The sequence below is a fragment of the Carettochelys insculpta genome, chromosome 1, assembly GCF_033958435.1.
Source record: "Carettochelys insculpta isolate YL-2023 chromosome 1, ASM3395843v1, whole genome shotgun sequence".
In the NCBI taxonomy this organism is placed as follows: domain Eukaryota; kingdom Metazoa; phylum Chordata; order Testudines; family Carettochelyidae; genus Carettochelys; species Carettochelys insculpta.
In genome coordinates, this window is record NC_134137.1 from 233014728 (window position 1) to 233086575 (window position 71848).

Genomic DNA, 71848 nt, shown 5'->3' on the forward strand with positions numbered 1-71848 from the left:
TAACACTTCCTCAATTCTTATGTCATATGCAATTTCTTCACTGATGATTTTATATTTTCTTCCAGGTCAGGTAAGTCTGACATTTAAACTTATGCTTGCAGGATTCAGAGAAACCTGGGATCTTAGAGATCAGAAAGACAGGTTAGGTCACCTGCACCTGCACCTGCTCCTGCAGATTAATCTCCATTCCCAGGTTATTTTGGTATTTTGTTCACCTTTCTTCCCCATTGCCTTCCTCTTTAGATTTCTGCTTCTGATGGTTCTCTTTAATGTCTACTACCAAGTCCCTCAGGCCTTACAGGGACAAAATTCCTACTAACTTCAATGGGAATATAACCTGTGTACAAACAAAGGGATCAATCCTGCTCCCATTGAAAACATGGCAAAAAATCCATTGTCTGTATGAATCAGGGCTGGGCCCATAGTTCATTTGCTCTTGGATAACGTCCCTGATCTCTCGGCTCTGACAGCGTGGCTCCTGCCTAGTCAGAGTCTAAGTAGTCCCACCCTGTTTTTTTCCAAACTGGCAAATTTCACTCCCCTTCTTCCAAGGAAATGTCTCCTCTTCCATGCAGATAGTAACATTCCGGGCAGCGCTTGCCAAGCTAGGCACCGCTCTGCATGTTGTACCCACCCCACCAGAGGGAGAGACAGTACGAGAGAGTGTAAAAATGAAAGGAAGATTGAAAAGGATTGTGTGTAAGTGTGCAAACGAGTGCAACTGTGTGTGTGTGCGTGCAAGCGTGTGAGCATGTGTGCATGATAGTGTGCGTGACAGAGTGTAAATGTGTGCTTGTGTGAGTGCATGTGCACGAGAGCAAGTCTGTGTGCATGGGTGTGCGAGTGCATGTGTGTAAATGTGAGTGTATGTGTGTGAGTGTAAGCAGGTGTGTCTGTGCGTGCGTGCATGTGTGTGAGTGTGTGCATGTAAATGTGAGTGTGTGTGAGTGGGGGGGTGGGCCCGGGGGTGAGACAGGTTAAAACCGAAGCGTGCCCGTGCTGTGATTGGCGGGGAGGAGAGCGGGGGGGGTGGGGCGTGGCCGCCTTTGCTCGGCCTCCCGGGCCGCTAGTACCTCTGGGGACCGGCTCTCCTGTGCGCACAGCGCTGGGTGCTGCTCTGCGCGGTCCGCGCCGCCCACTCTCTGTTGCCGAGTGGGTCCCGCTCCTCAGCCGCGCTGGGGAGGGCGCACGAGGAGCTGCAGACGGGGCTACCGCTCCGCAGGGCCGCGTAGCTCCCGCGCGGGGGAGACCAGCCGGCTGCGCTCTGGCTGTGCGCGCGCGCTGAGGATGCTGGTGACCCGGCCGGCTTGCTAGCGGCGGGGGGCGCTCCCGCGGCTGGGCCAGCTTTGCACAGAGCCCGGGCAGGGCTGCTCCGCAGCGGAGAGAGCAGAGCCTGCAATCTCCCGCGGCGGGGGCTGCTGGCTTCGGGCCCGGCGGAGGAAGAGGAGGAGGAAGGCCAAGCAATGGGGCTGCCGCTGCCTGGGAGCAGGAAACCCTTCATCCAGCTCTGCAACAGGCTCCTCCACAAGCTGCAGAGCAAGAAGTCCTGGGCCCGGCGCCTGGATGAAATCTACATGCTGCAGCAGAAAAGGTACCGCGCGCTCCGCCCGCCGCCTGCCGGCGGCCCTGTGCCCTGGGGGCTGCAGCTCCTTTGGGGGGCGCGGTCTCTGGCCAGGCCTCTCGGAGTAGACCCCCCCCCCCGCCCCCCGAGCTCTGGCTATCTCTGGCCGTCACATTTGATCCCTGCTCGTCGGTGAAATGAGCGTAGCGGGGCTCAGCTTGGCCCCCCCTGGATGCCCCACTGTGTGGGGCGCTGGGTGCAGTTTCTGGAGTAGCAGGGGATGTGTCAGGGCAGAGATTCATGGGCACAGCAGTGGGAGGGTCCCGGGAGCAGAGGAGCCAGGGTGGGGTCTGTAGAACAGGACGGAAGGTACAGCTGGGTCACCCCTTAGCATAGGCCGAGGTGACTAACCCAGGAGAGGAGCAGCAATGGGCTTAATCTTCCTCTCCAGAGGGAATTACAGGTGCTCAGAGCTTCTGTCTGCAGTGTGCCCACCACCCTAGTAAGATCATGCTTTTTGCTGCAGTCTTGCTGCTTGTTGCGTGCGGAGATGCAGCTGCATTTCGGCAATGGGGTGCAGTGTCCATGGTGCATGCTCGGTGCAGAGAGGAGTTGTGTGAGTGTCAGTGTGTGTATGCAAGAATGTGAGTGTAAGTGTGTTGTCTGCAGAGGTGCAGCTGCATTTCAGCGATGGGGTGCAGTGTCAATTGCACACGCGCTGTGCAGAGAGAAGTTGTGGGATCTTTGGCTAACAGACTTGACCCAGACAACAGTCTGTAGGCTAGGGTGTTAGACATGTCTCTAGCATCTTAGAGCTTGTTTTACAGAGTTGCCTATGAAAGCTCCCTTTCTGTATCAGTTCTGAATGTTCATAGAGATGCAAACAGCTGTTCAGCTTACCCCTTCCAAATGCGCCCACTTGATTGATGTGGCAGGATGTGGCCATCCTTTCCTTTTTGAGACCTCTTATACACCACTTATGTCACTTTGAAAGTGATATTAGCAACACTGGCCTAAAGTCCCCATAAGAAGTTATACCAGCTAGTTATACCACTAGGGATCTTGCAGTCACCTACCTCATGGAGAGAAGGTCTGAATTCCATCTTCAAACCTTTATTCTCTGCCAGCAGTTCATTAGTTGTCTGTAGTAGTAAAATAGCACTGAGGAACTCTGGTCAGAGGGCAAGACCTCATTAGGCTAAGCATTGTATAATCACAAAACAAAAAGATGGCTTTTAGACAGACCTTAGTCTGCCTCTGAATAACGGGCCACTGAATTCAATCAAGTCTTTAATACAAAATATTACAGAGAGGAAATGTTTTTAAAGGTAGAAAAGTTTGAAGTCATACTGGCCTGTAGAAATTATCTCACAGAAACAGGGACAGTTCTTTTTCTGGTCCAAATGCATCCGCTTACCCATTCATTTCAATAACTCTGTCTAGTGCAGCTTATAAGGTGTATTTCTATTATCTTTGTCTTGCCAAGTACGTCTAGCCCCTTCCTTTGTTGGGGGAGAGGGAATGTTTTACAAGGACTTGGAGACTGCTTTGTGGATGTGAATTTTTTAATCCATGTTACAGGCAAAAATTAAAGCAAACCAAGGAAGTCTGATTTGGTGACTTACTCACTGATCTGTCCCTAAAAATCCTTCCCTGCTCCAAATTGTTTGAAAGAAAAATAAAAGCAAGTGTAAGGGGGTGACGTTTGCACTGCATTTGAGTAATTTTGTTTTTGCAGTCTTGGTGGGCAGACGCTATCTTGGACCAATCCTGGAGAACTTTTTCTACAACTACAATAGAAAACATACTGGATGGGCAGTGATGTTCTTTTTTGCCTGATACTCCAGATTGTAGGTTCCCAAACTGGGGGGGCTTGAAGAAATTTCAGGGGTAGTGCAAGGTGACCCAGACCCCCCCATCAATACCCCCACCCTAAGAAAGAGCTTGCACTGGCATTCCTTCCTGAAAAAATGAAGGTAGTGCCAGTTTTCTGCAGCATGAGGGGGAAGTCCCACAGCTGATGCCAGAGCCAGCATCTCAGGAAATGCATGCACTGCTTCCCCTCCCCAAACACCCAGAGCATATCCTGAAAATCTGGGTCTGTTGCCCACCAGTGACTTCCTTCCACCTGCTGCCTTCCTGCACGGTGGGTGGGGAGTAGCAGCAGGATCCCTGGGTCCGTGCCAGCTCCAATTACTCAGTCAACGCGCACCCTGCTCCTCACTCCCCATGGCAGCCGCATACTGCCTGAGTAGTTGGAGCTGGTGCAGACTCAGGACACGTCCCACCCCCCACTGCCCCTTGCACAGGAAGGCAGCAGGTGTAAGGAAGTCACCGGAGGGCAACAGACCTGGCTTTTTGGGAAACGCACAGGCTGTTTGGGGAGGAGAAGCAGTGTGCATGCTTCCTGAGACCCTGGACCTGGCACGCAGCTGCGGACCCCCAGGTACCAGCCAAGCTGTCTCCTCCCCTTGCCCACACCCCAACAAGTACCCTACCCAGGGTCCCACCAGCAACCTGCTCCCGCCCCCAACTCCTTCCTGGCCAGACACCTACCACCAGCTCACTTCTGTACCCTATTTTCCACCTAAATTCTGCACCCCATCCCTATCCCAATCACTGGCAGCCCTGTCCCGCACACTGGATCCCTCATTTTTGGCTCCACCTCAGAGTGTAGAGGGGCCCACAAATTCCACTAATCCTGGAACCCCAGAAGAATTAATCTGGCCTTGGACAGGGAACCTCAGTCCCACCTACCCTTCCCCCATTGGGCTGGGGTGCCAGGGAGGGAAGTGTCTGAGCTGGGACCACATTAGTGGGTTTTTCTGTGGGGGGCAGTGTTGAAACATTTGTGTTGGACATATTTTATTTAAAAATGAAGCCTGGCCAATAAGCCACCATCTGGCCACAGCATTGTAACAGCCTTGCATCCTCACAAGCACCTGAATCCTGAGCCTATCATATACTGGAACCCCCTGTCCTGAGCCTCTCACACCCCCAGTCTGCTGCCACAACACTACTGCGCAATCCACACGCTGCAAATATGTGTCTTGAGCCCATCATACTCCCAACCCCCTGCCCTGAGCCCCCATACATCCCAACCTGAACTCCTGTCCCCTCACATACACAAGCCTGTGGTTTGCTCAGCACCCCAGCACTCCACCTGAGCCCAACAATCTCCAGCCTGGAGCCCCCTCTCTGAGCCAGCAGCCCCTTCACCTCTTCCTGCACCCAAATTCCCTCCCAGAGCTTGGACCTTTCATCCCTTCCCACACTCAAATCCCTCATTCCCACCCAGAGCCCGTACCTCCTGTCTCACCCCAGTGAAAGTGAATAAGGGCTGGGGACAGCAAATGATGGAGAGGAGGGAATGGAGAGGGTGGGGCATCAAGAAAGTGGTGGAGTCTTGTGGCTTGCCCTGATATTTAAAAAGTGATCTTGGATGTAGAAAGATTGCAGATCACTGCTATAAAAATAATTTTCAAATTTCATATCGCAAAATGCATTTTTTCCTTTTGATATACAGGGGTACGAATTGAATCTTTTGTTAAAAGGGAGGTTGAACAATGGTCAAGAACAGGTGTGGGGGCATGAGGGTTTCTCAAAAACCAAAAGGGGGCGTGATGTTCCAGATTATCCCATTATAATCAGTGCTGAAACTAGTACAGATTTTGGATCTGACTTAGTCCAGCTAAATTTATAATTTGCTTTTGTGTGTAGTATCTATCTGAAGGGACAAGAACAGAATTTCTTCCTGATCTCTTGCAGTTGGCTTAGCAGGAAGATTGATAGCTGTAGTAATTTCTCATGTGTGTCCATCCTTCTTCAAATTTTACTAAGCTATTTCCACAGCTTAATCTTGCCTTATATAACAGGGCCCACAGGGTATTAGAATGTAGCAAACATGACAGCATATCACACTGAGCAAAAAGGGTCTTTGAGTTCACTTTTCTTCTCCCCTGCCATTCCTTGCCTGGTAAGCAGCATTTCCTCCCTGGCACAGCACGCAACTGAGCATGGGGTGTTGGGAACTTGGCAGCTTACATCCGTGTGTCTGTTTGTGGGGTTATCTGCCAGGGTGAGCTGAAATTTGCAAAAGATTTAGGTGTTTTTCCTTATAAAATAAAAGCAAGTATAAAGGAGATGTGCCGGAATGCAACAATTACCAGCCCATCTTGTTAATGATTCACACACTGTGCAGGAAGGAATTAGGGAGAATGGGGAGAGAAGAAGCAGGAGCAACAAGTCTGAAACAAACAACTGGGGTTTGCGTTAAGAAGCAGAGCCGGAAGCATCCCCAGTACTGCAGGAGACCTAGGGCAGAAACCCATAGAACAGCACTGTCTCTGGATTTAGAGCAAGGCTTATGGCAGAGTTCTTAGAAAATTGTTCTGATGATGCCTGCAGCTGTGCAATCTATTGAAAACATATGTTCAGACTGTCATGAGCATGTCTGAGGGTAGCACAACAGTGGTGGGAAACGGCTGTAGCTATACAAAGCAAAGCAGTCCTGTAGCACTTTAAAGACTAACACAATAATTCATTAGGTGATGAGATTTCGTGGAGCAGACTCACTCCTTCAGATCTGGAAGTAGTGAACTGGCTCAATGAATATATGTATAGGGAGTCAAAATTACCCAAATGCAGTACAAGCCTCACTCTGAGAGCAGTTCAGCAACGATCAGTCTTAAATCCATTCCTATTGTGATTGTAATGGACTCCTTGATGCAAAGGATCAGGTTAGAGGCTCCATGGAGCATGCTTTTTCCTGATGAGTTAACATAGCAGTAAGGCAGGTATGGGGGACCTTTTTCAGGTCAGAGGCCACTGACTCATAGACATATCAGTTGGTGGTTACAAGTGAGAAGCAAAAACCAGAACTAAAACAACAAAACCCTATCCCAAAACAAAACAAAAAACCTCTCAAAGGCGAAAAGAGAACAGGTAAAAAGCATAATTTAGCCTGCGATTGTAGAGAACTAGGAGCTAAAAAATAATTCATATTAAAAATAATACCTGTTGGGACATTGGGAGGATGAATTAATGTAAGTGTGTGAAAAGACTTCGAGATCATCAGTTATAAAGTACACTAGAAACTAAAGGTGTAATTATAATTACAGGTAAATGGTGTTATAAAGATGATATTGCCATGAGTTTCAGAGAGTCTGCATAACTTGCGCAGAGAGATTCAGGTCATTCTGAAGTAGTTACAGTAAGATGTTTATATCCCCTACAACATCACATATTGTGGTAATGCTACATATTTGTCTTAGTTTTATTGTGGAGGGTGGCTGTATGGTTCTTTTAGTCTCAGACCATTCAAAGTGGTGGCTATCCATGGGAAGATCACACACCCGCAGGAACCTGGTACAGTATCTTAAGAATAGTAGCAGTACTTACTTGATCTTAGCTGGTTTTCTTGGGGGTAGTTAATAAACTTATACAAAATCTCTGGAATCTGCTTGTATAAACTGTGCCATAAAAACAACAAGAAGTCCTGTGGTACCTTATAGACTAACAGATATTTTGGAGCATAAGCTTTTGTGGGAAAAGGCCTGCTTCGTCAGACGTCTTTGCCCATGAAAGCTTATGCTCCAAAATATCTGTTGGTCCATAAGGTGCCACAGGATTTCTTGTTGTTTTTGAAGATACAGACTAATTCGGCTACCTCTCTGATACTTATGCCATAAAAGAATTCCACTGCACACCAACACAATTCCAACACAGAACATTTGGATATACAGTACAGACGACAAGTTAGAGCAAGTGGGGACTGAAAACCAGAAGTCCTGGGTTCTCTTTCTACTTCTTCAACTGACTCATTATTTGACTTTAGCTGGGAAAACCATTTTACCTCTGCACACACCCCCATTTGTCCCATCCATTTATAGGAACAGGAATGCCTATTGTACTTTGTGGGTCATTGTGAAGCTTAATTAATTAATGTGTGTAAAAAGACTTTGAGATTGTCTGTCTGTTAGAAGGAATTATTATAAATAAGTACATAAGTGATATGGGGTGTTACAAAGATTCTGCTGTTATGAAATTTGGGACAACCTACCAAACTTGGCAGAGAGCTATGCAGATCATTCTGAAGTAGTGCCAATAGAAACAGTTTTTGGTAATGTCACATATTTGCCTTTTTTGGAGGTGGGGTGGGGTGGGGAGGGGAGCATTACATGACTTTTCAGTCTCGTCCATGCAGGAGTTTTTTTTTTTTCCATTTGAATTACTCTAATTACTATGTACCCAGCATCATAGCTATATGAAATAAATTCAGCTTTATGTCATGAGACTAGATGGCTTAAGAATTGTGAAAGGCTGCACAGATCCTTTTGCCTCTAATCAATTGATCCAATCAGCCCTCAGCTGGTGGCAGCAATAGTTTAATATCACTTCTCCTCTGTAGATCTTAGTGCAATTTGCAAAAACGTTGGGTGACATTTTAGAGGTTGGGAAATGGAGGCACTTGACTGGCCTAAGGTCACCAATAGAGCCAGGGACTAAATCCATGTTTCTTGAGTACCATACCTGGGCTCTAACCATTTGATTACTGTGCCTGAAAGATGTCATTAGCCTTTGTCATTTCATTGGCCTAAGTGAAATGACCAGAGACTTTAAAGCCTTATGTACCATAGAGATAGTTACATAATTGTGCCCTAGAGCTCCTGGACCCTGGAGATCGTATCTTGTTTCGGTGACCATGTTTTGAGAACACAAATGGCCTGTCACTCCACCTACAGGTTGGGATTACGTGTTAGGCACCTCTCTTCTTACATCTCATTGTGTCTGCACCCCAATGAAAGCATACGGCCAAGATTTTCCAATAATAACAAATAAGTGTCTTGATTTTTAAAGATGCTGAACAAGCAGCCCTTGCAGGTCAGCAGGAGCTGTTAGGAGCTCCACACCTGTGAACAGCTATGCGCTTTGGGGGAAAAAAAAATCTAAATATGGTCTTAGGAGCCTAACTCTGTGCAACCAAATTCTTGAAGTATTGGCCTTCATGTTTTGTCTGGGGAAGAAGAGGATGCGCTCCTCCACCAAAAGCAGCAGTCAGCAAGTGGGACTCTTCTAGGACTGGGTGGTAAGATTAATGAAGAAGACATGCAAGAAAGCTGTGTGGGTCCTGCAATTCACGTCTAGCTGGTTCTTACTGGTTCTAGGGGGGTTAAGATTTGTGTTGCAGGATAATAGGCAAGTTTCAGAGAACAATTTAAACTTGTTGATGTCTCGGCAAATGAATAAATGACGCATGATGATCTGCTGCCCCAGCCTTAGTTTTGGAATAGCCCCGGTGCACACTTTTAGATCCCCTAGTGGCAGATGTGGTTCCTGACCCCAGAGATGTGATTATAGTGTCCCCAGGGAGGAGTTTCTGTTTGCAAGCAGAATGGGCAGTTTAACCTTTGAAGGGGGCAGCCTTGGTTTGCAACTTCTTGTCAAAGTATCTGTAATTAGTAACTCAGCAACACAATGAGTTTTATGTATTTTGAGTTTTATTACTACACTTCATTGTCACATATTCATGCTGATAGGTGTCCTAGAAATACCTAGCATGCTTATTTTAACAAACCTGAGGCCACCTAAGGCTTCACATTGTCCGTGTGCTGGCACATGGCTTTTTGGTGCATACAAGTGAAAACAGGGATCCTTAGTCTCCTGGCTCAAAATACAAACCTTGACACGTGGAAGTACAGGAGAATCTGTTCACATCTGACATGCAGCTGGGCCATTCTCTATCTCTCAGCTGCAGTTCCCAATCTTTTATTTATGGAGCCTTTATTCCAAAGCATTGACATTTGGGTAATCTCAATCCTTTGTCCCATGTCTCCATGCCCCATGGGGCTGAGAGGAGTTATGCCTGGGGATGGGGTGCAGATTTGGGGCAATTTTGTGTTTGCCCCCTGGAACGTGTAAAAATTATGTGGCCCCAGATGAAAAAAGGTTGGACACCCCTGGACTAGTCTGATGACCCTATGGAGAGCACGGTCTCGGGGTAAAACCCTGACTATACACCAGCTAGTTGGTTTCACTTCAGTCAGCATGCTGGCTTTGCAAACTTAAAGTCTTTCTTTTAACAAAAATCCCATGAAGTCAAATTCCCTTGGGGTAAACTGCACTGAGTGCTGTGGGTTTGCCTTAGGTGTGGGTTGAGCCCATATCTTTTCCCTTCTTATCCTGCCAGGCAGGGTTCAGCTTGCAGAATCTTCAAAGAACTGGCCAAGAGCCTGTGCTTAAGAGATTTGTGAAATCCCTTGTTTGGAACCATTTCTGGTAGGAGCAGTTGACCCACATGTTCCTAACCTTGCTGCTTCCTGCTGGGTTTTTCCCTGCTTCTGACTTTATCCCCATCCAGCTGATGAAAAACAAAATGTGACCTCTGCAAGCTATCACTGAACCGTTTACTAATGACCGCATGTGACAAATACTACATAGCTCTGAGACAGGACATAGAGACTCAAGGAGCACTTAGAAACGGCCACTATTTTTTTCTTGCTGCAGGAAATCCAGTTTTAAGTTTCAAGACCTTCCTCACTGCACACACTAAGCTGTGGTGTGGTCAGGTTGTACTTCTGTACGGCTCATGGACCAGCCCCAAGCCAGTTCTAGAAAGGGAGATTCACTGATGAGGGACAAGTCTGTGCAGCTCCCAGGAGGCACTCTTGATTCCCTCTACTTTTCCAAACCTCTCGAGACTGGGCAAGCAGGCTGGAAATCTGGTATCCCATTGTGAAATGTCCTCTTCTTGCCAGTGGTCAAAGCAGAGATACGCAGGAACGGTCTTCCTGTCTTCCAGTCCTGTAAAGTGGAGCCAGAGGAGGCAACTCAGTGAAACAGGGAGTAAAAATGAGTTAAAGTTTAAAATATTCCGAAAAGAATTACTATTTTCAGCTGGCCAAAGATTGTGTCTTTTTTGTTTGATTTTTCACATTATCCAAACTAGTTCACCCCTTACTGATAGTTACACACGTAGAACACTAGTGTAGCTTATAAAAGTCTGATTTGTAGTTATAATTATATGGTTTGGATTACAGCCAGCTTCCCTTGTTAGGTGCCAGAATATTAAATGAGGATGCATGTGGAGCAATTATGTAGACCGTGGATTTAGGAGGCAGGTGAGGCTGAGGTAGTATAGTTCAGTGGTTACAGCAGGGGAGGGACTCAAGTCTCTTGGATTCTGGTCCTGACTGAGTCACTGATTTTCCTGTAGGTAAATTCACATTTTCAAAAGTGGCCTCTGCTCTGGATAGATTAGAGGTTTTTTTAAAAAAACTGGCATAATCTCTATACAATGAGGATAATAATTAATACTTGGCTGTCTCTCAGAGAGTTCATTAGTTGTTAGCCGTGGGTATACAGATTCTGGTATGCAAGGGGCTACAGAAACTCATCTGTGTCCATGCCCTCCAAGCACAGTCTGTTGCTCAATCCTCCCTTCTCCTGCAGGTCATTCTGGTAGCAGAGGACCCAGTGAAGCATCAACATGTTAATTATAGCATTGGTGGTATTGTCCAAATGTCCTCTCACCCATATCCTGGTTTTGGAGAGTTAGATTTTTCCAGGAGTGCAGGATCTTCCTAGAAATTCTTACAGCATGGCATTACCTCTGGCAAAGTTGCTTCACTTGTGTTGTGTGCTGCAGGTTGTGTTCCTGAAATTTGGTTTCCTCTCATCTTGTTGAATCCCAACATAATGTTGTCAAGTCCACCTGCTTTAAGCAACAACGTCCAGGTGGGCTAAACAGAACATTCCTGTAACTGAATATGTGATGGGGGTGGGAAACACATGTACAAGATCACACTTAAACTGCTACCTGGCTTCTTCAGGATTGTTCCCCATACGTTTATCCTTGTTTTCAATAACTCAGGCTATGAGGCTCATGCTGCTTCCTCAGTGACAGGAAATATTTCCTGACATTCAGTTGGAAACACATTTCTTTGTCCTCTTTCACCGCTTTATTCCCAGTCCTGCCTGTACTCAATTCCTCCTTTCTTTGCTGTTGTAGCCATCTAATATAAGTAGGTAGTTACATGTATATCACACTTCTTAGTTGTGACATTTCTAGTCAGTTTCCATGTTCCTGATTTTTTTCTTTCTTGGCTGAATTCCCTCCAGTTTATGATGAATTTCTGGGACAGAGATACCCAGAATTCAATGTCACATTCTAATAATCACTCGGTCAGAGAATGAAAATGTGGATTTCAAAAGAAATTTTAGTTTCAGGGCTCTAACGTGGTACTAGCAACAGAGGGACTGAAATAGAAAATTGCACCAAGAGAAGAAACCTGATTGTTATACTCTGGTGGGGCAAATCACAGAAGTCCCCTTAGGGTTGTCCTCTGGTGTGCTGATCATCCCAACAACACCCACCTTCCTGCTCTCTGAAGCTCCCCATCACCCTGTCCTGCTGTGCCAGATCCCCTGGTCTCTCCCAAACAAGGAACAGAGGTGGGGTTACCACCCAGCCACAGAGCAACACGGATACTGAATCAGTTCACCTCTGTGAGGACTTAGTTCTAAGGCCTCAGCACCCAGGAAACTACCCCACAAAAGGGACCAAGACCCCAAATGAATAATTTTACTCCATGTAAAAGTTTTGTAAAGATAACGCTTAAAGATGGTGGACATCCTTATATCAGTGAAAGAGGGATGTGCACTGTGGTTGCTCTCCCCCTGCCCCCTCCACCAAGTAACAATTATTTACACTGGGTTTGGGAATAAAAGTGTTTTTTTTATTAAGCATAAAAAGAGGAATGAAATGGTTGCATGGGAGAAGAGTCAGATCAAAGTAAGTTACTAAATTAAAATGAACAAAAATGCTTAGCTACTTCTAATCCAGTAAGAAACTTGTTCCATGGAAATTCTTACCCTAAACAGTTGATCTAAACCATGGGTGGGAAACTCCTGGCCTATAGTATGGATCTGGCCAGCGGCTTGCCTGGATCTGGCACCCGAGTCTCAGGGTTCCCCTCCCCTGCATCAGCCCACTGCAAAATGGGGTGTTTGGTGTGAAGCCCTGAGCCTCTCAGGCTGGAGTCAGGCAAGCTGGGGTTGGATACAGCCCATGGGCTCTGCCTGGCCAGAGGAAGAAGTGGCTCCAGGCGCCATGTACCACTGCCAGACCCTTCCCCAGCTGAGAGAATGGCAGCATGGAGAAGCTCTCCCAATCACTCTGATTGGTTGGAATTGCGGGCAAGCGGAGCAGTGGGGGTGTGGATGTGCGCCTGGGAGGGGTGGGGGAACTGCATCAGGTAAGTGCACCCCCCACACCTTAGACCTCGCACCCCCAGTCTACATCTGCACCCCCTTCTGCTTAGACCTCCCCCCCAGCTTGCTTCTGCAACCTACCCCGCTCCTGTACCTCCCCCCACTTAGATGCCACACCCCAAGCCCACTTCCTGGCAACCCCCTCCCACACTGAATCTCTCATTTTGGCCCCACCTCAGAGCCTAGAACTGCCCACAAAATCGCCCAGCTCTTAGGCTCTGCAGTTGGTGTGCGAGGGAGATGAAGGGAGCATCTTTGTTGTTGTTTTTCAGTCCGTAGCCAAATCAGTCCTGTGGCTCCAACTAATTTTTCTGAGGGTCAGTAACCCCCACTCCTAAAGAGATTCCCCACCCCTGCTCTAAATAGCTCTTCTACAAGCTAAACAGCCTCTTAGCTTGTGCCCCATCCTTCCCTTTGTTCAGTTTTAGATGTATCAAGAAGGCATTTCATTTGGTAAGAGAGAGAGCCCCTGCAGTCTGGCAATTGCTCCTATTTTTGTCCCTCCAGTTCAACCATATATTCCTTTTGCTTAAGGCAGGAATTCTTTGTGCTCAGATCAAACTTTTCTCCCGTGAGTGGAAAAATACCAGATCCAAAATGGGTTTCAGCACGAGGTGACCTGGCTACATGTCTTTCTAGGACTAACCACAATTTGGGCTTACAGGATAAACAAGGCTATTCACAGGTTGTTGACTTAATTACTGAGGCATTCAGGTTCCAGGGCACTGGTAACGGCTGTCACTAGGACATTTAGCATTAAAATCAGACTCCCATTTCACATTTCTAACTTCACACACGAGACTGATACCTGCAGAAAAATGGGATCATACACATTCTGCAGAATGTAACATTAAAATTGGTAGGTTACATGAGATATTTTGTCTAAAGCATCTTTGGCTTATGAATATGAATATGCATAACTCAATTTTCATAAATCGTGGGGGGATGGGGACGACATATACTGTATGCTGTCCTCATCTTCAAACATTGGTTTCCTTGTAAGTTCCCTGGGAACAGTATGGTGTGCATTTTAATGTCATTGCTCCATTCAATGGCTTGCTTTTGAGCAGCCTGGTGGTGTGCTACTTCTCATTTCTGGGACTGCACATTCCAAAAATCAGAGCAGGTTTCAAGGTTACTTTCTTCCACTATGATTTGATTGGCTGCCTTTTAAAAATCATTTTTTTGAGGGAGGGGGTAGGGGATGTCAGGTACATGATTTTGTGAACAATTAGGATTTGACAATACTAGGTTCTTGTTTGAGGCTTCTACACTGAGGCAAGAAAGTTTTTGATTCTGATTCAAGCTTCATTATAGTTTGAAGGGTTTGTATCTGATTATCTTATTTTCTGGACCCCAGAGACCTCTGATAATATCATAATTTGTTACCACGGGGAATCTTCAGTCTGCTCTAGTGAAAAGTTAAATCTAAAACTCTGCAGGTGGGCTGGGGTGGGGTAGGATGAGTGGAAAAAGGAGCTTGCAAAGGGCTGGTGAGGTGAGACCAGCTCCTTGTAGTCTTCTGTATATATTTGTATTTCTGTGTGTGCTTCTTTCATTCATTATCCAAACAGCTGTGATCATTAACCTTTCCGTCTCAGGGCTCCTTAATCCCCCTGGGAAACCACATACTTCTGTCTTATTGTGGGTATGAACTCTAGCCTGGCTCTGCCACAAGGTAAAACTCTTCCCCTACTCCAGAGACCGAAGCCCACATGGTTGGGTTGAACGTAACACTCCTATTGAGTGTTCTTGACCCTTTCTACTGAGATTCCCAGGGCTGGATAGATCCAGGCACCTCTGATTCTCACCCTGGAGGGACCACAGGTCAGGATGAGCTCTTCAAGGGGTGGTCTGTGGATTTCTTCTCACCCTCTAGGAAGGTGGAGGGGGCTGCACTGTGACTCATTCCTCACACTGAGAGCATGTACCATAGTTCCAATGAGTGCAGCACCTCTACCCTGAAAACAATGTGGGGTTGGCAGCCATCACGCTTGGTGTGGTGGGGCTTTCAGCTACTTCTGGATGTATTTTCCCTTTTGCTTGTTTCTCAGGATGTTTCTTAGGCTACAGCCACACTACCATGGAAGATCAGCCTGCTCAGGGTCAATCTTCTGGGGGTTTCATTTTGCACATGTGCAAAATGACACTCCCAGGGGTCAACGTTGACCCCTGGACGTCTTGCGAGAGGTGAGAAATAAGGAAGGTTGAAGGGAGATAAGCTCCCTCCAACCTTCTGCCGTGTGGACAGACATGGAAGTTGACCGTGGATAAATCAATTTTAGCTATGTAGTTAGCTTAGCTAAAACTGTGTATCAGCAGTCGACTTCTATGTCTAGTGTAGACACAGACTTACCATGTTTGCTAATTCCTGAATGTAAGTGTTACCGTAAGACCATTGGTCCAGCTAGAGTCTAGACCAGCATCCCACCACCTCCTGTACAGGATCAGACAGATTGTCATCCTAATCTTGTATCAACGGTGGACTATTGTACAGGAAAGTGATACTAGCTATTGGCAGTCTGGGCTTGCAGCCACCCCCCACCCATTAAAAAATGAAGAGCCAGGCATTCAAAAATTCTGAGACCAGTTTATATGATATTTCAAAAAAAAATTAATACATTTGGGGTTCTCTTTGTTTGTCTCCTGGCTTTTAAATTTTTCACGGGCACTTGGGTCATGTTTTAAACTCTTCTCTGAAAACATGAGGACTAGTAACCTGCTATTTTAATAAACAAATGCTGAGAATTTCATGTCATCATGTGTCATGCAGAGCTGGGGCTATAAGAAAATAATCAAATATTGCAAGGGAAGTGATAACATTATGGGAGTTGGCTGCACTCTCTTGGCAAAGCTCTGGGAAGTTCAGATTTATCTCGTCCTGGGATCTTGCCATAGCTGAAATGCAGGGCACTATGTGGATGCAGGTTCTTAAGTCAACCCCAAATAATCTGATAAAATAGCCAAGAACCTGAGGTGTGGGTAGAACCAGCCAAGGACATTCCTGTCCTATATTTTTCCATTTTATGTGGAACTTATTTGTGCATGTGCTTTACTGGCTCAGTTTCCTGTAGTTTACATAAACCCAGGCTGCGCAATTTCAATACTCTGTAACTTTCATAATTCCCTTCAGCAATAGGGAGTAGATAGTTCACATTAAGATTTGGGCCTTTAGCTCTGACACTACAGGAGATTACAGTTTAGCTCCTAGTCCATTAATTGTGCCTCTGGAGCTTTGGGAAGTAAGAGAGAAGATACGCTCTTCTATCTCCTTTTTCTTCTTACCCAGTGTGGTGGGAATTTAGGTTTGCAAGTGAAGAGACACCATTTTCTGTTGAAATAAGAGAATGTAGTTGCTGGGATTTTTGTACCCAAGATAGTTGGACTACAGAAAGCTAAGGTGTCTTAATGACAGGGAATGCAGTCTCTTAGCCTCTTTCACTGGCCCACTTTCAAACAAAGAAACTATCTGTTTCAAATGTGGGTAACAGTCTAGAAACTGAAAGAGTTGGGAGTCACTCTTTGCAAAACATAACTGACCCTTTCTCCTGTCTTTGCCTCTGCTGCCACCATGTGGTTTCATATAAATGCAGTTAGCACTGAAGAGTTCCCTGTTTTTATTGTTTCATTATCTGTTTCTCTATTGGTATGCTTTTTATTTTTTATTTGTTTGGTATGGGGGAGAGAATTCAAAGAGTAGTAGCAATGCATCACAAGAAACCTTTCAAGAAAGGTGCTAATCTTGAGCGTTGCTTTCGGATAGCCATGTTAAACCTGAAGAATTAGCTGCTAGGGCAGAGAGTAATGGGTGCAACTGTGTTTTTTAAAAGTTACTTGTTTTACTTGGTTGTAGAATCTGGGAGTCTCCACTTCTCCATGCTGCTAAGGAGAATGATCTCTGGGCTATCAAGAAACTGATCTCTGATGGGACCTGTGATATCTATCAACGAGGTAAACTATCACCCTCTTTCCCTGTTTCCCGAGTGGTGACAGACATCCACGCACTGTCAATGTGAGTCTGTTGCTATTTGTCCTTAGTTTATTCCTGGAGAGGACACAAAACTACTTCAGTATATGTGTGTGCACCATTACCTTCATGTGGGTGGAATCAAAACTGCCTGACTGAGTATTCTTAGCCCTTTTGCCACTAACAACTGAAGGGCAGTAGCCAAGGTATGGGCTTTTTGGGGCAGAAGGAAAGGAGGAACCCGGTGGCCTCAGTACTGCAGCAAAGTAAAATTCCTAAATTAGTCCCAATTTATCTACCAAAGACTAGTCAGATGATGGATGAATTATGAAACTTAGAGGTGGAAAAGACCTACTAGGTAATAGCTTGTCTAGGTCTCTCATTTCTATTGCCGTAGCCAGCCTGCCGCTGCAGTGTTCCCTGAAATAAGCAGCTCCAGACATGTTTGTTCCATCAGCTCTGGGAAACTCTCTTCTTCATTGGAATATTATTGCACTACAGTAGTGCATAGAGGCCACAACAGAAATCAGGGGCCCACTGTATTAGCTACTGCACCAACACAATAGGAAGCAGTCCTTGCCCAAAGAGCTTACAAGAAGGACAAAGGACAGGATGGGAGACAGAAGCATGGAGAGGACAGTCAAGGTCACACAGCAGGCTAGCCACAGTCGGAAAGAGAACTCAGATTTCCTGAGTCACCTGATTTACTAAACTTCCCCCCAACACAAAAATCTCCACCATTAGTATGAAATTTCTGTTTGGCTTTGTCATGTACGTCTGAGTGACTAGATGACCTGTTCTTTTCCCACTCTGTCCAGGTGCAGTTGGAGAAACAGCTCTTCATGTAGCTGTCTTGTATGATAATATGGAAGTTGCCCAGGTGCTGATGGAGGCAGCCCCAGAACTCGTTAATGAGAAGATGACATCGGAACTATATGAAGGTACCATTGTCGCGACATGAGACTGTACTGGTATCCTCTGGAGGGGCAGGGAATAAATATTACCTACATAGGACAATGGATTCAAGATCTCCTGCTTTTTCAGTATTGCTAAACGAGAGCATTGTGAAACAAGTCCATAAATGTTTCCTGTCTGCTCAATGTAACCTGAGGTTGAACTCTGACAGGATCAGCTGGCTGTGGAATGGAATGTGGAAAATGATTATCATGCTGTGTATACTAAGTTAGATTTTTGACGTGCAGTTGTCTGCTACTGCTCAGGAAAAGGGCTCTAACCCCTCCAAGATACAGGCAGACACTGAGGATAAGAATATTCAGCTGGAATATTTTGAAAGGTTTGAATGGTGCTACAGGGTCAGATTCAAAAAAAGGGAAAGGAAGATAGATCCAGCTTTGAAAGAATAGGTGCAATTGTGGAAACAGGAATATCACGCCAGGATTTAAAAAAAACAAAAACAAAAACAAACAAACAAAAACCCACCATGTCCCTGGCTAAAATAGTTTTTAAAAAAGAGGGTTTGTTTAACACCAATCTCTGTCTTCACAATTGGAGGTGGTGTCCCCCTCTGTCGTGGCTGACCCTTCTATTCGCCCCCTGCTAGAGAGACCAGAATCCTTCTGTAACCATTTGGGCTCTTGGCCCACTTGCCAGATGAGCCTGGCACATCTCTGCCCCACTGAAAGCCATCATTCAAGCCTCCCTGTCCTGACTCAGCAAAATGCAGACTCCGCATCTTCTTAGGAAACGGCAGAAGTCTTTCTGGCACATGCCCATTAAATTTCACAACATCCAATAAGACGGAGGGCAGGTTACTGGTCTCTGTTGACTAGATGTGTGTTTCCAGAGGGCATGTTTCATTTGGGTATATGTTTGTTGCAGGGCAGACAGCTCTCCATATTGCCGCAGTGAATCAGAACACGAATCTGGTGAAGGCTTTGTTAATGAAGGGAGCCAATGTCTCCAGCCCACGGGCCACTGGAGTCTTCTTCAGGCGCAGTGCCCATAATCTCATCTACTTTGGTATGGCCCTGTCTGCAGCTCTCAGGACATGAGTTTTTTCTGTTCCTTGCTTAGTAGAGGATTGGGTGGTGAAGAGAGTGTGGGGATGGCTTGTATTATTGCTGGCTGTGCTATACTCAGCCTGAATAAAGACAGGGCTCTGCTCACTGGGACTGGCAGTTATCAGACACTCCAATGCATTTGATACACAAATCCTCCCAGCCGCATAACAGTAATTCATGCTGTGTCTCTGGCCTGTCATCTAGCTGAGTGGTGTCCCTTGCTATGACCCTTTCTGTCATCCTGTGGGTGAGAGGGGAGGGAATGTGTTTCACTTCACTGTATTTGAAAGGTGGGATTTATTGAACTTCTGGATAACACTCTTCCCTTCTCAAACTCAGCTGGACCTGCCAGGAGAGATTCCCCTACATATCTCCATCTGGCTTGTTGCACTTATGTCCTTGTGGTCTGAGTTTTATTCTCCTTCTGTTGCTTCCTCTTCAGGAGAGCACGTTTTGTCATTTGCTGCCTGCGTGGGGAATGAGGAGATTGTCCGGCTGCTCATTGAAAATGGAGCTGACATCAGAGCACAAGACTCCCTGGGTAAGAGTTCTGTGTGGGCCAAGTGGCTTGTAAGTGGCCAGGTTCTGTTCCCGGGATGTAGGGCATTAGGGAACTTTCAGAAGATGTTAACATTAGCAAGCATTTATACACGCCTCAGTTTTGTTAATCAAAAAGTAATTATTTCTAATGCATTCCAGCTGTTCTAGTCTGTATCGTGTAGCCTGATCCCCGCATTGCTTCCTCCATAGGGAACACAGTTCTCCACATCCTGGTCCTCCAGCCCAACAAGACTTTTGCCTGCCAGATGTACAACCTCCTTCTCTCTTATGACAAGAGCAATGGGGGTCTGGGAGCCCTGGACTCAATTCCAAACAATGAGGGGCTCACTCCATTCAAATTGGCTGGAGTAGAAGGCAACACTGTGGTGAGTTTGTGCAAAATATGGGGAGATCATTCAAACTTTCCCACAAACAAACAAAGGTCTGGAACAAATTTACCTTTTTTGTGATTTGATTTTTGCTTGAAGGTGCTAAAAAGAAACCTTGTGAATGAGGGAAGGCTTCAGCTCTGGACAGGGGAAGAGGCAGATGGTTGGCTGCAGAGTTTGTTAATGAAGTAACAGCCATTGTGTCAATGTCACAGAAAAGCAAATTTTTGAAAGATATGCAAAATGGAAAAAGACCCGTATTTTACCCCACCGTTTGTTTTAATCCATGTGGCATATGTGTAGTGTGAGCTGCATGATTGCTTGGGCACTGACCGACTCCCCACCATCCCCTTCCTTGTTCCTCAGATGTTTCAGCACCTCATGCAGAAGCGAAAGCGCACTCTGTGGTCCTTTGGCCCTGTGACCTCTGTCCTCTATGACCTCACAGAAATTGACTCCTGGGGTGAAGACCAGTCCTTCCTGGAGCTCGTTGTCTCTACCAAGAAGAGAGAGGTACCCTGGTGCTGGTGGTGGTGGCGGGGAGGTGTCAGATTATCTGTGTAGCAAAGGTTTGTCATGACAGGAGAAATCCAAATAGACACTGAAAGCTGAAGCTGTGCAACTATCCTATATAGTACACAAAGCCCGCTGTTCCTTGCCCACTTGAGACAGGGACCAAGTGAAATGCAGCAAACCCTTTCTGACACATCAACTATTACTCTACGCAACAGTTACATCATAGACTTTCAGGCTGAGAGGCTGCTTGAAAGTAGCCTTAGGCCCTATGGCGTGTTGAATATGCTCAAGAGTGCTACAGGAGGTGAGGTCGCTGATTCAGCAGAAGGTGCGTGCTGATTCTGCGGTGCCGAAGACATAAATAAGACATACTCTGTGCCACGATAATGCTTCTTGCTTTTCTCATGGGGTGTTGTGAGGTTTTCCGTAACAGTTATCAAGGTGCTTTGAGATCCTGAACTGGAAGGCCCTTTAGAAACACAAAGTTTAATAATATAATATAAGGAGATACACATCTCATAGGGTTGTAAGGGACCTCAGGAGGTCATCAAGTCCAGTCCCCCGCCTTCTTGGCAGGACCAAGCATCATGCCGTTTTTTTTTTTTTTTTTTTTTGTGATCTATTTGCCCCAGATTCCTAAATAGCCCCATCAAGGATTGAACCCAAGGCAGGCCAGTGCTCAAAGCACTGAGCTAGCCACCCCCACTACAGCCCTCATTAACTAACATTCCAAATATCTCCTGAAACAAAAATGAGTAAAACGTTCCTGGGTTTGACAATGGGGAAAAAAGGGATACCCTCCAACAACAGTAACAGAGAGTAAGCCGACAGAGGAAATGTGGCCGTCTTGAAGGCGCAACTGGTGTCCTAGAGCATTAATTGTAATGACGGAGCTAGTTCACAAGATGAAGTCAAACATTTAAAATAAAGTCTGATGACTCCCTCACTTCCAAAGACATTGCATGTATTTGCAGATCTGGAATTCTTGATCCTAAATAATGTCCAGGCAGCCATTTTCCCCAATAGAGGAAAACATGATGGGCTCATACTATGCAATAACTTTCTCTCAAACACCAAAAAATATTGTGTTGCCAGAATCTGCAGCAACAGATTAGCCTTTCTCTTTCCATCTTGGGTGTATATGGATCGTGCTTTCAAAGTGCTATTTGCCTTTCATGCTTTTCTGTAACTTACACAACCACTGTTGCTCTGCTGTAACTCCATTATTATAAGTTATTTGCACTGCAGGAATATTTAGAGGCTCTAACTGATGTCAGGGCCCTTTTGTGCTAGCCACTGTGCAAATACATACTAAGAGATAACCCTTGCCCTTTTACAGCGTAAAATGAGAGAGAAAAAAACCCTTCAACAACCAAAAACTTCTACTACTACTACTACAACAATAACAAAACAGGATAAATGTTCGTGTGGGGGCTAAGGCATGGAGAGATTATGGGTAAATTTTCCAAAAATACTTAAATCTCATTTGATAATGAGTAGTAGGTTCTTAAGTCCCTTTGGTGCTTTTGCACCAAACGCACTAAGTGCATCGCCCAGGTCACAGAGGAAGTCAGTAGCAGAATCTGCACTGACACTCAATTCAGTGGGATAGAAACATCAGTTGAGTTACTTTTGGTTTAAATTGATCTGAGGGAAGGATCAGGCCCTGGGCTGGGGGGTAGAAGAGAAGCTAAATCTCCTCATCTTAGACCGCCTTGTATTCATTTAGGTTTAGCTCACAGAACCCTCACTTCTGCTGCCATAACTGGATTAGTTCAATATCAGGAATACGCTTAACATTAGGAAAGCAGAGCGTTTTAATAAAGCTTATGAATTGTTTTGAACCTGAAAGCCTAGTGGTCCTTCCTAGAACACTCTGTGATGCCGTAGTTATGTTGTCTCTGCAAGGAACTGTCATCACGCAGACTAACTTTCAATGTGTTCGAAATGTGCCATCTGTCTTCCTTTCTGGAGAAAGAACTCATTTACCCGGAGAGGCAAATCTCTTGTGAACTCTTGGAAACATAAATTGCTTGTCATTGAGGAGCTTGTTAACCAGGCCAGCTCTTTGTGAACAAACAAATAAATTCTCTGTGATTCATTTTTATATGTGGATAATTTGCAAGGGATGAAATAACAGCATATTATGACTTCTGCTGATGCAGTATACCGCTGGCTTTGATTCTTGTCTTAGCATGTTATGACTGACGTCTGTAAAAGCAGATGTCTGAAGCAGACTTTGATCCACCATAAACATACCAGCTATGTACCTAATGCTGCCTTTGACTGACACGGGTGTACTTTATACTGAAGTCAGTGGGAGTTACATTCATATATGGGAGAGTAAAACTGAACCCCAAGGCCCATCTGGAGTAACCCAGCATAATCCCATTTACTTCAGGGCTGTGTCTGCACTACCACCTTCCTTTGAAGGAAGGATGGTAATTAGGGTGTTGGGAGTTTACTAATGAAGTGCTGCCGTACATAGGCAGCACTTCATTAAGCAAATTCCCCCCACACCCCCACCCCAGGGCAACTCTGGAGTTTTAAACTTCGAAGTACCGGCACGCGTCTAGCTGCGGCTCACCCACCGCTGCTTCAAGGTGCTGGGGCGTGCCGGTACTTGGGAGTTTAAAACTTCGGAGTTGCCGCGGGGGGGAATTTGCTGAATGAAGTGCTGCCTATGCAGGGCAGCACTTCATTAGTAAACTCCCAACACCCTAATTACCATCTTTCCTTTGAAGGAAGGCAGTAGTGCAGACGCAGCCCAGGTGAGCTATCCTGATTTACACCTGCTGAGGATCAGGATCTACTTCACTGCAGTGATGTGATTGAAGAGAACTGGCTTTGGGTTAATCTTTTGGCTTTTTTTTTCAGTTCATATATCTATAATATCTGCTTTCCATGGGCAATATCTATGAAGTCAGGGAATCTGTCTGTAGCTTCCTTTCCAAACTTTTAACCAAACTGTAAAATTCTAGAGCAGGGACACAGTCCTCTCTTAAATTTTGTATATTGGTAAATAAATTCTGTAGAACGTGTTTAATTCTCTGTTACATTGGATAGACTGTTTAGAGATAGTTCTGTAGAATCCAGGTGTCTCATGCCTTTTACATTCTATGGGCCTCTGTACTCGAATATTCCTATGAAAGAATTATCCATATTCAGAAGCCTTGCAAAAGGACATTTTTAGGATTCACTTCTAAAAAAATACTGTGGCAGATCAATGAACGTCTTTCTCCTGCTCATCCTGTAGATGCAGGCTTGATTTCTGTTTTGTAATAGCCTGTGGGTGCATTATTATTGCACTGGAAAAACCTCATGTATGAAAACTGAAAAGAAACAGTGCAGCGTTATTTTTAGACTTGTAATTAAGACACCTCAATAAAAAGATTGTCATGCTTACAGGATTATTATATACATATGAACTCCTTAACCCGTGAACAAACAAGCCAAACCCTTTATACAGTTATCACTTGTTACTGTTGTTGTCTCTGGGCTGTTTTTGTTTTGCTCTGTTTCCCAGTCAGCTATCTTCCAGCCCCCTCCTTTCTTCTCCAAAAGGAGGTAATGGTTTAATTCCAACAAAACCTTTGATGAGAGGAGTTTAGGAACCTACTAAGGCAAGACACAAACCTGCTGCTTCGCAGGGGAACTTCATCCAGTGGGAACTACTGGAAATTCTATTTGTGAAATCCTAAAAATGCAAAGGTGACAAGAGGTAGAGAATATGATCTTATTCCCGTTTCCCCCTGCCTCAACTCCCAATACACCCTTCACAGCCATTGCAGGACTCCTTTCTTCTGGTGTTATTTCAAATGGTTCAAAAGAGAAGCCTGCCATCATCCTTTCCTTGAGTCAGCTACCCTACATTCAGATGGATTCTTCCCCATCACCACACTTACAGTAATAAAAACAACACTTGAGCTCTCTTCACTTCCCATCTGAGCATCTCTGCACACTTTGCAAATATTAGAACATTAAGGGCCAGGTATTCAAAAGAGCTCAGTAGCAAACAGTTCCTATGTAACTGCAAACAGTTCTGTGTAATTTAAGTTCTTATCCTACTTTCATCGTAGTATGTGAATGTCTATTGATAATGCATTAATCAAGGGGGTTAACATTTGTCATGTTTGGTTCAGTGTGTGTGCAGTGGTGTGTTCAGCTGTGCTTTGTATCAGAGAAAATAGGCTGAAGTGCACCTTGAACTTGGAGAAGATTATGGTGGGATTGTGATGGTTCTTGTGGACATAGTCTGGGACCAAACCCCAGGAAAGGTCTGTCACCTGTGCAGATGATGGTAGAAATTTCCATTGTGGTTGAGGACAATGGTCTTTATCTTAGACTTTTAGTCAGTCTTCTAAGGATGAAGAGAAAGGACCAAGGCCTTGAAGATGATTTATGATTTTGTGGGAAGCCAGAGTGGAGAACAGGCCTCATATGCTCACAGTAACCTCTGCTGCTGAGATGTGCTGCAGTTTCCTCACTGGCAGCTGTTGGGGTGATGAGCACGTTTGAAAATCTGACCTCTTCAGTTAAGGGCTTAAAGGGGAGTTAAGTAATTCTGAAGCTCTGGCCACAACCTTTTCTCACCTCCACCACCACTTTCTGTTTTCCCACAACTTAGCTGTGTCTACACGTGCACGCTACTTCGAAGTAGCGGCACTAACATCGAAATAGCGCCCGTCGCGGCTACACGCGTCGGGCGCTATTTCGAAGTTAACTTCGACGTTAGGCAATGAGACGTCGAAGTCGCTAACCTCATGAGGGGATCGGAATAGCGCCCTACTTCGACGTTCAACGTTGAAGTAGGGACCGTGTAGACGATCCGCGTCCCGCAACGTCGAAATTGTGGGGTCCTCCATGGCAGCCATCAGCTGGGGGGTTGAGAGACGCTGTCTCTCCAGCCCGTGCGGGGCTCTATGGTCACCGTGTGCAGCAGCCCTTAGCCCAGGGCTTCTGGCTGCTGCTGCTGCAGCAGGGGATTCATGCTGCATGCACAGGGTCTGCAACTCGTTGTCGGCTCTGTGGATCTTGTGCTGTTTAGTGCAAGTGTGTCTGGGAGGGGCCCTTTAAGGGAGCGGCTGGCTGTTGAGTCCGCCCTGTGACCCTGTCTGCAGCTGTGCCTGGCACCCTTATTTCGATGTGTGCTACTGTGGCGTGTAGACGTTCCCTCGCTGCGCCTATTTCGACGTGGTGCTGTGCAACGTCGATGTTGAACATCGACGTTGCCAGCCCTGGAGGACGTGTAGACGTTATTCATCGAAATAGCCTATTTCGATGTCGCCACATCGAAATAGGCTACTTCAATGTAGGCTTCACGTGTAGACGTAGCCCTTAAGAGAAATATCCACCCACTTTAGAGAGGAGAAAAACAGGGAGACATTAAGGGCAGAATTTTCCAGGCTTGGTGACAAGCTTTCCACAGATGCAGGATTCCCACAATTGCAAAGCACGCAGTGGGCGAGGTAGTATCTTTTGTTCGACCGACTTCTATTGGTGAGAGAGAAAAAGATATTATGTCACCACACTTGTCTTCCTGATGTCCTGGGGCCTGCACAGCTATAGGTACACAACACGCACATCCAGATTAAGTCCAAAGAAGCACCTTTGGAAAATATAGCATTGATTTAGGTGCTGAAGTTTAGGACCTGTCTGAAAACTGACTTAAGTGACTTACAAAGATCACTTGAGAAATCTGTGCCATGACTGGAAATAGAACCTGATGTTCTGACTTGCAGTCCCTTCCTTTCATGATGGAACTATGCTTTTTGACAGTGGAAGAAGTCTGGCTTTGATATCAAGTTGGTTACTTTTAGCTTTAATTGAGTCAGTCTTCAAAACAACTTCATTTGCAAAAAAGAAGGCTGACAAACTTGAACTAGTTTTGTGGACTCTGTGAACCTCCAGAACAATTCACAAAGTTCAGAATCCACTGACATAGTGAGGTTATCTTATCCCTATTGTAAACATATCCTAAAGTTGGCAAAATGACTAATAAAAGAGGCAGAGCTCTTTCTAGATGGAGGAGATCATAAAAATGAGTTTTATTACCATTTTCAATAATGTAGTTGCTTTTCTGCAGTGCCTTACATCCCCACGGAATTTATAGGAGTCATTCAATCACTGCAGATACATACCCACCGCTGGGCTAGACAACAGTAGCAATTTAGCAGTGCAGAGCTATACATCAAAATAGTACATGTGCTGTAGGTTACTGAGTGTCTCCATTGTGTCATCTGCAACACACCTGCACATGTGCACACTCCTTCCCTCTTACTGAATAAAACCAGAGAGCAAAGGTGATCCCTATTTTCTTAGCACTTTGTCCAACACAGGTATCTCTCTGTTACATGTCCCATGGGCCAATAGGTTAATGCAAATTAACCTGAGAATGTGTTTGTATATGACATGAATGTAGTGTCCTCATACTGAGATGCCTTTGGAGAAATTAGCTTGTGTTAATGTCCTCTCAAGAACTAGTGCAGAGTGCCCCTCAGTCTATTTCACAGCTCATAAATTATCTCTCTTTCTCTCTCGCTCTGTCTCTCAGGCCCGGCAGATTTTAGACCTGACACCTGTGAAGGAGCTGGTGAGCCTGAAGTGGAATATGTACGGGCGTCCCTATTTCTGTTTCCTGGCCTTGTTCTACGTGCTGTATATGATTTGCTTCACCATGTGTTGTGTTTACCGACCTCTGAGAGCTCGATCAGAAAACAAAACGAATGACCGAGACAATACCATCTATGTCCAGAAAATGCTGCAGGTACATTGTGTGTGAGGATTGGAGGGTTATGGGCAGGGTTGGTGGCACCAATCCAACCTGTTGGGGAAATCTACTGTCACCTCAGGGACTGCACTTTTGCCTTCTTTTGTTTCCTCACCCCCTACTGTTTCCCAGGGAGGGGATACATTTGAGGCAAGTCTCTGTGTCCTGATAGCTCAGGTGCTCACGCTGAGCCTGGATGTCTCTCGTGGCCTTTCCGGATATGGTATTGTCTCCCTGTACGAATCATCACCCCCTCTTTTCCTCCTTTCAGGAATCCTATGTGACATATGAGGATGAGCTTAGGTTGGTCGGTGAGCTGATCACAGTGATTGGAGCTGTGGTGATATTGATCTTGGAGGTAAGGGCCATAGTCTGAACCACACAGACCTGGAATTCAGATCAGATTTACCTCTTATTACGCTAAACAGAGACTGGACTGTGTTGGTTATGCTGTAGCAGCCACTCTCTGAACTTTACTGCCTCATCATAGTCCCATGGAGCCCTATGCTACCAGAAGGCCCATCTGTCAGATGAGCCCTGAAACTGAGATTGTGACTGCTTGTCAGTAAGGGGTTCAGGCACTTTAAAGAAGAGCTAGGGTGGTGGCCCATTGTCTCAGCCAAAAATAGCTCATTCTGGATCTGGGATGTTCGCGTGGTATACTGTGCTCTTAAACAGATACCATGTTCCTGCCTAAATAAGGATGCTTTTCAGCACTGACTATCCTGGACAATTAGTGGCTAATGTAAGATCAATGGATGAACAGAACTCTATGTAGATTGGGAGTTATCTTTCTGATCCCCCTGGGTATAACCCAGGTGACCCCAAAGCTTTACTGAATCTTATCCCTCTTAGATTCCAGATATCCTTAGAGTTGGAGCCACCAAGTACTTTGGGCAAACCATCCTGGGAGGACCATTCCACGTCATCATGTGAGGTTCCACTTCTCCAAATCTCATTAATAGTTTGTCTCTCATTTTCTGTCCCACTGCTCTTTAACCTGTCATTAGGCCTGTCCTCTCTCCTTTTCTGGGGTTTGCTTTTCTTGGCTTTTTTCCTCTTTCCTCATCTCTCTCATGCTGACTCAGAGAGAGATGCCTGGCAGCCTGGCAACAGTGCCAGCAGAGATGAGCATATATCACTACTAATTTTTATGTACATGTGGGACAGAGTGCACCTGTGTGTGAACTTAAAGAAGGATGCTTCCTATGCTGATCCTTCTGACTCTCCCTCTGCCTCTACAGCATCACCTATGCCTGTATGATCCTGGTGACCATGGTGATGCGTCTCACCAGCACCAATGGAGAGGTGGTCCCCATGTCCTTTGCCCTGGTACTGGGCTGGTGCAACGTCATGTACTTCGCACGAGGCTTTCAGATGTTGGGTCCCTTCACCATCATGATACAGAAGGTAAGCACAATACTTCCTTGTTACACAGAGACTGATCCCAGTGCAAACATCTATAGAGGGGAAATCAGAAGAGCAGATTTGTACTACAGCATGGGAATAAGGCCTTTTCTGTGAAAGCAAGAACTCAGGTTAGCAATAAGGGCTTTCTGATTCTCCTTCCTTCAGCATATCTGTAACATCAGACATATTTAGTACTGCAGAATGAGAAGGGGCAAAGGTCTTGGCTTCGTGGGAAAGTTGGGTCTCATGGTGACTATAGCTGTCTGTTTGCTCTGCAGATGATATTTGGAGACCTCATGCGCTTTTGTTGGCTCATGGCTGTGGTGATACTTGGCTTTTCATCAGGTGAGACCATAATTTGTACGCCAGGTTGTGTTCTGTCAGTCCATGTCTTATCTGGGTAATTCAGCCTATCATCAACTTGCCCTCTGTGAGTGAGCCAGGTAGGGTTATGTCAACACAGGGCTTCTATTTCTACTCCTGAGGGAATTGTGCACCACTGCTTCCCTGCAGAATTAGTGCTCACCTGAGAGTTCTTTGCTTTCCCACAGAAAAAGACTTTCTGATGGGGAGGCAAAGGGAAAATGCAAGAGCGGCCATGTGTCCCTTCCCAGCAGCATGGGCACATTTTTGTTCTGAGTTTCCAGAGCAGCTAACGATAGCATAAATCATTGTGGGGAGCTTGGGACAGTCCAGTGGAGTGTTCCCAGTCTGACCAACCCATCCATATGCCCAATCCTCATGTATCTATACCCAGACCCCCTCCCATATTTCACCCCCTACATCTGGAGCCCCACCCCTGCATCCAGCACCTGGACTCACCCCTGAAACCTGGGCCCCCCATTGACTCCCACCCTCCTATATGTGGGTCTTGGGTTTCCCCTGTCCTGCATTGGGAGCAGCTGCTAGTCCCAGATGGGTTGAGTGTGGGGGAGGAGTGCATTTCCCCTGCATGGACCCACCCCAAGAAACATCCTCTAGCTCCACATCCCTACTGTCTTCCTGCTCCCATCACTCCTCAGCCACGGTGGGGGCTGGGTCACTATATGCAGAGCTGCTCCCCATCAACCCAACACTCATGTATTCCGCCCCTGTAAACCTAGACCTCCCTTGCTGAGCCTCATCCCAGAAACTCCGGTCCCTCCAGGAAGTCCCCTGCACCAATCTTCGCACCTGGCCAGCTGCCTCTCACTCTTCCCTCTGTGCAAGCCCAAACTCACCCACATTGGAACCCCTGGTAGGCCCTCCTCCTTACAAATGGGCCCCCACCGAAACCAGACCTCACTGACTCCCCTACCTGGATCCCCTCACCAAACCCCATCTGTCCACATCTGGATGCTCCCTGCTGAGTGCCACCTTCTGCATCCAAATCCTCTCCTGGGTACCCAGAGCACCCCTGCTGAGGTCCCCACATTCATATGTCCTCCACAATGAGCCTCATCCCCTTCGCATTTGGAACCCCACCCCACGAAGCTCCAACAAGCTGGACTTGGAGTCCCACCACGCCACACTCTGCCAACACCCCTACCTCTGCCGAGTTCCATCTTCCTACACCTGGAAGCCCCACTCTCCCCTGATGAGTTCCTGGCCACCCACATCCAGGCTGCCCCACAGAGAACCCTTCACCTGGATTCCCACTCACTAGGCCCCTCCACACTTGTGTTCTGCTGGGCTAAGCTTCCCTTCCCCACATGTGCCTGTTGCTGAGAGGGAGGGCCCTGTGGTGTTTCTGGGACAAGCCTAGCCCTTACATTTCATTGCGGTCAGGTGCAGCCTCGCCACCAAGTCCATATCCTGGGGTTGGCAGGGACTGCAGGGTGATTTCTCTCCTCCCTGCTGGTAGTGGCCTGTGCTCCCCACTGCCATGCTGGGGCCTCCACATTTGTTTGCTCACAAATAAAATGTATAGAATTTTAAAATACTGTGCACAGAATTTTAAATTTGGGGGAGAATTTCCTCAGGAGTATATTTTTATGAAAATGGTGCTGTAACTTTCCGCAGCAGGGTCTTCTGCTATGTCACAGAGCCCCAGTCAGGAATCAGCTCCTATACTGCTGGGAGCCGCCCACACAGATGGGTGCAGCCCCTGTCTGGAAGGTCTTACATGCTGAGAATCTCTATTTTGATCCCACCTCTCAGATTCTCTGTGGCTGATCGTAGAACATTATTCCTGTTGTAACTTTCTCTCTCTTCCTTCCCTTGCATCCCTCCAGCCTTTTACATCATATTTCAGACAGAGAACCCCTCAGAGCTGGGCCAGTTCTACAGCTATTCCATGTCTCTGTTCACTACCTTCGAGCTCTTCCTCACCATCATTGATGGGCCCGCCAACTACAGCGTGGACCTGCCCTTCATGTACAGCGTGGTGTACTTTGCCTTTGCCGTCATCGCCACCCTCCTCATGCTCAACCTGCTCATTGCCATGATGGGCGACACCCACTGGCGTGTGGCCCACGAGCGGGACGAGCTCTGGAGAGCACAGGTGAGAGTTCTGTCATGTTAGGCCAGGTAGTGTGGAAACCCTTCAAGTACAGAATGAGGAGAGTTGCGCTGGAGGAAGTGCTGACAGGTGTAGCTACTTGCACCTGTAATGCAACGAACGACTGCCTCTCAGCTCCACAGTCTGGGCTTCCCATTCATTTCAAGATCTAGTTTAACCCATGCCCAGCTTGACAGATCTGTTTCAGCCATCTGTCTGTCTCCTGTCTGTTTCCCTCTGCTTATCAAGCACCATCTTTTCAATGCCTTCAGACAGCCTGGGTACTCTCTGCATGAGAGCTTTCTCCTCTGCAGCTTCTGACAGCTGGACCAGGCTTTCTATCATCTTTTTGTGCTCTATCACATCTCCACATCATTTCAGCCCCTGGTCAAATTAAAGCAAACGTATTAAATAACCCTTCAGTAGACAGGTCAGAGCTACTGCCTCAGGGAGATGTCAATGATTGTCAAAGTGAGGTTTTTCAAAATAGTGATTTAGGGTTTTTTTCTTACTTTTCTCTCTCTCTCTCGCTCTCTTTTTCATTTGGGAAGGTCGTTGCCACTACTGTCATGCTGGAGCGGAAACTCCCACGATATCTCTGGCCTCGCTCTGGGATATGTGGAAAGGAGTATGGACTGGGGGATCGGTGGTACCTCAGGTGAGTCCCTCTCTTTGACATGTCCTTTGTGGAAGTGCACCCATATGCGTGTGTGTACACGCTAGAACTGGTCAGAAAATGGATTTTTCATCCTCTGAAATGTTTTAAGATTTCAAAATTTCTTATATTGAATTAGGACTAAAACCCAAAATGTTGACATTCTTCACAAAATGAAATTTCAAAAAAAACATTAATTTCAGGTCAATTGAAATTATTTGTTTTGACAAATTAAAAATGTTTTATTTAAAATCTGACCCCTTTAATTAATTTTATATAAAATGCAATACATTTCAAAACAAAAATAATTTCAGCATGAAAAATTTAAGCTTTTTATCCCAGGATGTCAAAATGGGACTCTTGGATGCATTCACAAAAGTAGATTTCCATTTTTTTCAAAATATGTTGTTGAAATTATTATTGTTATTATTATTTTATTATTAATGATCATAATAATGTAAACAGCGTGTTCCTACAATTTTCTGACCAGCTTTAGCATACAGTCACTTGTGAGGGAATTGCATGTGAGTGTGCAGCACAGAGAAAGGGAAGTGGGCAGTGCCATAATGCAAGGAATGACACTGGGATTAGCTGGCTCAAGTGGCTCGGGGACTGGTCCATATTACTGGTGCAGCTTGTTCCCATGCATTAGATAAGCAGAAGGCTTCGGTCTCTGGGACTGCCAACCTGAATAGCATTCACCAGCACTGAACTGTACTTCCTAAAATCATAGAATCCTAGGGCTGGAAGGGACCTCAGGAGGTCATCTAGTCCAGCCCCCTGCCTAAAGCAAGATCAACCCCAACTAAATCATCTCAGCCAGGGCTTTGTCAAGACAGGACTTAAAAACCTCTAGGGATGGAGATTCCCCTGCCTCTCTAGGTAACTCATTCCTGTGCTTCACCGCTTCAGATATTTTCAAAGCAGGAAAGGAATACGGGAAGGCAGCATTTGGACAGCACCCTGGACTCTAACATGAGCCCCACAGAGTCATGCAACTGCGTTTTGTGTTTCCCAGTAGAGTGTATACAGCAGAGTGGCCCAAAGGCACCATGTCTGGATCAAATTCCAGCAAACATCCTAAAAACATGAAGATGTTTAGATCCAGGATTTTGGTTTTAAGTCTTGGGTTTTCAATATAATTTTTTGTCTGGATAACAAGAAGCCCAATTCTCCTCTCACTTTATGCTGGTTTCACTCCTGATTCTTACCGCTGTGATAGAAGAGTGAGACCTGTGCACAGATTTATCCTTTCACGTCTGCATGCTGTGGATCAGGCCCCAAGGGGGAGCTGTTGAACTATATACAATGGGGGTCCCAGCAGGATTCAGCCGATGAGGGGAGACTTGTGTATGTTAAGTGTGCTGGAGACAATCAGCAGCTAGTTACCTAGTATCATTGATGGGGGAACAGCTCAGTGCTGTGTAACACACTCCCCCACGCATGTACACACACACACGGTGCATTGCCCAAGTGCTGGAGCACTGCACAGGGTCTGCCCTGGGCATGTGGGGAGAATGATGGTGAAACAATCCAGTGACATGCGCAGTGCTACCATGTACCTGTTACCAGAAGTTGCAGGCACAGAGTTCCTGTTAGCAGGCCACTACCTCAGGAGAGACAGTGGTCAGCTAAACAGAGAAGGAAGGTTCTTGGGTGGAGCAAAGTTGGGGAAGTAGATTGGAAGAGCCAGGATGAGGTTCAGGTGCGAAGTTAGCATAAGGGGATGAGAGTCTTTCCCAGGGTCTCCCTGGCTGAGAATCATTGGGAAGGAGAGATTGCCCAAGATCAGAAGAGGTGAACAAGCAACTGGGGAGAGGAAATAGGTGCATGACCAAGTGGAGCAAGTCCACCAAGACTTTGCAGTTAGTCAAAGGCAGGGGTTGGCAACCAAAATAACAAGAAGAACCAAGTTTTTCCAATTCAGTAAAAAACTCAGTAACTCAAGAGCTGCAATGCGTATGGGTACAAGAAGGTCCTTAATAAATAACATCAAATCATAGTTCCTGTAATCCCTGTTTTAAGAACAATGCACACACAATGATACATGTTTACTGCAGGGCGCTCACAAACTTTTTACATATTCTATTTCCTCATACGTGTGAGTTGTTTATTTTTGGGCTTGTAGATGTTCAGGAGGGTTTGTCTGTTTGTTTGTTTTTTACATTGCAGTTATAGCCTCAGGAGCCACAACAAAGTCCTTAAAGAGCTGCATGTGGCTCTGGAGCCACAAGTTGCAGACCTCTGGTCACAGGGAAAAGGTGTGCCTGGGACATCAGTGGAGTTAAAGAACTGGGGACAGAGCAGGAAGCAATAGCCAAGGGCAGTGGAGGTTTTGGGATGGTGGGAGCATAATAGAAACCAGTCATGGTGGTTGGTCTCCTTCAATAGTGTGTGTGAAGAGAAAGAAACTAAAATGAGATTTGCTTGTGAATGGTTCCTCTGTGGACATGCTAAGCCCTGTGCTGTAGGACGTGGTGCATGTAGAGGGCTTTTTGGTGGAGCTGCTAATGATTGTTGAGAAGCTGGGATGTTTCTGATGTGTTCAATATATTCTCACCTTTCCACAGGGTAGAAGACAGGGTTGATCGCAGCAAGCACAAGATGCATCGTTACACAGAAGCGTTTAAGAGACAGGGTAAGGAAGGCTTGGACAAGTACTCTGAGAAGCTGGATGGGGAGTTTCCCAACAGTAAGGACCTAGCACCACTTATTCCTTCAGTGTCTCGGAGCACATCCCAAAGCAGTTCCCACCGTGGCTGGGAGATCCTGAGGCGTAGCACATTCAGACAATTTCATGGGGAAGTGAACCATGCCATGGAAGAAGAGGTCTACCATGTCTGAGACACATCTCTCCTGATTCCACAAAATGGAAATCCTGTGCTGAAGCAATTACCCTCTCCAGGTGCCAGGGGAAATTCCAGTATGGCCACCACATTCTGCAGCTGTTAAGAGCTCTCCAGGTGCAACAGGAATGCTCCATACAGCAGGGTGCACACTACTGTCCAGGTCTCGTCTTCTGCTCTCCCATGTGCCTTTGCTGCTGTGTTGGCTAGGAGCTGAGTTGAGGGTTTTGCTGTTTATCCACCTCTGTGACTCTTTACAGAAATTAACAGGAAAATGTGCCAGCACTGGGGTTTCATCCATTTACAGGAGATCCTGACCGCAGTGCAGCTAGGAACTGATCAGTAACTCCGCTCTCACCTTGTGGTGAATGGTATTGTCCTTCCCTCGGTCCCACAAAGACCACAATGCTTTCCGAATTGAAGAGAGCTGACTTGGAAGGTTTTTTGGTACAGAACTGAAACCAAAGTTTAAACTCAGGAAACTAGAAGCTGCTAACGATGCGGTGATTAAAGGGACTGTTGCCAGCAGCTGGCATTCTAGAGGCTGCCAGATGTTCCTCTGTGAAGAAAGACAAACTCTATTAGCGGCATTTTCCACACTGGTTCCCTAGGATGGACAGGGTGTTTTTTCTGCCATCTGAATGCACTTTAATCATATTTGCCACACAAATGTGATTGTGGGTTTTATCTCAGTTACATATTTCCTAAGGATGTGTCACGTTTCTTTAGAAGCTCGACCCTGTTTTAAGAGGGTGCGGGGGCTGGTGAGATGATGATCCCAAGTGAACTACTCCTGAGCTGTGTTTCCTATGGAAAAGTAGAGGTCTCTGGCTCACAGTCTGATTAGCTTTCTGCCGTCTATTACTTTTGCTGTGTTGACATTACAAAATGCTTGGTCCCTGTCTTCATGGAGACCAGTGGGGCAGCTGTGGGCCTGCTGTGGAGAGGCACGCCAGTTCTAACTCACCCTGTGCTATGTCAGGAAGGTGGGAGGTGGCGGGAGGGGGGAAGGGAGGACTACGTAGCCACTGCCAAGCAAACGGGGAGCAAGTGCTGGGTCAGACACAGTGGGAGATATTGCAAGGCAACTTGGAAACAAGTGGTATCTCTTTTAACAATGTACATTGATGCCTGGTCCACAATGACCTCTACCAAGATCCCCTTTCAGGAAAATTACTACAGGGAAAAAATGAGGTGTCTTTTTGGAGGGCCTCACGCCCTCAGCAACTCACAGTGTCATCCCAATGACAGAACTAAGTGGGATGCAACTGGAAGCTTGACATTTCTTCTGTAGCAGACCCTGTGAGAGAATCTCTCTGTCTAAGGGCGACCAAAGGTAGCTTGCTTTCATTAACGCCTGCCATTGAATTAGGCCAGCCTTTACTGCTCCTTGGCATCCAGAACCAAGGAATGAAGAACTGGAAGTAGTGGCTTTCTTATTAATAGTAGCTGTGAAGTGAGGGAACAACATCACCCCCTGCATGGGACTCCTGCAAACCTCAGTGCCGCACCCAGATGCATGGCCTTTGAGGTGATGTGTATTTTATTAAATGTATTATTTTCCCCTTTTTGTCTGTGTGTTTGAGCCCTAAGGTGGGGATTTCCCCCTTGGGTTAAAATGACTACTTATATGACACTGTGATGAATTGAAGGAATGTGAGCTGTCCTTTTCACCTCTGTACTCCCAGGCCCTCCTGTTTAAACACAGGGATTTGCACTTTTGCACAAAATGTTTATGGAAGTGGGAAATATGTGATTTTTGCACATTTACCAAAACTGTGAATTGCTGCTGTAATTATAATTTAATTTCCTTCATCAATGGATGAGAGAAGGGAAAGAGGTTGGTGTCCAAATCTAGCCATGCTCTTTAATCAGTTGAAAATCTGACTGAGACCCATTATGATGGAACACTATCAGGTCATTTTCAAATAGTGTTTCGCTGTTGTTGTTTGGCTCTCTTTGCAAATCAAAAAATGATTGCTCTAAGTGGCAGCAAAACACACACCAGGTCTAAAATTCAGCTCAGTATTTTGTGCCTCTGGTGTCACCATAATCACACTTTACACTTTTAATGCCAATATCTCTCAGTTGGGTCTCCACAATTTCATGAAAGCCACAAGGAATTTGCAGGAGTAAATGAGAGTAGACTCCAGTAGGCCGTGTGTGTTCATGCAGACTGACTAGCCAAAACAGCTGCCCAAGAAACAAGAGAAAATGAGATCAGTAGGTGTAACACCTCTATGAATTCTTATTTCTGTTACTTTTAAATTAGGTACATAAAATGGGGCTGACATACATAGCTCAGTGGGACTGCTCTGCTGTTTTTCACAATGACATTAGCTGGAGCTGCTTTGCTTTACCATGTCCTCCAATTCATAATGTCCTTCTTCATTTCTTATATTAGAAACTTGCAAGGCAGGGGAAAATATAGATGGTCTGAGAAGCTTTTACAAAATACAGAAAGGATACTGTGGAGGAAAAAGGACCTTTTACAATATCATTATATACCTTAAAAATGATAACAACTTACACATCTTTTGAGAATTTCAAAATGTTTTTGCCACTCCTGCTTTTTTGATCGACTTTATTTTGCAGCTTACACAGATTGAATGGGAAGGTGAGATCTTTCAATTTCTTTCTCTCTCTTGTAACCTGTGCTTGTTGGGTTTTGGCTTCCAACAGAACAAGGGAACATTCACATTTAAAAAAACAACCCCCGAATTATTTTCATGTTATGCAAATAGTTTGGTTGAAAAGATTTCGAGAGTTAGTGAAACTTTTTTAAAGTAACAATCCCTTCAATCCCAGGCTTGACAAAACCCTGGCTGGGATGATTTAGTTAGGGTTGGTCCCACTTTGAGCAGTGGGTTGGACTAGATTACCTCCAGAGGTCTCTTCCAACCCAAATCTTCTATAAGTCTATGACTGACTTTTGACCCTTCATAGATTTACAATATATCTACGTAAGCATGCATAAGATCCCAGTCAATCATCAGGTATGTATAAAACTTATAATGAAAGATTTTAAAAAGAATTGTAAAATAATATCCTCGGTCCCTTACCCATCCAGCTCTGGACTCAGTATGTAGTATTAGGAGAAATCCCTGAAACCAGAATTTACGTAGGAGTTGATGGAACTTTGGCCATTCACAGCAGTAGGAATAAGGTTGGGCCCTAATAGCTTGGCCGAGACGGTGTAAATGCTCCGCTTTAGGGGCCAAGACCTGCTATAAGTTGAGCTCCTCACAGAGGTTGATGAGTGCCCTGAACTTCTGTTCACTTCATTGCTCAGTTGAATAAAGCTGAGGAATGAAACTGCCATTCTTGCAATGACATCACATCTTTAGGCAGGCTCAAACCTTACACAGGAAAGACTCATTAATTATAATTGGCTTTGTGTCAGGCCTAGGAAAGGAGTCTAATCCAGTAAGAATGATTTTTTTTAATCAAATGCAATTTTAAGTCTTCTCAATTTTACTTAACCAATTTGACTTTTAAATAGGGTTCTATATATCTTATCATATTTTTAAAAAATTCCCCGTGAGGTGTACTGTATTTTGTTTTAATTTAAAGTATTATTTTAAGGTGACTCTGTAACAATGATATTCTGTGTTTAATGGTATGTGTTGCTGATTCAATATCCAGCCAACAGGTTCTTCTAACTGGCAACTCTACACATGGTTTGAAAATCCAGTTGTGCTATTTCTAAGCCTTTCTTCTCCATCATTCATAAATCTTCCACAGTCATAGTTCTGCCAAGTGCTCTGCTGATGGTGAAGTGTGCCAAGCTCTTTCTTCCAAAGTTTTATAGGCTCTGTGGAAGTGAAAACTTGCTTGGGTCAGGAAAGCCACAGATATGGTTCAAGTCAAAGGCCAAATACATTGTGTAAGAAGGTGCCTCAATTACACTAAAACTTTTTGAACCAAAACTACACATTTGTACTGTATTCTATTCTACCTCTGTAAAAATGGATAACACTTACACAAATGTAATTTGACTCTAAGATTCTGAAATGTGCAATTGATGAGATGATCATTATTACTATAATACTCGGTTTGTTTTCCTCCATTATTGTTGTCATTTCAGAACGAACCTTCCTCTTTCTCTCATCTCCCTCATGTCTAGCCACCAGCCAAACTGTTGACCTCAAGCAATTTTCAAGTGCCACTGAAGCAACTTCAGGGTGGGAAAATCTTGTCTCATACCTAGCAAATTAGTAGGTCAGAAAAGGTATTCAAGATTAAATGGATGAACTGATTTGATCTGATATTGTGCATTAACAATATAGAAGCATTTTGTTCAAATAAAAAAATTGAGATTAAACCTGCGTGAGCTTTGTTTGTTCAAATACGAGTAATAATTTACCTCCTGTGATTGTCCCAGTAGCCAATGATCAGCCAGAGAGTACTAGACTTTTCACTTTAGTTTTTTTAAATATGATTCGAGTTATTTTTACAATTCTACTCCATCAAAAAACTGATTACAGTGCATTTTAGAGAATCCTTGCTTCAAACTGTAATTGTCAAGGTTTCAAAAAATCATCTCCAGATTACAACATCAAGGTCCCTTATTTGCTTGATTTTGGAATAACTGAATGATTGATGTAAATAAATTTACAAGTTCTTTGGGGATTAGACCATTTTATGTGTGTGTGTGCGCGCGCACACAATGGGACTCTATCTGGATTGGATTCCCACAATTCGGATACTGAGCATTATATACAGAATTATACTGATGGAAAACTGTTTTTTCTTTCCCACTATTGGACTTTCAAAAAAAATAAAAAACTGTGGATTTACTTATTTCTATTTTTAGTTTTCCCTGTTGTTCATCTCTTGGTCGGATCAGTAAACGTTGATCCAAAGGGAACACTTGCAAGCTCAGGTCACAGTGGTGCAAACCTTTATGGTGTTCAGATCACCTTACTATTTAAGGGGTTCCAGCAGGCCTCAACCCCTAAGGCTATGTCTAGATTGCCGAGAATTGTCAGCAGAAGATATGCAAACTGTGCAAACGTTTGCATATCTTCTGCTGGCAGTTCTGTCCAGAGAGGCTTTCCCGACATTTGGCCCATCCACATGGGGCCAAATGTTGGGAAAATCCCCTCTGCCGACACCTCCCTTCTTCTTTGTGGACCCAGGATGACCGGCATGTTGGCAGAGGGCTCCTGAAGCAGCAGACATCTGTCAAGAGACCTCTGGGCTGCTGACAGAAGCCCACAATCTAGACTTAGTCTAAGTGAGGGAGCACAGACAGATCTTGCTCTCATTTAAGTTACAGAATCTCAGAGTTAGTAAACACCTTGGACATGAAGTTTGTAACGCTGAGCAAAACATTATGGCTGTTCTCTCAAATGTTCACAACTGAACATTGACTTAATACATATTTGAAGCTTTATTATGAAGAAGAAAAAAAGTGTTTCCCTTTATTTTTTAGTGGTTTACATTGAGCACAGTGCTGTGTTCCCTTTTTTGTCTCTTTTGCTGTCTGATTTCAAACTTCTGGTTCCAAATGAGGTGTGTAGTTGACTGGTCAGTTTGTAACTCTGAGGTTCTACTGTAGTAGTAAAATTCCTATTGATTTATATGGAAGGAGAATTGGGAGCTTGTACTGACACTTGCTTATCCTGTTGTTTCCACTGTTTATTTAGGTTCATGTCTAACAATAAAAAAGTCCCAGCTTGATGCTGTAGCCACCTTAAGAAATCTGGCAGAATATAATCAAAAACGCTAAGAAATTTGGCAACATCATTTCACCCATATTCCATGAAGCAATAAAAAGATGCATTTGAAACTTTTGATTTTTGGAACCTTTTTTTCCTAAACATTTATTGACAGAGATGTTTTCAGTCATAAGCAGAATATGCAGGTGCAGAGAGCACCCAAAAATTTGGGGCACCACCGGATCATAATGTCCACCTCTTCCTATCTCTGGTCTGTCTCTGCTGCAGCCTGGTGAGGCTCCCTTCGGAGAGGATGTAGCTAACAGTGAAAAGACCTGAAAAACCTATTAGCAGAATCTGTGAATTAGCCACTCGGTAATACAACAAAAAAGCAGTCCTGAAGCATCTCAAAGACTATTATTTATTAGGTGATGAGCTCTCATGGGCCAGACCCACTATGACTCCTAAATCTCGTCCAGCCTCGCTCCTTCCTAGGCAGTCGTTTCCTGTTCAATATGTATGAAGCTGAGTGTTCCTTCCTAAGTAGAGTACTTTGCATTTGTCCTTTTCGAACTTCATCCTGTTTACTTCAGACCATTTCTTCAGTTTGTCCAGATCATTTTGAATTCTGACCTTATCCTCCAATGCAGTTGCAACCCCTCCAAGTTCAATAGCATGTGTACCTTAATAAGCATATGTAAGAAGCTGACAGTATAATGTTCTACCTACATGCAGCACTAGGATTAATGATTTTAAAAAAATCACCAAAGCTGGTCAGTTGCGCTGGGAATTTTCCATTTAAAATAGTAAAAAATAAAATATTCATACACAGTCTAAACCTAGCTCCTAAGGAAACCTATGCCCCAGCACAAAAACCAGCAGTTTATCCTCCACAACATAGATACCGAGGACCAAATGCCTCTGTGACAATGAATATGGCTCTTATCTGTAGAGACAGTGTATCCCTAGATGCTTGCTCTTACTTTTGCAAAACCGACCTGATTAATGTTAATTTCAATGGACAAGAAACTCCTGTCATTTCACGCCACACGCCCCCTGCAAATACCCACAGTTACACCTAAGTTTAAAATAGTCACTGACATAACATTTGACAGGACCTATTTCTGAGGGCAGGCTTTCCTATGCTCACCAGGCCACTGGCTCGACTGTCTCGGGCCTGGCTCCTGAGATTTTGGGCAGGTTTGCACTACGGTGAAAGGTTGAGTTAAGGTACGCAATTTCAGCTGTGTCAATTATGTAGCTAAAGTCTATGCCTCTTAATTCAGACTTCCATGCTGTCTCCTCTAAGGGTGGTCAATGGGAGCCTCTGCTACTGTTGATCTCCCTTACTCCTCACAGAGCGCAAGAGTACAGCAGTCAATGGGGGCACCCTGTAAATTCAATGTAGCATGTCCCCACTATGTGCACTAAATCAAATGCCAGAAGATTGACAACAGCAAGGTCAATCTTCCATCTAACATAGATGTACCCATTGTCTTTAAATCTTGGCTTAGTAGAAACACCTGCCACCCCTCTGCATACCAAGGACACGGGGGTTGTAACCAGCTTCAATGGCTCATTTAACTCCCACACTTTGGCGACTCTGGTCTCCAGGTTGGAAAGCCAGCTTGCCGGCTTCCACACCTAGTAAGCCTGCTTCGAAGCTGCATGAAGGGCTCCCAAACCAGCTCCCTGACCCCTGAACGGCAGGCTTCATGAACCAGTGCAAAGAGCATGCACCCTAATCCAAATAAAGTCCCCTTGAGTGGAAAATCTGAGACCAAGTAGCGGTTGTAGGCAGACACTAAGGGTATGTCTACACCTGCCAATTAAAGTCAAATTTGTTAAAGTTGACTTTTTAAACACTAAATATTATAAAGTTGAATTTGAGTGTCCTGATCTCCTCACACAGTCGAGTTAACGTGTCCCCCACAAGGTAGCCACAGTCCAGCTGTAGAGGCAGTGCATTGTGGACACCTATCCCAGAGTTCCTGCAGGCTGGTCACATTTTGGGATTTTGTTCTGGTGTCTTGTGGAAAAAGTCACCGCAAATGGTTCTGGGTTTCTGGTGTCATCATCTCAGAACGCATGTCCCTCACTTGTCGCTGCCCACGGAAAACAAACACTTTTGAGCAGTTTTATATTGACGGCCATCCACCATTACAAGCACTAACATGGTTACTGAGTCACTCCAAAGTTTGTTGCAGTGTTTTGTGCTCGGTTCCCATACTCTGATTCAGTATCTTCTGCATGTACAGCCCGTGCAATAGTAACTCATTGCTGCCAGGAGCACTGACACACGTGAAGATCTGAAGAGAGGCACCGGGGAGTTGCTGGCAGCACTTGAAGCACTGCACCACTTCATTAATAATCTCCCATGGCCCTGATTACCATGCCCCCTTTGAAGCTGGGGGACAAGTGTAGACCCAGCCTTTTTAATCCCATTTTTGTTATTCTTGTCTGGGGCGAAAAGACCTTGTTTTATTACAGCCTACATCTACTACTAACAAGTTAGGAGGTGGGTGAGTAAACAAAAACTCAGCTCCCTTGGACATCACAAAGTATTTCTTATTGGCCCATTTGCTAGTGGGGGCAATGGAAGCTGGGGTTTGCCACAGTAATATCACTGGGTCCATGATGACCTCATACATGGGCAGCGCCACCCTTGAAGATGATGGAGGCTGCGCAATGCGGAGGAGCCGGTACTGCTTAACTGGGACTTCCTGAATGTCCTTATCTAAGGATTGTGTTTCACGCAAAAAAAAGTCCTGTAAACCTAGCATGGTCAGTCAAGGGAGGCGACAAAGTGAGCACAGCATAGTCCAGTGACAAGGAAGACACGTGAAGAAGAGAGGCTCGTTACCCCGGGAGAAAAACCCTTCAGTGCTGCAGTGCACTGATGGAGGAGACTGCATCGTAGACAGCCATGGTGAAGGTGGGTGTGGTTCCAACATGGATGGTGGTACCAATTATGCACAGCTTTGCCGCAACAACTCGTGCCACGAGGGCCACTGTTATTCCAGTTGGGAGTAGTGGTGGGCAAGCCATGGTGGAGGAGGTGGAGAATACGGCATTGTGACCAGTACCAGTGGGACATCCTGACAAGGATGTACAGGGCTGGAGTGTTGAGAAGCAGGTATGCTGGCACCGTCAGATTGGGCACCCAGTGTTGGAGGTCCGGCATCAGAAATGGATGTTGATGCCAAATGGTGGGAGAGGCATAGTGATGTCGACACCAATGAGACAGGTCTATCGGTGCCAATTACTGTGGCATGGAGGGTCCTGCGCTCTGTCCCCTGATGCCCGAGAGTGGGGAAGGATAGCCTCCCTGGTAGTACGTGAAGCACCTTGTCGCAGTAAGCATGAGTGGTGCCGCCTCATGGCAGGAGGCACGGACAATGGAGTGGTCTGGTGTGCTTTAGATGACAGTGGGCTTGCCGGTGCCACCAGCGCCATTGGTACCGACGATGTCAATGCTGCGTGTTTTATGCTTCGACATGGGGTGAACCCATTTAGTCGGTGCCAGCAGGGATGGTGCCCAAGAGCCCATGCTGACTTTCCCTTCTGGCACTGCCTACGGAGATGGTGCAAGAGGTCAGGAATGGGGAGGCGAGGGACTTGCTACCACAACAGAGACCCAGGGATGCTTCAAATCCCCACCCATGGCTGCAGCCTTCACCGCTGGATTATCCAGAGCTGGTGACTGCAAGGACTTTTCATACAGTCTAGAACATGGACACAAGACTATGTCTGTTGGGCTTAATATGGAGATAAACCTATCTCACAGAGCTGGAAGGGACCTTCGGAGGTCATCGAGTCCAGTCCCCTGCCCTCACAGCTGCTCCAGGGAACAGCTGGGGTGTGATAGTCATGTCAGGATTATCTTTGTGCAGACAACATCATCAGATGGAAAGAATGGCTGTGCAAAATATTTGGGAGCTCATGTGCCCTGGCTTTGGAAAGAAAAAGTTATATGGCTATTCGTCAACATTTCTCAATCCAGATTCAGTTAGCAATTTAAAACGTCTCTTTTCAGTGTCTATAGCATTTTCCTGACTAGGTGACATGGGGCACAGAGCAGAATCCTGAAGCAAGGCCAAAGAGTGCCAGGCTCACAGAGTATCTCATCTTCAGGGATGCACCTTGTGACCCTGTGAATCTGAGCTGAGGCTCATTTACCATAACCTGAGGCCAGCCAATGAGGTGAGAGGACTGAAGCCGAGCACATGAGAGTAATTTGATGGTATTTACTGTGCGGGAGGCACCATGAAAAAGTGAGAAAGGTTATGTAAGACAGATTTATCACACTTTGGCACAAGGTGCCAAACCAAGATGGGTTCAGACTCAGTGACCTTGGAAGAAAAGAAATCTCAACCCCGTTAATGATAATTTAAACCAGTTCAGGCTCGGGTTGTTTATCTTAGGTTCCAAAGAAATCCAGCACTGTGTAAAAGGAACTGAAGTGAGAATAAATCTTTGTATATAGAAACCAGGAGCAGCACAAGTACCCTGCTTTTCCCGTCTCCATATTCAGTCTTCCAGGCCAATGCAGTCTTTGGCCCTGTCATTGAGCCTGCCCCCAACAGGCCACTTAATTGTGATACCCATAGAAAATATGACCAAGATCCAAAATGACTTCGTATAAGGCCACATTTTCACTTACCACCGTGAGACTGATTTGACCTAGAGAACCTCTCACTTTTAAATGCTCTATAGTCCCATTATTTGAGCCAGAGAGTCAAACTAATGCAGAGGTTTCCTTCACCACAAACCAGGGAAGTTCAGGGCAGTCATGGGGGCAAGGAGTCATATTCTGCTGAGCTCAGGTCTTGCTACTGTAGTAGTTTGCTGTGTGCCTTGGATGAGTCCTTACACTGTTCTGTGCCTCAGTTGCCTCATCTGAAAAGCAGGATGAAAACTACACACACCATGAGGCATGCTGGGAAGAGTAAATAGTTTCTGTCTTTGAATATATGAAGGCAGGAGTATGAACTACGTATTCTTAAGCTCTGAAATGGTTGAGATGGGAGCAGGTGGCCGAGGAGGGAGGAAACCAGGCAGGAGGGAACAGACTGACAGGAGAGAGTGCTGCTGAAGAATTTAAGGTAGAAAGAAGCACAGAGCATTGTGGGGTGGTAGAAAAAGAAGATGGCATCACAAACAGCAGCAGGTGATGGCAAGCTGCTCTTTACTACGTAACTCTGAGCATTCTATATACTTACCCTCATTTTGTAATAAACACCTTTCAGATGTGTGAAGATTTTTCATGTGCCTCTTTTGTACCTTGGAGTCTGACATTTTCACACAGGGAGGGTTCAGTGCAAGCAATGCCAGGGAAAACTGCTTCCTCCTGTATTGCCTTCTGTTAGTGAACCCAGTCACCTGAGTTACACCAGGAACAAGCCTTGGTTCAGTGCACCTTGATCCTGCCTTAGAGACATCATGCTACTATTGCCCGCAACTTGAAAGTAATCCAAGACCAATTCCAGTGACCAGTAAGGAGGGGAAGATGTCAGCTCCCCAGCGGGGGTTGTAATCTGTATACACTGCTGAATTTAAGGTTATTGTCTGGGATGGGCGAATTAAAAATAGAAAATTGCTTTCGATTCACTAGAATATAGCAAATGCTTCTTCCCATTTGCTTCTATTTCCTCAACAGCAGGGTGGACCCAGTGTGGTCAGTGTCCATGGAATTCACGGCTTGCTGTAGCATCCTAATGCAAAATTTTCATGGTTGATAAAAATTGCATGCTGCTTTATTGTCACAGTGAGAATCTTGGAAATGTGAGGAGAGAGTAACTGATGCCATTTTACTTCAGTTAGGCTCTCACATTTTGTCCTTGTCTACACTGGCAATTACAGCACAGTAAATCAGCCCCCAATCCTGTAACTCCTGAGTTGTCTATGTACAAGTCCCCTCTCCAGATCATCACCTTGTTCTGGTGATTGGGCTTGTGTGTTCCAAAGAACCTGAGTTCAATGCTGTAGGGAATCTCCTCCTCTCAGCAAGGTCACCCCTGGAGGCAGGGTAAGGGGGATGGTCCAGATGATGAATGATCCTAAAAGTCTTCAATGGCCCAACAAGTGCAGGATAGGAAGGATAATGCTACAATGGCTGTGAAGGTGGACAAAGGCTGCAGCAGACTGGAGAGACTCAGTCTTTGTGGATCCCATGCTATTAGTTTTGGACCTTCTATCTATCAAGGATATATGGTGGCTGCAGTGCAACAGTCCTCCCCATATTAAAAGAAGTCACATACAGGCATCTTCCTAAACTTAAGCCCTACAGTGACTGGCAAATGGCAATGAGAACAGGACTGTAAAATGTGGAGGCTTTTAGTCATGGACCAGCATGTACGCGATGGATATATGCATCAGCCATTCTGTTTCAAGAATCAAGGTGGTAGACTCGTCCAGCCACTGCATCCTTGACTACACTCTAAGCAAACTCAGGCCTCCTCATCTGCCTTTCTGGTGCACGTGCCTCTCCAGAAGATCTGTCATGATGCTTTGTGGTCCTCACTGCATACCTTCATGTCTCACTTTGCAATTATGCAGCAATCTAGATGAGATGCTTACTTCAGCCACATGTTGACTCCAACCTCTCCTCCTTGGCTTAATTTGGAATTCACCTAACTCGAAAATATGTGAGCAAGCACTTGAAGAATAAAAATGGTTGCTCACCATTGTAACTGTTGTTTTCAGTCTCTGTCAGTTGGATCAGAGCAGATGTGATTGTATTTCAGGGCTCGACTATAAACGATGGTTCATATGGGGTATGCAGGATAGTGGGGTGTAGATTGTTACTCTGTAGAATTCTTCTAGAGTCTCTTTACCATGGATACAAATGATAAAGATGTCATTGATGCATCACAAGTAAGAAGGGGTAATAGGGGACAACAGCTGAGGAATCGTTGTTCCAAGTCAGCCATAAATATATTAGCATATTGTGGGGCCATGCGGGTGCCCATAGCAGTGCCACTAAACGGAGGTATAATTTGTCCCCAAGTCAGAAATAATTGTGGTTAAGAATGAAGTTACATAGGTCAGACACCAGATTGGCTGTGGTAACATCAGGGATGGTATTCCCAATCACTTGTAGTCCACCTTCATGTGGAATATTGGTGTAGAGAGCCTCTACATCCATGGTGGCAAGGATGGTGTTGTCAGGAAGTTTTCTGATGTTTTGCAATTTTCTCAGGAAGTCAGTGGTATCTCGGAGATACGTGGAAGTGTTGGTGGCATAGGGTTTGAGTAGGGAGTCTACGTAGCTGCATAGTCCAGTAATAAGGGTGCCAATACCCAGAATGACAGGGTATCTGGGGTTTCCAGGTTTGTGGATTTTAGGAACTAAATAGAATAATTCAGGTTTGGGCTCAGATGGTCTGAGTGAATAAAGTCCCAAGTAGAAGCAGGTCGTTCCTTAAGTAAAAGGTGTAGTTTCTTTTGGAATTCTAAAGTGGAATCAGAGAAGAGAGGTCCATAAAATGTGGTGATGGAGAGTTGTCTGGCAGCCTCCTGTTCATAGTCTGACTTATTCATGATAACAACAGCACCCACTTTGTCAGTTGCTTTAATTAAGATGTCTGGCTGGGAGACTTTTGTGAGGTACTAACCTGTCCATATACAGGATGTGATCCAGGAAGAGATGCACTGTGATAAAACCTGGAGTCTCATCATGAGCTCAGTGATGGTTCTGAAGAGCTGCATAGTCTTCTGGAAGGGCTTAGTCAGGTCAATATAGAAAGCAAGTGCCCATGTGACAGTGCAGATGTTGCTCCTGCTGGGAACTATGAGGTTTAGGATAGAACACAAGCAGGAAAATGTCCTGGCTAACATGGAATCTGGAGACCACTTTTGGCAGAAATGCCAGGTGTGGGCAGAGTTGGACCTTCTTTATATGGAATACTGTGTACAGGTGCTCAGACATGAGGGCCTGGAGCTCAGAAACCATTCTGGCAGTTTTTTTAGAGCATAAGCTTTCATGGGCAAAGACCCACTTCATCAGATGCATCACGAAAGCTTATGCTCCAAAAAATCTATTAGTCTACAAGATGCCACAGGACTTCTCATTGTTTTTGTGGATACACAGTAACAGGGCTATACCTCTCATGCTTCTGGCACAGATGATAATTAATGGGAAGGCCACTTGTCAGGAGAGGTAGAGGAATAAAAAAATGGACAGTGGTTCAAATGGGCAGAGAGCAAAAGCACACCGAGGATCAAGTTAAGGTTCCAAGCCAGGACTGGCTGGTGAACTGGTGGTGAAGCTGGTCCATGCCCTTGAGGAAGTGCCCCTCCATGGGGTGTGCAAACAAAGAATGCCCACCTTCCCCAGGACAGAAGGCTGGTGTGGCTACCAGGTGCTCCTTGATGAAGAAGCAAGGCCTTGGCACTTCAGAGAAATGAGGTAGTCTAACACCTGCGGGACGAAGGAAGATAGAGGCATGAGATTGCACTGAGTGCATGAGCAATAGAATCATGTCCATTGGCCAGGTAGGACCATCATGTACATAACTTGTGGCTGCTGAGGACAACCCGCTGTACTGGCCCCAAGCAAGCCTGCTTGGCAGGTGTCAACCACAAAGTTACCATGCCATAAGGTGAAGAGATGAGAGGTCCAGCATTTGGAGGCAACCGTGGCCCTGCATGATGAGGTCCAAAACCAGGGGAAGTTGAATGGGCAGAGCATGGAGAGATCCATCAGTGTGGGGTATCCATGCTGGTAAGCTCACACTGGGGCTATTAGGATTACGTCCACCTTGTTCCTGTGAACCTTGAGAAGTACCTTGTGCACGAGAGGAAATGGAGGAAAGATGTAGAGCAGTCCCAGGGTCCACAGAATGAGGAACACATCTGTGATGGAACCTGGACTGCAGCCCAGGAAGGAGCAGAATGTGGGACACTTGCAGTTGCTCCAGGACATGAAGAGGTCCATCTGAAGAAATCCCACTTTCAGAAAACTGAGTGGATGATTTTCGTGCAGACCAACCATTCGTGGGCTAGGAACCAATGGCTGAGATGGTCCACCAGCTGGTTCTAGACCTGCAGGAAATAGGACACCTCCAGGTCAAAGAAGTGGGCTATACAGACCTCCCACAGGTGTAGAGCTTCTGAGCAGAGCGTGAATAAGTGCATCCCTCTTGTTGCTTGATGTAATACATGGCCATGGTATTGTCTGCCATTACTGTTACGCAGCAGCTGTGGAGAAGAGGTAGAAATGCCAGACAAGAAAGGTGAACAGCCTAAAGCTCACACACATTGATGTGGAGAGACAGCTTTCCACCAAGTAAAACAATTAATTGAAAGATGAACTGGAAATATTTTTTAAATACCCAGCAACACTCCGTATTAACATTGGCAAAAAATATCATTCAGTTCCCCTCCGGCGGCAGACAAATACTTCAAAAATCTCAGGTGATATCCTGGGAATGATCCTACCATATGGAACTTATATATTGTTGAGATCTGATATGGTGGCTCTAAAGGAGTTGATAAGTACTAGTTGATATCGACATGTTATTTCCTTCTATTCTCTCTCTCTTTTGTTGGGGATAAAGGATTTAAAGAATTATCATAAATTTTCTTCCTGTTACATCATGGGAAAGGAGCATCAAAATAAAAATCTGTAATTTGATTAATAAGTAAATGTGTATGCAATCATTGCTTTATTAGATGCTGCTTGCTTATGCACTAATGTATCGAGGTTCTATTGGTGATAGGCTATTATTATAGTTGTAATGTCTGAAGCCCTAGTGAGATCTTTGCGAGTATGTCTGCATTTCTTTTGCTGCTTTGTAGTTTAACCAGAACAGATTCATCCCCCAGACATATACACAAAGATGTCACAGGGCATGGAGGAAAAAAGGTTACCCCAGAGAAGCCCAGCAGCGCCACAAGAATATAAAGGCACCCAGGCAGGCATCCCAGAAGGCAAGGGAAGCAAACAGATATTCTGTGTCATCACTACAAATATGCCACTTCTGTGAGCAGCTGCATGGGATTCTAGGGAATGATCCAACCACTCTCCCCAAATAGTCTATTGGTAAGTTCAAGGAGTTTCCCCAGAAAGCCTCTTGCAACATCGAGGGAGATGTGGCGGATAAGGGAGAAGGCAGCCAATCATCAGTAAGTGAATTCAGCAGCTGATCTCAACAACAGCCAGGAGCTGTTTATGACATTGCACCTCATCCCCTCCTCCCAAGATTTTTCACAGCCGGACCCTGATGGCAGGAAGGGTACTTCTGGTGAGTTCTCATTTTTAATAATGCTATTATTAAATGGGCTAAGGCAACTGAGTATGATCTGTTGTGGCTGTTGCAACTACAGAGCCCAGGGCCCCTGGAACAACTCATGAATGTGCCTGGGGGCAAAGTGCTGATCTTATTTGCACATCTCTATTACGCTCTCAGACAGATACTCCTTAATTTTTCTCACAAAGATTTTAGGGATAGCTGCCTTATTTCAACCTCCTCAACAGGACACCTTTCCTTGCCAAGCCACCAGTGAGCAGTCTGGAGTCATGGCACCCCAGAGCAGTTTTGCATAACGACAGGCCTTGTGCCCATAATGAGTTAGCATTTGTTCTTTATATTTTTTTTTTCTAAGCAAACTGACATCTCTTATTGAAACCTCCAAGAAGCAGGAGAAGGCACACTAAGCTACTATATGATAGCACAAGCTGCTTTGCCCTGCCCAGGCTACCCTTCTCCCTCCTCCAGGCTGGGAGGGGAAGGGGAATTTTCACTATCTCAGCAGAATAGAGGGGCATGTAGTACTCTGATCTTGAGCGTGTCATCACAAGGAGCACTTGGAATAGGATTTGGACTGGCAGCCCTTGTGTGGGTAGGAGTCTGAGCGACCACAAGACTGGAAAGATTGGGAAGGCTGCTGCTACTGGGTCTGCAGCTTAACAGGCTTCCACTGTGGAGTGGGTGTGTACGTTCCTAAGGAATTCCTGGTGCTTCAAGAGTCCTTAAGGTTTTGAAGGCAGGTGTTGGTCTGTTGAAGGCAGGCGTTGGCCCCGAGAACATCTGGTCCTGTCTGTGCAGAGGATGCTGCCGTCAGCAGAGTTGGTTCCAGTGTCTCGGCCGTCTTGGAAGTGCATACCAGAGAGCGAAAGCAGTGTCATGCTGTCAGGTTTGGGCAAGTCGAGCCCTTCTTGGGCAACAAGCCCAGAGACGAGGCCTGCGTGCACATGGTTGAAACGCTGACTCCATGAGGAGTTGCCAGAGTTGAATGTCGCACTCCTTATGGGTCCAGGGCTTGAAACCACTACAGATACAGAAATTGTCCACTTGATGAGCTTCATGCAAACAAATAAGGAAGGAGTCATGAGGGTTGCTCCTTGAGAGAGACTTTAAGCAGTGGGAGCACTGCCTAAAGCACTGTGATCCCTTCATCTCTAAGCACTCAAAGGGGAAACAGAAGGAGAGAGACCTTCCTTTCTTGAGGCACGGGGAAGGCTAGCTGAACACAAACAATGGCATACTAAACACAGCTATTTATAGCTATTTGCAGAGAAAAGGCTAGAGACCTGTGTCATAGCAATAGGTACTTGACTGAAACAATCAAACAGCCACCAGGGAAGTAAAAAGGAAACTGAGGGGTGCAAGGTCAGCCGGGTCATTATAGGCTTCACACAGGCACCACTACTAGGGACCCCACAGCTGACCCCGCTAGTTAGTTGCTGGGAAAGACTTTCTGACATCTGCATACATTTGCACATACCTAACTAAAACAGATACGAGCAAGCACGTGAAGAAGTATGTGATGTAGAAAAATGCTGATCTAACTGAAAATCCCATAGATTCTAAAGAAGGGTGGGTAAAATAATATTCATCACCTGCCTATTAATATTCATTGTGTGGGAGTCAGCATTATTAAACAAGGATATTAGAGAAGTAGTGATAGATGTGTGAATTTACACATACCTAGATAGATAGTATAACTGGTGCCATGTCATTGCCACTCAGAATGTGTTGGGAGTGTGAGGGACAGGCGTGATGGCCATAAAGGGTTCCTTACGCGCCTTCATTCATACTAGTGTCATTCTGTTTCTCCTTTCATTCCGACAGGCAGTGGCATGGAGGATGGCGGGGGGAAGGGAAGGGGGAAGGCTCAGGAGAATGGAGGAGAGCCTCAGGCCGGCTTGCAGGGTGTCCTATCTTCCATTTGGGAAAATATGGTTCCCCTGGATAGTGCACACCTCAGAAATCTGGCAGTCAGTGCCAGATTCTTCCTAGAAAAGTCTTCTGTAGGGAACAACTGAGGATAGCCAGACCCAAAGAGGAAATTTGTTTCTATCTTTTTGCCAGACGGTGTTTGGCTTGTGCCGTGTGCTGCGTCTGTATAACTTATGAATTTCAGTTTGGTTTTATGAACTATCTGTGTTACTGTGCCTGTCCTCTTTGCTATATTCTTTCCTTCTTGTGCTAAGGATTAGGGGATGGCATTGACACTTCTGTCTATACATGGATCAGTCCAAACTATCAGCATTTGGACATATCTTGCCCAGGCACAACAAAGGAACGTAAAAGAACTTGCGATATCTTCACTGTTCTACAAATTTTCAAGCATTTAATTCAGCTTCCGTTCAATGATCACTGACTGTACACAGAACCTTGAATAGCAAAAACTACCAACTACCAAGCATTTCTTCCAAGTTTGATCATTTTCTTTCATGCTAAGAAAAAGAACTCAGAAGACTATGTGTGGCAGGACCACCTGGTGGCACCTGCCAAAACCCTGGCAAAGAATAGATTCAGGATTAGAATCATAGAATCACAGTCTTGGAAGAGACCTCAGGAGGTCATGTCCAGCCCTGTGCTCAGAGCAAGACCAATCACAACTAAATCAACCCAGTCAGGGCTTTTTCAAGCCAGGATTTAAAAACCTTTGGGATGGAAATTCCACCACCACTCTCAGGTAACCTATTCCAGTGCTTTACCACACTCCTGGTGAAATCATTTTTCCTAGTGTCTATCCTAGAGCTCTTCTTACACTGCAGCTTGAGACCGTTGTTCCTCCTCCTTCTGTCATCTGTCACCACTGAAAACAACTTCTCCACATCTTCTCTGTAATCCCCCTTCAGGTAGCTGAAGGATGCTATCAAATCCCTCCCCCAACCCCACTCTTCTCTTCTGTAGACTAAATAAGCCTAAATCCCTCAGCCTCTCCTCATAAATCAGGTACTCTAGCCCCCTAATTGCTTCTGTTGCCCTCTGCCGGACTCTCTCCAATGCATCCACATCCTTTTCGTAATGGGGTACCTGGAAATGGACACAATATTGCAGATGTGGCCTCACCAGTATTGAAAAAGGGGAATAATTACTTCCCCAGATCTGCTGCAATATTCCTAGTAATGCAGCTCAATATGCTACTTGCCTTCTTGGCTACAAGGGCACATTGTGACTCATGTCCAGCTTCTCATCCATTGTAATGCCCAGTTCCTTATCTGCAGAACTACTGCTTAGACAGTCAATTCCCAACCTGTAGCAGCATTTGGGATTCTTATATCCTAAGTGTAGGATTCTGCAGGTTTTCTTGTTAAACCTCATCAGATTTCTATTGGCCCGATCCTTGTCGAGGTCACTCTGGACCCTATCCCGACCTTCCAGTGTATCTGCCCCTCCCCCTAGCTTAGTGTCATCCATGAACTTGCCGACAGTGCAATCCATTCCCTCATCTAGGTAATTGATAAAGATGTTGAACAAAACTGTCCCCACTGCAAACCCTTGGGGAACTCTGCTTGATATTGATCGCCAACCATCTCATTTCTTATGCATCCTGACATTTGGTTGGCTTTGTTGACTATAGCTGCACATGGAACAAAAGTTGTAGTTGAGCTGTAACAAAAATGCTCATCTCAAAATGTAAAGTTAAAAACTCACACCCAAACTGCAATAAAAGAATATGTACATTTGCTGAAACTGATACCCTACTCTGGGGCTTTAAGACCCTTGTCTATCTTATTGTCACACAAAACAAATCAGAAGTGCGCACCCTCTTGTGGCTTACTGCTATAAATCCTTGCTAGAGGTGTGTGTGGGTAAAGTAAGTTTCAATGAAACCAGTTGGACCCAATCACCTATGATCAGAGAAATTTCCAGGTCATACAGTTTAAATTTATCTTTCCCAATGAACCATTTGGTAAGTTTCTAATTAGCAACCAGACAGCTTACTTTTCCTGTGAACTCAGTACCTTGGCCTCCAATCCAGAATGCAAAGATATCTCTCAATCATTTCAGAATGATCACATGCAACTCTGCCTTTAAGAAACAAGACCCCACTATAGATGAAGCTGCAGAGCAGGCAGTTAGCAAACCAGTGGATAAATGAGCTTTTGTTTGCATGTACCCTTTTGTGACAGGACATTGACAGCTACAGCTTTAAGAAATTCCAGTGTCAGGCACGTTCACAAGAGGCTGAATAGAATAATGTGGAGTTCTGCTGCCCTCAAATGTGCTGTTTTGTAAGAGCAGGAGCAGGACCAATATGCATTGATGTGGGACTTCATGTAATGAACAGAGATCATGCTTATTTTTGAAATGTCTGCTGTTTTGATGCTGTTATTTTTCGCTTAGCACAAATAATCCTCCACCTCATGGAGGAGAACTTCACAAGAAAACTCCAACAATTATAAACTGTTATTCAGCAATGTAATTGCATGCTGTAAAATGACTCAGCAAATAAAACATCTGCATGATAAGTATTTTTGAGCCAGATGTTCAAAAGGGGTCTTAGTTATTTAAGATCTTTTGAAAAACTGGCCTTATATCAAAATAAAACAGCAAATACAGAAAAATCCTCAGTTCTCTCACACCTTGTGTTGGAGCCTGATCTCCATGGAGAATTTCTCCACAGTTTACTTCCCAGTACTCTCTAGCACTTCTTGCATGTGTCTCCACTAGCCTGCTTCTTCAAAAGGGCATGCCAAGCAGGCAGGTCACAGGAGACTAATAAGGTGCTGTGATGCATGCATAGTACTTCATTAGCATAATAGCCGTGGAAGGAACGTCAAAGCTGCTAACTTTGAAGAGCTGACAGGCAGTGCAGCCGTGGTGGGCACTTCGAAGGATGCACCCAACTTCCCAAAAAGTTTTGGGAGTAAGGGAACTTCCAAGCCCAGCACGTATTTTGAAGCACCTGCAGCTACAGGACTCAGGGAACTTCAAACTTCGGCGCGTACTTTGAAGCGCCTGCAGCTGTACTGCCTGTCAACATTTCGAAGTTAGCAGCTTTGAAGTTCCCGCAGCAGCCATTATGCTTCTGAGGTGCTGCATATGCATCACAGCACCTCATCAGCCTGCTCCAACCTGCCTGCTTAACACGCCCCTTCAAAGAAGGCGGCTAGTGTAGACGCACCCTTTCTGAACACATACTCAGTCCTCTGAATTAACCAGAGTCCAGGTGTAGCGTCCCTCTATCTTTCCATGGTTATTCTGAAAACATAGTGCACAGCAGTCCAAAATGCCATAATCAATGCCAGCACAAATGAAGTATCATGAGTAACTAGTACTTTTTACCTCATTTCTACTCTATTCCTGAGAGTTCCCTTCTGTAAAACAAGGTTAAATGGGGTGAAATTCACTCCAATATAGAGGAAAGAAGACTTATGGACCACACAAATCTCATTTAAACTCTCTGTGCAAAGGAATGAATTTCAGTCACAGAGATTACTTGACGACTTATTGTGGCATAAAGGTTTTATTAGCCTGATTTTGGGATGGGGGAATTACTACAAGTGAGCTGGCAGATATCCCAAATAAGTACCCATAAACCTTTATACCTGATCACAGAATCAAGCATTCTGTGCATGCTTCATGGGCTGTAGGAAACCTGCTTTAGGAAGTTTTTGAAAAGGTGATTGCTCATAACTCAGTACTTCTATGACTTATATTAACATAGTATTTGAGCAGCTAATCGTGTTTCATAGATTTCTGCCTGCAAGGCCCCTGTGAGGCAGGGGAAAAAACCAGTTACCTTTGTAACTATTTTTCCTCAAGATGTGTTGCTCGTATCTATTAAGTGTGCCCATGCAGGGATGTCAGAAAGATTTCCCTAGCAACTACCAGTCAAGCTGGCTGGAGAACCACCTCAAGTGGCACCTTTGTAGAGAAAGCCCATATATTACCCTGATGTCCCAGCACCCTGTCAGCTCCTGCTAGCCAGCCACTCTGACAATGAGGCAGGAGGGTGGGTTTCAAATAACTATGAGCAACATATCTCGAAGAACAACAGTTACAATGAGTAACCATTTCTTTTTCTTCGAGTGCTTGCTCATATTTATTTCAGTTGAGTGTTCACAAGACAAATTGAGGAGCAGGGGGTCAGAGTCAACATGCGTCTGACTCAATGACAGTGGCCACGAAGGCTGTGTCCTGTTAAATTGCTGCACAGTAGCATAGTGAGACTATGAAGTGTGTATGGAGGACCATGTTGCAACATGATAAATTTCCTGGAGAGGCACACAGGACAGAAAGACACTAGAAGAGGCCTAAGCTCATGTAGAGTATGCCAAGACAAGTTGTGGGGAAACCTTGGTGAGGTTATAGCATGCCCATATACAGTATGTGATCCAGGAAGAGATGCGCTGCGACAAAACTGGAAGTCCCTTCATTTGATCAGTAATGGCCACAAAGAGCTGTGAGGTCTTACAGAAGAGCTTGTTCTGATCAATATAGAAGGCAAGTGCCTGCCTCACATTGAGAAAGTGCACCTGCTGCTCCTGTTGGGCGCTATCTGATTTAGGGTAGATGACAGGCAGAAAGACGCCTGGCTAGTATGGCTAGTATGAGCTCTGTGTGTGTGTGTTTGTTTGTTTGAAAGGCCATGTGCTCAGGCTGGCCATGTGCTCAGGCTGCATGCCGATTGGCTGAGCAGTCATCAGAGAGAGAGGCTCTCTCAGGTAGGCCAGAGCTCTAAAGCCCTGCTGGCAAGCGACCAGGGAGCTCGCGACCGGGGGGTTGCGAACAGGGTGGTTGCTAACAGGAGGGATTTTGAGAGGGGAGTTTAGAGGGGGAGCTTAGAGGGAGCTAAGGGACCCGCTGCAGCATGAGGAGCCGGGGGGGGAGGGTGAGATCAAGGGATGTCAGTGGTGGGCAAGTAGTTTGGGGGCATCTGGTATGGCTGTGAGGATGGCAGCACCCACAGAGGTTGCTTGCAGCGCTCTGGCTCAGATTGCATGGCTTCCAGACCCAGTCCTGCGCTCCCTGTATGAATGCACCGCACCAGATCTGTGGGGCTCCGGGGCCAGCTGTAGCCAGATTAAGAGTTAGTAGTGCAGCTAAGCAGCAAACAGGGGGCAGCAGCTAGCAGGGAAGGGAGTTGGCCTCTGGGCAAAGCGTCCTAGAGGAGCTTGGGTGAGCGTGGGATTTGGGGGGCTGTGTGGTGAGCTGGTGGGTGAATGTCTGTCTGTCTGGGCAGCTATGTTACTTTGCAGAGAAAGGCAGTTTGATCAGCTGCCTGTGTGCCTGAGTTTGTGTGGTGCAGAGAGGAGCAGTTTGCAAGGTGTGAATTGAGGGAGTTTCCTGCCAGGTGAGCCTTCAAGGGCTGATTAGCCTGGAGGCAAGGCTTTGAGCCAGGCCTAACCAGCTAGCAGCTCTCCCTATAAGAAGGGAACTCTCAGCGAACACTGTGAGCAGCGAACAGGGGGCAGCAGCTAACAGGGAAGGGAGTTTGTTTCTGGGAGTTCGCCGAGGGAGGAGCCCCATGTTTGTTGTCCTGTTCAGGTATGGTGTTCCACCTGTGCCCTGCAAGGCAGCACTATCAGGAAAAGGAGTCTCTGAAGAGAAGAGCCTGAAGAGCGATGAGGGAAGGTGGACCTGGGGGCACTGAGAGCAGCTGGGGGGAGAGGGGCCAGTGCAGTGAGGAGGGCAGACATGGGAGCAGATGGAGGTAGTGGGTTGGGGAGGGTCCTATGGTGATGGTAGCTGGGGGGAGGCAAAAGGTGGGGAGGAGGGTCCCGGGGATATGAGGTCATTGCTCCACAGGGAGCTATGGTGACTCGTGGAGACACGGAGGTATGAAGTAGTGGGATCCTTAACCACATTCTCCACACCCCACTGCCTTGTGGGTTATCCTGGGAAGGAGCAAGGCTGAGGGAGTAAACCCTGACAGGAAATCCGCAGTGGAGTCCGAAGGCGGTTCGGTGTCAACTTCTGGCACTGTCCCAGCAACTCGTGCAGCTGAGCTGCTACCAGACATGGAGGTTATCCTCTCCTTTGGACTATATCAGTAAAGCCGAGAGGGGGACACTGGTGTCTGGGCAGCCCAGAGTCTCCATAATAAGTGCCCAGGCTCGCGCCCAGAGAGGCACTCCGGCATCGCTGAACAGCGTTGCGTCAACACGGGAGGCAACAGATACCGGTTATAAGCTCTTGCTCGACTGGCGTACAGAACGAGCACCAGGGGTTGCCTTCGACAGTGGGAGAGATCCTCGCATCTCACTGGACAGTCACCACCCACCTCAAGCTGGGCAGCCCCCAGCCAATAGGGTACTGTCCCACCACAGTTCACCTGCCTCGCTCGGTGTGTGAGGCTTAAGGTTCCTGAACCTGACAAGTGACTGAAATTTGGGCACCAGGCAAACCAATAAGAAAATCAACAAGAAATGAGAAAAATCAACAATTTAAGCTTGCTTGCTAGAATGTACGGACCATGCTGACTGGCTTGACTGAAGATCTTCAGGCCATCAGTGACACCCGAAAGACCGCTGTCATCAACGAGGAACTGAGGAGGCTCCAAGTTGTTATCACTGCACTGCAAGAGATGTGACTCGCAGATTCGGGATCTCTAAAGGAAAAGGACTACACCTTTTTCTGGCAGGGTAAAGCCCAAGAAGAACCCAGAGAGCATGGTGTTGGCTTTGCTGTCAGAAACACCCTTCTACAAATGGTGGAATTAGTCATGGGCAGATCAGAAAGGCTTCTTCAGATCACGCTTCAAACTTGCGCCGGTCCCGTCCACCTGATCAGCGCTTATGCTCCAACCCTGTACGCCACACCAGAAGTGAAAGACAAGTTCTATGACGTGCTTAGTGCTCCTGTAGCACAAATACCTGCTCGTGAACAACTGTACATCTTGGGTGTCTTCAATGCCAGAGTTGGAGCTGATTGAGCCTCATGGCCTTCCTGCTTAGGACACTTCGGTGTGGGAAAAATGAATGACAATGGGCAGCGTCTCCTTGAACTGTGCACGTACCACAATCTGGGCATCACAAACACATTCTTCCAAACGAAGCCCCAGCACAGAGTGTCGTGGAGACACCCACGCTCGAAGCACTGGCATCAACTAGACGTGGTCATCACTAGGCATAATAACCTCAAAAACGTCCTTCTGACATGCAGCTATCATAGTGCTGACTGTGATACAGATCACTCGCTAGTTTGCTCCAAGCTCAAGCTGAGACCCAAGAAGCTGTACCTCTCTAAACCTGCTGGAAGGCCCCACATTGACGCCAGAAAGACGGGAAACTCGGAGAAAGCTGAAAAGTTCAGAGAGACCCTCCAGGAAAATCTGTGCAGCGGCCCTGGGGGCACTGATGTGACATCCAAATGGCAACATCTGAGGGATACAGTTTACAACACAGCCTTGTCGGTGTTTGGAAGAAGAGCTAGAAACACGAACGACTGGTTCGAAGCTAACTCCGATGAGATGATTCCGGTCATTGAAAAGAAGCGTGCTGCACTCCTGGAGTACAAACGCTCACTGAGCCAGAGTACCCAGCAAGCACTTACAGTGGCCAAAAGAACAGTACAGCAGACAGCCAGGCACTGTGCCAACAACCACTGGCTCCAGCTATGCAGCAGCATCCAGACCTGTGCTGACTTTGGTAATCTCAGAGGAATGTACAAGGGTATGAAGAAGGCATTAGGACCCACCCAGAACAAGATGGCACCTCTGAAATGCAAATCTGGTGAAGTCATCACTGACAAAGCCAAACAGATGGAGCGCTGGGTTGAGCACTACTCCGAGCTGTACTCACGCGAGAACGTTGTGGTTGACGCAGCCCTTGATGCCATCGAGCTCCTCCCAGTAATGGACAAACTGGATCAGGAACCGACTGTGGATGAACTGAAGAGAGCCATCGACAGCATTGCAGCAGAAAAGGCCCTGAGCCAGGATGGTATACCACCAGAGGTAATCAAGTGTGCCGCAGACACGCTCCTGGAACCCCTACATGAGCTACTGTGCCTGTGCTGGAAAGGGTGCGGTTCCACAGGATGTGCACGACGCTAACATTGTAACATTGTATAAGAAGAAAGGAGACAGAAGCGACTGCAACAACTACCGTGGAATCTCCCTCCTAAGCATCACTGGAAACTGTTTGCTCACGTCATCCTTGGCAGACTCCAGAAGATTGCTGAGAGGGTGTACCCCGAATCGCAGTGTGGATTCCGTGCAGACAGGTCTACCGTTGACATGGTCTTCTCTCTAAGGCAGCTGCAGGAGAAATGCAGGGAGCAGAGGAAGCCACTCTACATAGCCTTCATTGACCTGACCAAGGCCTTGACTTGGTCAGCAGGGATGGTCTGTTCAAACTGCTCCACGAGATAGGCTGTCCTCCACGGTTACTCAAGATGATCCAGTCGTTCCACAAAGACATGAGAGGAACCATACAATATGACGGCGCTTTATCGGATGCTTTCAGAATCAGGAGTGGCGTCAAACAAGGATGCGTGCTTGCTCCGACATTGTTCGGGATCTTCTTCACACTCCTCCTGAAGCATGCCTTTGGATCTTCAACAGAGGGCATCTTGCTGCACACAAGATCTGATGGGAAATTGTTTAATCTTGCAAGGCTGAAAGCTAAGTCTAAGGTGCGGGAAGTCCTCATCAGAGACATGCTGTTCACAGACAATGCTTCTGTAGTGTCTCACACAGAAGACCAGCTTCAAAAACTGCTGGATCAGTTCTCCAAAGCGTGCAAGGACTTTGGGCTTACCATCAGCCTAAAGAAGACAAACATACTCGGTCAGGAGGTTGCTGAATCCCCATCAATCAGCATTGACAACTATACGTTAGAGGTCATCCACGAGTTCGTTTACCTCGGGTCCACCATCACTGACACCCTGTCATTGGACACTGAGCTAAATAGGAGGATCGGAAAAGCGGCCACAACTCTGTCCAGACTCAGCGAGAGAGTGTGGAATAACAACAAGCTGTACACTCACACCAAAATGCAAGTCTACAGAGCCTGCATCCTCAGCACCCTTCTTTATGGCAGCGAGACTTGGACCCTGTATGCCCGCCAGGAAAAGAGGCGGAACGTCTTCCACTTGCGCTGCCTCAGGCGCATCCTTGGAATATCATGGAAGGACAGAGTGACCAACACCGCCGTCCTCGAGCAAGCTGGAATCCCAACCATGCACACCCTCCTCAGGCAGCGTCGGCTCCGCTGGCTTGGCCACGTCCACAGGATGAATGATGGAAGGATTCCAAAAGACATCCTGTATGGTGAGCTAGCCTCTGGCAAAAGACCTCCCGAACGCCCCCAGTTGCACTACAAAGATGTCTGCAAGAGAGACCTCAGAGAGGTAGACATCGAGCTGGACAACTGCGAAGAACTAGCAGACGACCGCGGCAGATGGAGGCAGGGGTTACACAAGGGCCTTCAGAAGGGCGAGATGAGGATCAAACAGCTAGCAGAGGAGAAGCGAGTGCACAGAAAGCACACTAAGGACTTGCCAGACACCCACCATATCTGCAAGAGATGCAGCAAGGACTGTCACTCTCGTGTGGGTCTTCATAGTCACAAGTAGACGCTGTAAATGAAGTCCTCAATTGAAACTATAAAGGGCGCGATCCATAGTCTATGCAGACTGAAGGATGCCTACTACTACTACTAGTATGGAAGCCGTAGACCTCTTTAGGCAGAATCGGAGTTCAGATGCCTTTCTGGCAGAGGTGACAGCCACCAGGAGGCCACTTTCTAGTAGAGGTAGAGGAGAAAGCAAGTGGCTAGTGGTTTGAAAGGAGGGCCCATAAGCATCCGGAAAACCAGATTAAGGTCCCAGGACCAGCCAGCAAACGGATGGGTCAAGATACACCACAGGGTGCACAAAAAGACAATTGCCCAAACTCCCCAGAATGGAAGGCCAAGATGGTCACCAGGTGAACTTTTAGAGAGAAAAAGGCAAGACCCCACTGCTTGAAGGAAACAAGGGAATCTAGCACCTGCAGCACAGAGACAGACAAAGGTACGAGTTTGCACTGTCTACATCAGCAGGAGAAACATGCCCATTTGGCCAGATGCAATCGCTGTGTAGACCATTTGTCGCTGCTAAGGAGAACCTGCCGTACTGTCTCTGAGCATGCCTGCTCGACAGGGGTCAACCAGGAAACAGCCACTCCATGTGGTGAAGGGTCGTGAAGGCAGTCATGGTTCAAAGTGATGAGGTCTGGAAGCAGGGGAAGTTGAAAGGCAAACACACGGAGAGCTCTATCAGCATGGGACAGCAGGGCTGGTAACCTCATTCTATGTCCATAAGAATTACATCCACCTTGTCCATGTGAACCTTGAGGAGCACCTTGTGCACAAGGGGAAACAGAGAAAACGCATAGAGTAGTTTCGGGGTTCACAGGATGAAAAATGTATCTACTATGGAGTCTGGGCTGAGGCCCTGGAAGGAGCAGAAGTGGGGTACTTGCAGTTTCACCAGGATGCAAAAAGGTCCAGTTGGGGCAAGCTCCACTTTTGGAAGGTCAAGTGGAGGACATCCATGCTGGTCAAGCACGCACAGGCTAGAAACCAACAACCGAGAAGGTCCACCATCTGGTTCTGGACCCCCAGAAGATAAGACATCTTCAGGTGGATGAAATAGGATATGCAGAGTTCCGTCAGGCACAGAGCTTCTGATCAGAGCAGGCAGGAGCATGTCCCCACTCCCAGTTAATATAATACATGACCCTTGTATTGTCCATCATGACCACTATGAAGCAGCTATGGAGATGAGGCAGAAATGCAGAAAAGTGAGGTGAACAGCCCGGAGCTTGCACATGCTTATATGGAAGGTGTTGTGAGATATCCCCAGTGAGCTCTCCAGCTTAAAGCTGACACGTCTGCAGCCAAGGACATGGTGAGCTGAGCAGCATGAAAGGGAACGCCTCCGAGGAAATTCTTCAGACACAACCACCAGTGGAGAGTGTTGGATACATCGTGAGGCAGGGTCACCAGCATGTCCTGGCCAGCCAGATTGGTACACCAAGACCAACCATGCCTGCAGCGGGCAGAAACAAAGTAATGTGACTGGTTCCATGTAAGTGTAATCTGACATGTAACATGGCATGTGAAGGCACGTGTGGAGCATGGTGATGGGAAACTCAGAGAGGGAGCTCAGGAGCTAAATGAAAGCGTGGTGCAGCTGAATGGGGAGGAATGCCCTGGCTTGCATGGCATCAAGAACTGCCCTGATGAACTCCATATGCTGAGGGGGCATCAGCGAGGACTTTGCTGATTAAGCAGTAAGCCCAGTCTGGTGAATGCCACCTGTGACTGCACCAGATATGCAGACTGCCCCTGGAGGAGCCTGTCATCTGGATATGGGCACACCTGGACCCCATGATGGCAGAGGAAGGCAGCCACTACTGCATCCTGTCTGAACTGCTGCACAATAGCATAGTGTGACATAAAAGTGTATACAGAAGACCACGATGCTGCTCTATAGATTTCCTGGAGATGAACATGAGCCAGGAAGGCAGCTGAAGAGACCTCAGCTTGAGTAGAATGCACCATAGAAAGTGGTGGGATAACCTTAGCAAGGTTTTAGCACTTTCATATGCAAGATGTGATTCTGGAAGAGATGTGCTGTGACGAAACTGGAAGCCCCTTCCTATGATCAGCGACAGCCACAAGGATATGCTAGATCTTGTGGAAGGGCTTGGTCCATTCAGTACAGAAAGCAAGTGCTCACCTCACACTGAGAGAGTGCAGCTGCTGCTCATTCAGGGAGCTGTGAGGTTTAGGGTAGGACACAGAAAGAAAACTTTCTTGGCCAGTATGGAAGCCAGAGACCACTTTTGGTAGGAAAGCTGGGAGAAGGTGGAGCTGAGCCTGGTCCCTGTGAAATACTGTGTACAGGGGCTTGGACACGAGGGCCCAGTGCTCAGACACCCTTCTGGCAGAGCTGCTAATCACGAGGATGGGCACTTTTCAGGAGAGATCATGGAGAAAGCACATGACCAAGGTAAATGACTAGTTTAAGGTTCTGGAGTGGAATCCACCAATGGGATGGTGGGTGAAGGTAGTCCATACCCTTGATAAAGAACCCCACCATGGGGTTTGTGAAAACAGAGCACCCTCCTTCCCCTGGATGGAAAGCCGAGATGGCTGCCAGGTGGACTTTGGGGAAAGAAGTGAGACGTTGCTGTTTCAGGGAAACAAGGTAGTCCAGCACCTGCAGAACAGAGGTAGACACGGGTACAAGCCTGTGCTGACAATACCAGCAGGAAAAGTTTTGCCCACTTACTCAAGCACAAAAGCCGTGTAGACAGATTGTGGCTGCTGTGGAGGATCTGCCACACTTCTTCTGAGCACACCTGCTCAACAGGGTTTAACCATGAAGCTGCGATGCCATGAGGTGAAGAGAGTGAAGTTCCAGGTGGCTGAGACAACAGCTGTCCTGCATGATGAGATCTGGAAGCAGGGACAGCTGAATGGTCAGAAGCTTCACCAGCGTGGAGTGCCAGTGCTGGTGAGGAGCTGGAGGAGGCAACAGGGCACCAACTCTGCTGTGTCTCTGGATTTCTGAGATGGCAGGGAGCAAGGAACTGCTTCAGAAAGAGTGACAAGTTGAGGGTCCAGCAGTGGACAACTAATTGTAGCCTCAGACGCCAAAGGGGGAGCCAAGAGCTGAGGCTAGCAAAGAAGCATGATGCCTTGAGCCTGGTGGTACACCGAAGGCACTCAAAATTGCCGCTGGGAGGGAGGTCACTGAGGAGCTCCCATGCCCCGTGAAGACAAGGGTCCACAGGAAGAGAGCAGTTGGATAAGACCGAGGTCTCCCAGAAAGGGTGAGGGTGAGCAGGAAGGCAATGGCAGTACTGACCCAACCAGAGCTGTGGGTGGAGCCAGCTGCCAAACTGGGAGTGGGAACACTGACGAGCCTGGAGAGGACAGCGGGACCAATGAGGAGAGCGACACCAGCAAGGAGAGTAAGACTAGCAAGGAATGAGACTGATGCTGAGACAATGAGAGAGAAGAATTGGTGTGGAGAGGGAGATCAGTGCAGGGAACAAGACGAGTGGGACCAGCATGCTGAGTGAGACTGGTGCTGGGAAGTGGGACTGATGCACTGAGTGCAAGTGTGATAGGTGCTGAGAATGGAATTGGGTGCACCAATCAAGACAGGCACCAAGAGTGGGACTGATGTGCCAGTCTGGCTCTTCACGCAGACCAGCGTATTGAGCAGGACTGGCACGGAGAACAGGATCTGCTTGCTGCGCGAGAACAGTGCCAAGGAGTACCTGGGTGTTCTGATAGATGGGGCTGAGCGGGTTGTCCCTCTGGTCCAGGACAGTGGGTGGAAGAACCCAAATTGAAGTAATACCAGGAAGGCAGCTGTCCCAACCAGACATGATGCCAAGAATCAGTGCAGCATGCAAAGCATGTCTAACAGCCTGAGTTAGAGCTGCCTGCCATGGAGACCCTAGAAGGTGAGCAGCTAGGCATGGAGTGGGACAGAGACCAGTGCCATGAGTCAAACTGGCAATGCTGTGAATGGCCAAGCTGGGACTCAGAGTGGTGCTAGGGCTCCAAGCAGCTAGGCACTTGCACCTGAATGGAAGGACCCATCAGTACAGCCTTGCTCTGGATACATGCCGAGAGACCCAGGCCTCAGTCTGCACCAGGGAGTGCCTCATCTTGATAAGTCTCCACACCACTTGATACACATCAGATGTCCCCCTCTAGGCAAATTGAGGAGAAACAGGCTTGGTGCACAGGCTTGGTGCACAATGTACTTCCTTGTTGTATTGTCACTAGCACGGATTTTGTCCATTCCTTAGGTGCCTTACCTTCTCTCCATGCTCTATTACATGCCCGGTGTATTTCCTGAAGCATACTTTCTCTGTCGTATTTGATCATCTCTCCCGTGATCCTATCATTTCCAGGGCTCTTGTTGTTCTTTGGTTATTTCACTGTTCATTCTGCTTCCTCTTGTGAAATATCAGTCTCACTCTCAATGCTCAGTGGAGATATTTCTTTCAGTTCTTCGATCAGTCTCTCTGAGACACTCAGATCCAACTGCGCTTTGTACAAATCAGTGCAGTATCTCATCCATCGCTGCACAATCTTCTCCTTGTTCAAGAGCACCTCTTAGTTCTCATATTTGATCTCCATCTGCTTCAGCTGCCACTTCCTATTAATATATCTAATCATCTTATATACCTCCCTGGTCTTACATTTGCCATAATACCACTCTATATCTTCACACTTGCTCTTCTAACCATTTCATCTTCTCCTTTCTGGCCGCTTTCCTTACCTCATTTCATTTCACCCTATATTGATGTTCTGCCCTCTTGGAAACATCCCTTCTGATCTTCAGTGTTCTCTCTTCTTGGACCAGCTTCAGTGTCTCCTGCGTAATGCATTTCTTATTGATCTTCTCTTCATCTGGAACAGTCTGCTCAATTGTCTCTTCTATTGCCATGGCTATCCCTTCGACTCTCTTATCTAGGTCATGCTCTGTGCCCGCATTCCTAATCTTCTCTTTAAGCACTTCTCTGTATGCATTTACTATCTCTTTCTCACCTAGCTTCATCACATCTCCTTTTAAACTGTGTCTTACACTTTCTTTTGAGTTTTATCTTGATGTTTGCGATCACCAGACTGTGGTCTGAGTCTATATCTGCTCCTTGCAAAGTTTGGTACTGCTGTACTGATGTTACCCATGTTGTTCTTGTCAAAATCACATCTGGCATGTCTTTGGACTTCCTGTCATTCAATTGACATGTCCACTTCCTACAGTCCTTTTGTTGGAATCTCATGTTGCAGACCACCATCTCATGCTCTTTAGCAAACTCTAATAGTTTCTCACCTTGTTCATTTCTTTCTCTGTATACAAACCTTCCCATGACTCTCTCCCAACCTTCGTTATCTGTTCCAACCTTCGCGTTTCAATCTTCTCCGATGAGCAACACATCTCTCTTCGGTATCTCCTCCAGCATCTTTGTCAAGTCTTTATAGAATAACTCAATCTCTTCCACTATACTATTTGATGTGGGTGCATACACGTGATGACTGAGATGTTGAATGGTTTTGCTTCAAATCTCGCTTTCATAACTCTTGCACTCACCGGTTTGTATCCTAATAACGCTCTTCTAGCTCTTTTGCTAAGAAGGAATCTGACTCCTGCCTCATGTGTCGTTTCATTCCCTGACCAAATGACTTCACAAGTGCACATCTCTCCCGATGTTGTCCAATGCATCTTCACCAGTCCAAGTATATTGCATCAATATCTCTCCTTCTCCACACCTAACTTAAATACAAATGAACAGCTCTCAAATGAAAACTGGCTTGTGAACTATAATGTTTAGAAAGCCAAGCTCTATTGTACTAGAAAGCCAGGAACCGAAAGCTCTTTCCCCAGTACTAAAGGCTTTTGTTTTGAACTCTTTACACGGGCATAATGCAGTAATTCCCATGAAGTCAATGGTGTAACACCACCAGAAAGGAGAGAACCAGGCCCAAAGTCTCTAACCAAGTCTGTTGTGATGTGTCCATATAGGGAAGGGAGGAGACAATGAAATTCAGATGCAAAATATGGTACCCACATCTGAACTTCCACTTCTTTCTTGGGGACTAGTCTGTTGTCTTCTATTCTGGTTTAAGCCATTATAGTGACAGGCCTGCCTGAGTAATGCTGGTCAGGGTCAAGATTCTCCTCTCACTCTACATTTATTCCAGTGTAACCCCACAAGCTGCAGTGTAGTTACTCCTGATTTACACTAGGTTATGTGAGAGATGACACAAGTCCCTTTCCTGGATTCATAGCCAAACTAAGGGATGGCAATTCAGTATATCATTCCCTTTCAGGCTTGAAATGGGAATATGCAAATGGGGTGCCAATATGCAACTCATTTGCATTTTGAATTTCCCTCATTTGCATACCTCTTTTGAAAGAGGAATGCAAGTATAGACACACCCAATGAGGTTTACTGCAATCAGAATAATGGGCCTGCTATTTTGAAATAGCATGTGCATCATTAGACACTGCCAAAATTATTTTGAAATAATGTCTGTTATGTCCAACTAACTTGACCTTGTAGACATAGCCTTAGGGTCCAGCTTACAGCTGGAATAGTCTTTCAAAGATCTATAGAGAAGTATTCAGTGCCATCATATCCAGACACAAAAGAGTTCCTCAAGGGCATAATAAGCTTTTTCCCTCAGTCTTGACTTCCTATCCTTATATGGGAACTAAACCTGGTACTGAAAGGGCTGACTAAGCCTTCTCTGGAGCACACAGGCACCTGTTTGCTGACATACCTAATGAAGAAAACAGCCTTCTTGATAGCAATTACCTCAGTCAGAGGAATAGCAGAGTTAGCAGCCTTCAGGGAATTTTATCACATCTATCTCCTCTTTATGTTTGAGACCCTTCCATAATAACCAGAAGTAGGATAATTTGAAGCCATAGGGCCTGGAATTTGAAAATGTGATGCCTGTGGTTAGACCCCCTAAATTCATATGTAGGCACCTGAACAAGTGGCTTGATATTCTAAATTGCTGAGCACCAGGGTGATCATTCATGCATTCCCAGAATACTGGACATTCCAATACTTCTGGGAATGGCATGGGTCTACCTCTGCCTACATCATCTCAGCCTTGCCAGCCTAGCCTCTCACACACAGCCTACGTCTACACTACAGTGGTCCTTCAAAAGAAGCTCTTAGATCTCTTCTGAAAAAACTTCTTCCAAAGGAACACATCTACACACAAACAAGCAGAAAAAATCGATCCACTCTTTTAATAGACAGCATCCACACAGCCCTCACTCTTTCCAAAGAACGGGCCAGGGATTGAAAAATCCGGTGCCATCAGAACTGCTCTGTTGAAAAAAATAGCCCCTGCAGCACCTACAAACTTTTCTTTTCCTGAAAGAATCTTTTGGAGCAAGGTGCTCTTCCTCGTCTGGGAGAGGAAGAGGGCTGCTGGAAAAAGTGCTGCATAGTTCCGATTTAATCTCGAAAGAATGCATTTTGTGCATAGACACTCCGCAGGACTTTTCAAAAGAGCCCCTTTTTTGTTTTTGTTTTTTTTTTCAAAAATAACCTCCCTAGTGTAGGTGTAGCCATGGAATACGCAAGGTCACAGTGCATGGGCAGGGATGCCATTTTGAAGAGTGTGCCAGACACGATCTCGCATGCATAGTGCAGGTGACAAAGGACACACCCTACAAAGGCAGGGCTGTCCAATTTGAATCCAGAAGAATGGCCTGCCCACTGTCCACTCAGTGACTACTGTCCCAGCCAATGGGAACTGTTGTGTTCAGCACTTATGAAAACCAGGCTGCAATTCAGTTGTGTAAACATGAAGTTAGAGGACAAGCATTAGACACTAATTCTACATTTTCTTCTGTTACTTTGTATTCTCTTTCTTAAAGAAGACAACGGATTGCAATGAGAAATGATGGTAGAAAAATGCAGAGCAGGACTATGGCATGGTTGGTTTGAATGGTGCAGGAGGCCAAAGAACTGAGGAAGCAGGATGCAGATTGGGAGTTGCACTCAAAATTCTCTTGGCTTTCTGGAAGGCTGAAGTACAGTGCCAGTATCCCTTAGCCGCCTGCCAGAGGCTGAAAGAAGCAAAAGCTAGGAACGCTCTGTTTAAGTCAATGAAGCTACATCTCTGTACAATTTTTAAGTGAGATCAGAATCAGGTCAGGATGGATGGTAGAATTTGCATTGGGAAACAGAATTATACACACATCCCTCATTAAACGAGTACTTTGCTTAAATGAGGGACACATCTACTTAGCTTAGTTCACTCTATGAGTGAAAACCACCCCCCGCTAATACGAGGATAATCCCCTGCTCATGGCTCCAACCTGCCCTAGTCTGACCCCCCCTGCTGGCCCCACAGCCCTTACTCGCAGCAGCCTGACCCCCCACCCCACCGCTGGCCCCACAGCAGCCTGACCCCCCGACCCCGGCCAGGCCTGCAGCATCCTGACCCCCTGCCTCTGCCGGCCCCATGGCAGCTTTAACCCCCCACACCCTTCCGCTGGCCCTGCAGACTGGCCCTGCGGCAGCCTGACTCCCACCTCCCCTCCCTGCCAACCTGGTAGACCTAAACTGCCACAGTCTGACCCCGCCCCAACCACACACCCAACCTTCAGCAGCCTGAACCCCCCACCCACCCAACAGACCCAACCGGCCACCAAGTTTTAACACTCCCTCCCATTCATGGCCCTAAATTGCCCCCAGCCACCTGCTGCCACTCCTTCCCTGAGCTCTAGGAACCAATCAGAGACTTTTACATGTATTTTAATGAGAATTTAGTGTCCCTCTTATGAGTTTTTGCCTACAACCACGAAGTCGGGAACCAGCTGTGCTCATAGAGCAAGGGATCAGTGTATTCATTCCTGGAACTTAGGAAAGGATGCATTTTGGCCTTGTAAAACCAGGGTTGAGTTCCATCCCTGAGGTGGCCTTTCTGGGGTCTGTAGCAGGATAGATTTAAAAAAAAAATCTTGTCACAGTTGGTGATAGGTCTTGCCATGATGGCAGGGTACGGGACTTGATGATCTCTCGAGGTCCCTTCCAGTGCTAAGAGATATGTATATCTCCACGTTTCAAAAGCAGTGGGGCCTAATTTTTCTCCCATTTATGTAAATCCCTGTCAACTGGGGAGTCAATGGAATTATACTTATAGGTATAAGTAGGGGAGAGAATTAGATCCTATGTAATTTTTTTAATCAATCCTTCTTGATAACACATCCATTGCAATTCAAAGTAAACTCAAATTCTGGAGTTAGTGTGAGTTGCATCTATTACATTGAGAGAACACTTTGGTCCACATACTGCTTGGTCACACAAAGGCAAGATCTTACATATACATTGCATCCTCAGAACTCCCATTGCAGTCAAGGAATGCAGGGACCAGGACATAAGCAGGGACAAATGCTTTATTCCTCATTGCAGAGAGGCAGAATATTGTCAGCACAAGTGCTGAGTTTTTGTGTGTAGACGTTCCATGAATTTCATTGACAAAACTAGGGTTTTGTCGACAAAACTCTCTAGTGTAGACATAACCTCCATCATGAAGAATAATGCCTTAGTTGGCAGTTTCTGTTGAAAAAAAGCCATGTACATGCTCCAGGGGGCCCTCTGTCGACACACAGGGCTTCCAGTTCACTGGGCAGCCATATTTGCTGAGCTTCTGTTCAGCCATTCTGTCGAAGGAGCAGCCGGGCAGTCCTATTGATAGAGAGGGTTGCTCTTTTGATCCACTTTTGTGTGTGGACGTGATCTGTTGGCAGAAATTTTGCCAGAAGATTTCTTCTGACTAACTTCTGTCAACAGATTGCTGTAGGGTAGACATAGACTAGGAGTTTAACATCTAAATACGTTTGAGGAATTGGACCTAAGGGATTTCGCCAAAGTCACAGAGGAAGTCTATGGCAGAGCAGTGAATTGAACTTCTGATCTCTTGATTCCATGTTTGATATTAGCTCCCAACTGGTAGGTTAGGCCTTGGGCTGAGGTAAGAGGGGAATGGATTTAAGGTGCAGGAAAGCACATTCATATTCAGTATTC

The 71848-nt window shown here is 46.1% G+C and overlaps 1 protein-coding gene across 3 annotated transcripts; it reads left to right on the top strand.

Annotated features, from left to right (window-relative positions):
* The first annotated feature begins 1134 nt into the window (after positions 1–1134).
* Positions 1135–38763, top strand: LOC142017259 (transient receptor potential cation channel subfamily V member 6-like). 3 transcript variants are annotated; one of them, XM_075002134.1, is made up of 16 exons: positions 1484–1591; positions 14887–15022; positions 16686–16783; positions 17618–17740; positions 18639–18779; positions 19263–19361; positions 19571–19746; positions 20116–20262; positions 26819–27031; positions 27306–27392; positions 27890–27966; positions 28279–28444; positions 28723–28789; positions 30658–30926; positions 31475–31581; positions 34149–38763. In XM_075002134.1, the coding sequence occupies exons 1-16, from the start codon at positions 1564–1566 to the stop codon at positions 34420–34422; spliced, it is 2208 nt and encodes a 735-aa protein (XP_074858235.1). In that variant the 5' UTR covers positions 1484–1563; the 3' UTR covers positions 34423–38763. The 3 variants fall into 3 exon arrangements, with proteins under 3 accessions (XP_074858254.1, XP_074858235.1, XP_074858245.1); XM_075002153.1 differs by lacking the exon at positions 14887–15022 and having other exon boundaries at positions 1135–1591; XM_075002144.1 differs by lacking the exon at positions 18639–18779.
* Positions 38764–71848: the final 33085 nt, after the last annotated feature.

What these genes read in the sequence shown, in the direction of transcription:
- LOC142017259 (XM_075002134.1), top strand. Translation starts at nt 1,564, where the DNA reads ATGAAATCTACATGCTGCAGCAGAAAAG. An exon ending in ATGTCCAGAAAATGCTGCAG is followed by an intron (nt 27,032 to 27,305) that starts GTACATTGTGTG and finishes TCCTCCTTTCAG; the next exon opens with GAATCCTATGTGACATATGA. An exon ending in GGGGATCGGTGGTACCTCAG is followed by an intron (nt 31,582 to 34,148) that starts GTGAGTCCCTCT and finishes ACCTTTCCACAG; the next exon opens with GGTAGAAGACAGGGTTGATC.